Genomic DNA, 72,089 nt, shown 5'->3' with positions numbered 1-72,089 from the left:
TAAAACCAGGGATATGTAGGCAACTCAGAAGCCATGGTGCAGTCTAAACCTCTTTAAACCGTTTTGCTCGGTCAAAATTGGCCATCATATCTTTACCCGATAACTTTTTCATCCTTCCCGGTAAAGATGGGCAGCTGTTGATACCCAATTTTGCCCATTATATTTTTCAATATGAAAAATACCTTCAAAATAGTATATATATATATATATATATACATATATAAGCATAACCAAATGTTTTATTATTTTCCATAATTTTTAAAGGTTTTTAAATCGATTTATTTTCCTTTTTCATCCATAAAATCCCAATAATTATGTCCGAAATTATTATTTTTGATGATTCATTTATCGGATCTTTATATTTATGCCAAAATATAGCTAAGTTAATTTTTACATATTTTTATAATTTTAGTTAGTATTTTTTAAAGCTAATTGCATATAATTGCAATATTAGCCTTTTTAGAATTTAATTGTGTTTTATATTCACAAAATTAAGTCCTATATTTTTAAATTGTTATTTACATGCTGTGAATCATTCTAGTGCTTTCAATTTATTCTCAAAAACTTATTTACTACTTTTTATATTTTAAAAAAGGGAAAATTGGCTATTTAAATAATAGCCTAATTGTATTTCAATTTTAGCCTAAAAATAAACCCCAAATCAGACCCAATTTCCCCAGCCCAATTTCAATTAAACTCGACCCCAACCCAATTTCAACCAACCCAAACCCGGATTCCCCACCTACCCTTTTAATCTAGGTCGTTGCTCATTCAGATCAACAACCACCGTTCACCCTTCCAAAAATAAACCTAAACGACCCCTCACCCTAATTCATTTTTCACCAAACTCCGCCTTTGAATCCCTCTTCTATCAGTTCTCTCTGTAGCCTCACATAAACTCTAACCGCCGCCACCCCATTTCACCATAATCCACCTCAATCCCCACTTAATCCATGGTCTCTCATGACCATTTGAGATGTATACCGGCCTCCTACATCTTCTGATGGCCCGTTTGTATGATTTCATAGCCAGACCTCAAAGAAATCTGGTCCAGTCCTTGCTCAACTTCCATTCATGGCCTTTTTTCGGCCATCACTGGCCTCTCTCCGGTTACCCTTGGCCATTCAAGTCAGATCCTTGACTTTTCTGGTTAGATCGGTAACTTTCAAAGTCTTTCTCACTTTTTCTGGGTTCTCTAAAACCCTAACCTTTAAGATCTTTCAATTTTCTTTCAGATCTTTCTTAGATCTGTGCTTATTACGAACTCCTTAAGTGTTTTCTCGAAGGCTCTTTGATTTTTCTTTCAAAATGACTCTTCATTTTTCAATGATTAGGGTTTCACTTAACTTATTGTGATGATCTCTTCTCTGATTTTCAGTTTTGTTTTATAATTTTACTACGTTCAGACAACTTGTTTATACTTTTCTTCTACTTGATTCAGCATATTGAAAACCCTAGGTCCTTTTGGTCTTATTCGAGTTCTGAAACTGTTTGTGTATTTGTTTGATTAAGTTCTGTGTTTCTAACTCTCTTTTCTTTGTTTGACTTATCTGATTCTGAGTGCTTATCATCTCTTAAACTCGACTACTGTCGAAGCCCTAATTTCTTAAAAGAGTTTTCCTCGCTTATTACTACGAGTCTAAAGGTCTTTACTTGTTTTTGACTTTATTACCTATTAGTTTGGGTCTCTGCACTTTGGTTCTATGTGACTACTTGACTACTGTGCTTCGAATAATTTTCTTTTACTACTGAATCCTAGCTTCTTCCTACTACTGTTGTATGTTTGTGTTGCTTCTTTTTGTCAACATGTTTGACCCTGCATGCCTGTTCATTCCTCGTTATTTATATATTGAGGCGCAGAATCACAATCCTTTCTTGATTGATTCTGACTCCCTCAATGTTGCGACTGATTGTAAAAGGTTTTCTTATGAACCCTAATTTTACGCGTTTGTTTAAATTAATTGATTCCCCTACTTTAATTACTGTGATGTTTTACCTTGCTGAACCTTTTCCCAAAACTAAGCATATTTTGTACTTAGAATCACTTATTTACTTCATACTTTTACTACCCCTTTATATGACAATAATCAATCTGTCCCAAACTGATTTCTTTCCTTAATTAAACTTGTTTGTGTCCGTTAAGCAGTGATTCCCTAATTAAAGGGAATCACTTGTGTTAATTGATTATGATTGTGATTATTTCTATGTTTGTGTTAAGACTTTACTTATTACCTTATTCTCCACTCGTTTTCAAAATTATAAATACCCTACTCGTTTTCTTTAAATACGAACAATTTGAGTTCAGAACACATGCTTACACTCAGAAACTCTCTATTCCTTTACTACTGCTTATGCTATTGCTTTGTCTAGCCGGCTTGAAGCCAAGGCTAGACTGTGGAATCTTGCTTACTTTACCTTTCTGCACGTTGCTTCTTTACTGGTATGTCCTAGTTAATTTTTTAGGCCTCAACAACAATATGTTTCTTTAGTTGCTTCAGTTTCTTATTGTTGTCTACTTCTGTTTATAGTTCTGCAGTCAAGTTACATCATTAGCATGCTGTAATATGCCTTTTTCCTTTAGATTAATGCTCCCCCTATGTGTGTTTAGAGCATACTCTGTCTTATGAACCCCAAACCCCCACATCTCATCTATGTGTTTGTGTTTCTTTGACTGGTTTATGGCCATGCCAACATCAGCTATTGTTGTGCATGACCAAACTAGACCCCTGCTGGGTGATGTACTTACAGACAATGTATCCCCCAAATCCCCTAACCCCTTTGAATGACTATTGATTCTGTGTAGTTTTGAGTTTTACTACTACAAACTGATTTCAATCACCTCTAATTGTTTTCAAAAAATGGACTGTCAGTCCAGTTCTTTTAGTAAATCTTCTTCAATTATGTTCTGCACTTCCACTATACTCTTAGAATCTAGGATCTGCCCCTCTTGTGTGAGCCTTGCCTTGGGACCCTTTAGCTCCTTTTGAACTTGGACACATAAGGGCTGGCCCTTCCACACTACACTCATTCTGTCTGATTATGCAAACCTGGGTGTGAGCACTGCCCGGGATCCCATGAGGTCCTTAGGGAAATTTGACACACCCATGTATGAGAAAGGTTTTGAAATTCTGGCATTGAAGTGGTTCATTACATAACTCAGAGAGGAAGTCAAGATCAGGCTTCCTTTGGTTGTAGTTTCTTATTTGTGCACTTATTTTTTAATTCAATCATTTGAGCTGTAATAATTTGCAAACAGTTATGGAGTGATTAGTGAAAAGGGTGGGTAGTTGTATGTTGTGGGTAAATTGAATTAGATATCATGCCTATAGGGTTAAAAATCAGTTTTATAATTAGATATCATGCTTATAGGATCTGCTTGAGTTCAAAATAAATTCTGCATGCTTTACCTTCATAATTAGACACCATGTCTATAGGATCTAAATGGCTTTAATTAGATATCATGCCTATAGAGTTAAAAAATCAGTTTTATAATAGATATCATACCTATAAGGTTAAAATCAATTGAAGTCCAATTTTTATTACAGCTGTGAGCATGTGATTTTTGCACTATATGAAATACTCCTACAAAATCAAAGAAAATAGATTTTTTTCAATTATTTGCCATTTTATTGGATTATTTTAGGATATTTATTAATTGTTTGCATTTTTTATGAATGTTTAATTCTTATTAAAATCATGAAAAATACCAAAATATATTTTGTTTTTATACTTTTTAGGATTAATTAGTTAATTAATTATTGTATTAAAAATAAAAATCACAAAAATAGCTCATTTTACATTTTTACCTTTTAATTTTTAAATTTATTGATTTTTCTCTTTTGATTTAGGATAAAGTAATTTTCATAATTATTATAATTAGATAATTAGTTAACTTTACAGTTAGATTAATTTAGGGTTTAATTTAGGTTTTTCTTAATTAAAAAAAAGGGGGGGGGGGGAAGGAAAAGGAAATAAGAAAAAAGAATTTGAAGAAAAGGTTTAATTGGATATTGGGCTAGTTCTTGCACCTAAATCAGGCCCAAATTTTCCTACCCAGCCCCAAAACTGACCCGACCCGAACCGACCCAAACCCCCCTCCCCTTTAACTAATAAAGCTAGCTAAGAACCTAGACAAAAAAGGAGGAGATCAGATTTTTCCCATCCCTAGCGCAGCTTTCCCCTTTCTTCCCATTCCCTCTTCATCTCCCTCAAAAAACCAGAACCCTCCCCACATTTTGAAAAACCCTAGCAGCCTTCTCTAACAAAAACAGAAACAGAGCAGCTGCAAAAAAGGAACGGCGCACCCCCTCCCCCTCCCTTTTTCTTCCTCTTCATTTCTCCAAACCACACACAAAAGAAGACCAGCGCCGACGCACTGAAAGTATTCAATAGCGAGCTGAAGGAGCTTTCGAAAAAATTCTAAAAAAAATCAAAAAGAAGGAAAGAAAAGAAGAAAAACTTCAAAACTGGATCTGAAAAGCTAAAAATGAAAGAGCTTCTGAAAATCCGGGCTTCTATAGGTATGTCAGGGTTGAAATCACTGCTGCTTTATGTTGAAGCTTTCGTTTCTGAGTAGTTGCTGCTGAACTCGTAGGAATGCCCATCACAATCCCCTTGAGCAAGTTTTTATTGTGATTCTGATTTTGTGTTGGAATATTACTGTATTGTGATATATTTTAGTTTTGGTTGATAATTTAAGAACGTTCCTTGAGTTGATGAATCTTTAATTGATTATTGCATGAATTAGCTATAAGTCATCAGAAAACAGTAAAAAGAAAAAACCGTGTGTATGCTTTTGTTTAATGTTATTTTGTACCAAGAAGAAAGGGTTGTTTTGATGATGAGGGGTGTCTTCAATAAATTTTTTTTGTTTATGGGGATTTGAACTATCCAAAATCAAAGAGCGGTGTATTAAAAATGACTTCTGTTAGCTACTGGAATTTTTGATTTTTGTTGCTGGAATTGCTAAAAGATCTGTCCAGATTTGGGATTCTGCATTTATTTTGGAATATATTTGGTGTTTCAATTAATCACAAGTTAAGTCTCAACTTTGGAGAATAGATACAACTAGAGGCACATTTAACATAACTCGCTTCAAAACTGAACAAACTTAGCCAGCTAAATATTAGGTAAAAGAGAAATCGGCATATAAAAGTTTATCATGGCGAGGACAACATGCATTTATCACTTTCTATGAGGACATAATTATGGTAATCTTCATTTGGGATCAAATTGAGGTAACTCAGTTAAATAAATATATTAATCTATAGTTCTATTCATGAATAACCTTCTATGTCTGAGTAGAATTAAAAAAAATCCCATGTATGTGGTTATATCCTTTGTTTGTTCTCTCAATCAAACCATAAGATGATCCATTTTAACTTGTTATTAAATAGATTGAGAGATGTTGCTACTTGAAGCATTTTGGATTGGGTCAAGTTAATTTCGTTTTTTCAAGTTAGGTCACGTATTAGATATAATTGTATAGAGTAATGTGTTAGTTCATTCATTAATATTGAAGGAAATTTCTTTTAGCTACAGTGCGAATGTTTTGTTTTATGTTGAGGTACAATACTGAGTTATATTTAGTGACTTATCATAATAGTCAAATACACACTTCTTTTACTAGACTCTTCCATATCCCAAGAACTTTGCAATAATTTCAAACTTAGAAAGAAATAATCCTTGAACACCGTAGTTCGCTTTAGGCACTAATTAAATAATTGTCATAGCTACGTACGGTTCCCGTGACGTAGTTGTGACGCTTAATTACTAAAATTTGGGGTACATTTATGTGATCCGACCACAGTTTAATCTTTTAAAATTACACATATTGTAGATCGTGGGTACGGTTCCCGTGACATGATTCGCAATATGTAACAATAAATAATTAAAAGCGGTTCTAAAGCTAAAAATGCACCATAGGTTAAAACACGTAATAAATCGGATAATAGGCCAATTTTTATAGTTTGAGCGACCGTGCTAGAACCACAGAACCCGGGAATGCCTAACACCTTCTTCCGGGTTAACATAATTTGTTATCTAGAATTTCTAGTTCGCAGACTTTTAAATAAAGTCGAAAATTTTCTCGATTTGGGATCTTAAAATAAACCGGTGACTTGGAACACCAATGATACTATTCCAAGTGGCGAGTTTGAAAAATTAAACAAAATAATCTCATTTCGAACAATGTCACTTTAATTGGAAAAACTCCCATATACCCCCTCGGGCGGGTAAAAAGAAGGTGTGACAACAGCATGTATCCAAATTCGTTTCCCTTAGAATCATGCCTATAAGTCCAAAGTCAGTTTTTTTAATAATTAGATATCATGCCTATAGGATTTAAAATCAGTTGTAATAGAAATCATGCCTATAAGGTCTAAAATCAGTTTAGTTAAAAATCAGTTTGACTCGTGCCTGTCTGAATCAGATTAAATAACATACTCTTTTCGTGTTAATCAATATCATTAGAAAGAATGCCTATAGGATCCAAATCGCTTGTTTAAAATTAATCACTACTTTACTGCATCAACATAGATATCATGCTCATAGGATATCACTGTTACGCCTAGGCAAGCCTTAGGTAATTACTTAAATAAAACTGGAATTGCCTTTGTCGATCACCAACTGCTACAACCAGCAGGCAGACTTGATTCAGACTTCTTTTCTGAGTTATATAATGAATCTGGTTCTAACTCAAACTCTGCTTTAAGATTTTATAATTTAGACCATAAGTGTGTTTAAGTCGTGCTAGTTATGTGCTTTATTTGCGGAGGTATGCGTGAGACTTATAACTGCTTACATGTTTCCCTCTAAATGCAGTCCTACGTGTTTTGTATGTTGTCTAGCCTTTGTACCTTTAAACCTAAGAGTCAGCCTAAAATCCCACCTCTTATAGGAATAGTAGTCCTAAATTCCTCCGGGACTGATAGGAAAGGGACGGGTAATAGCATGCAATAGAGGTCGAGACCAATCCGCGCTTCAATACCCTAACGGGGAGGGAAGGATAGATATAGATATGATGATCGGTGCGCTAATACCACGTGTATCCCCTCTTCTGAGGAGTGTCATACCGAGTATTGCATTGAGGTGATCCATATTATAAACAAACCTAGGATCCCCTTTTATTTTTACAAGCATGTTTAGTCTATAACTCTTTCAAACCTTGCCTTTCAATAATTGTTTCAAACGCTTGTGTGTTTAACTTAAATCCCCTCTTACTTGAGCCTTACTTGTTTACTTGCTAATTGCACAAATTCACAAAAAACTATCTGGTCGGGAACCACACTAGTGGATCCTGAGGGGTGGCTAACACCTTCCCCTTAGGATAATTTCTAGCCCTTACCCAATCTCTGGAAACATAGTTGTAAATGAACTCAATAGGTGTCCTAATGCGCCTCAAACCATTAGGTGACGACTCTTCAAAATACCCAATTCCCAAAAAGGAAATGAGTCATTACACCCCATGAATGTCGAAACCCGGAAACTCCTCTCCGCTGGAAGAAAAGGGGTTAAAGGGGGCATGACCGTTGTCTCGAGAGATGCAGCTCACCTAAATCTCTGTGTCAACCATGCTGTTGTGCCCAACGAGGCCACTAGACATACATGTACCTGTGCAACAAAAATGCACAACAAGTGTAGCATGAGTACGAAAACAACGTGTACCCAGTGAGTATCTCGTCTAATCTCGAAAAAGTAGAGACGAGAGGTTGACTTCGACACTTACTAGTGGTCCAATAATAATATACCAATAATATAGTAAATCGAGTATTTTCATAAAGATGGATGTAACTCAATAGCATGAACAAGTAAGCAATTTTTTTATTAATAGGAAATTACCAAATTAATTTTCATCATTTATACATTTATCTCAAGCCATGGAGAACAAATATCAACATCTATAAATCTCCAGGCAAGCAATACAAACATGCACAAATCATGCCGAGGTCGTACGGTCGGATTCAACAAATATTTAAAATGTGCACTGCTAGAAGGTCGAATGGTGCGAACCATAGATGCATCTATTACCCCGCTCGCGAATCATACATGCGACGCGGTCAAACATAAATAAACAATCACCCCGCTCGCGAATCATATATGCGACACATGTATACATAGAAACACACATTCAAACAGTCAATCAAAACTTCATCAAGGAGACAATTATTTAAGGAAGTGTTAATTTCTCTTTTACAAGTCGAGAAAATGAAGTTTAACTCTTTTAGAAAATCATTTACCACTTCGATGCAATTAAACTGTCAATAAGGTTACAATTATTACAAGTAAAGCATGTTTTTTGGGTCCTAGACTACCCGGATTTAAGTATAATAGTAGCTACGTACAGACTCTCGTTACTTCGTGCGTACGTAGCTCCCATACATAGAAGCACATATCCAATTAATTCACCTATGGGGACAATTCCCTCTTACAATGTTAGAAATGAGACTCACCTCGCTCCGAAGTTCCAAAATCGGTTTCCAAGCCCTTTCGATGACTCAAATCAATGCACAACGCTCCAAAACTAGCCAATAAATGAGAAAATCCATAAATATATGCTCTAATACTCACAACAATTCAATTTAGATAAATTCCTAACTCTGTTCGAAAAGTTGACAAAATCGCCTTTGGGTCCACATGCCCGGATTCCAAAAAAACTCACGAAATCCGACAACTCATTCCGATACAAGTTCAACCATACCAATTTTATCAAACTCCGATAATAACTTGACCTCCAAATCTTGAATTTTTGTTCTTGAAAAGTTTTGCAAAACTCTAGATTTCTTCCATTTAAATCCGAAATAAATGATGAATATAATCATAGAATCATGAAGTATAATTTCTTTCGGATATAGGACACTTACCACAATTCATATGGTGAAAATCCCCTAAAATATTGCTTTATTCTGAGCTCTATAGCTCCAAATATGTTAAAAACGGTCGAAACCTCGAAATATAGCTTCTGCGTAGGTATTTACCCTTCGCGATCGCGGAAAATGCTTCGCAATCGCGAAGCACAAATGCCTAGCTCTTCCAGACAGTCTCTAGTATAATGGCCATAACTTTTTGTACAAAACTCCAAATTGCAAGTGGTTTAACATTTTGAAAACTAGACTCCAACTTTCATGTTTTGCTCATCTCCCAGTTCCTTATAGATTACAACATATAAGCTTCTAAAATCAGCCATGTGCAACATAAATTTCTTTTTCGCGATTTCCAAACTCTTCCCGGATAGGCTGTAGTGTACCACTCATAACTTTTTGTACACAACTTAAAATGCCAAATGATTTATTTTTTGTTAAAACTAAACATAAAGGGCTACAACTTTTATTTTTGGATCAGTTCCAAATTCCTTATAGATTGCGAGATACAAGCTTCCAAATTCGGATCAGTGTAGTAGAAACTTTCCTCTACGCGATCGTGAAAGGCCTTCCGCAATCGCGATTCATCGGCCATTTTTGTCCCACTTTACTCATCGCGATCGCGACCAATTCCCTGCGATCGCATAGTATATTGCTGTAGCCAAAAAAACAGCAGCTAAAAATGGCCTAGAAATGGTCCGAAACCACCCCGAAACTCACCCGAGCCCCTCGGGACCCCGTCCGAACATACCAACATGTCTCAAAATGTATCACAGACTTAGTCGAGGCCTCAAATCACATCAAACAACGCTAAAAACATGAATCACACCCCAATTCGAGTCTAATGAAACTAAGAAGTTTCAATTTCTACATTCGATGTCGAAACCTATCAAACCACGTCCGATTGACATCAAATTTTGCACACAAGTCACATTCAACATTATGGACCTACTCCAACTTCTAAAATCGGAATCCGACCCCAATATCAAAAATTCCACTCCCTGTCAAACTTCTCAAAAACCTTCAAACTTATAACTTTTGCCAAATGACTCCAAAATGATCTACGGACCTTCGAATCCACTTTTGGGTGCGCTCCCAACACCAGAATCACCATACAGAGCTATTCCCAGACTTGGAATCCCAAACGGACATTGATAACATTGAAATGCACTTCAACCCGAATTTATGAAATTCTTCCAAAATGCTAACTTCTACAATAGGCACCAAAACGCTCCTGAGTCATCCAAAATCCGATCCGAACACACGCCTAAGTCCAAAATCATCATACGAACCTGTTGGAACCTTCAAATCCCGAATCTGAGGTCGTTTACTCAAAAATCACACTTTAGTCAATTTTTCCAGCTTAAAGCTTCTGAAATGAGAATTTTCTTTCCGAATCAACTCCGAACTTTTGGAAATTCAATTCCGACCACGCATGCAAGTCATATACCTGAAGTAAAGCTATTCAGGGCCTCAAACCACTGAACAAGGCGCTAGAGCTCAAAACGACCGGTCGGGTCATTACAACTAGTATAGCCCTTATGTATTTTCCTTGTTGATAGATATTTCTGGAGTTAGAGCGTTTTATATAAACTCTTAGCTTGTGATTCATGGGGTTCTGAATTTTGGGAGTGTTAGGTTGGGATTCTTGTATTGTTATATGCCAGGCGGCATCTTAAACATTGTTTCATTTTGTTATTTCGGTTTTAAATTAGTTTCTTTCCACAAATTGTTTCTTTTCCACATTTGTTAGGCTTACCTAGTCGTAGAGATTAAATGTCGTCATGATAGTTCACATAGGATGAACTGGGGTCGTGACAATTCCAAGCGCATTCCGTCAATACAGGCGGTCCCTCCTGTGTCACCCTTGTGTGCCTGAGCAAAGTTCTCGATCATTGCTGCAAGCTTCCCCAGCTCTGGGCATTCGCTTGCCCGATGTGATCCTTTACAAAAGTAGCACCCTCCTTTAGGAACATACTCGCTACCGTTTTCGACCCCATGCCATTTATCTTGGACCCCTGTTTGTTGTGGGATGGCCCTTTTGATATGTAGATATTTTGACCACTTATTTGCACCCTTTTACTTTTGTTTTAGCCCAAAAATGCTTAAAGGTATTCCCGAGAACTGATATAATGTGCTTATTTGCAGGATTATTGGAAAATGAGCCAAAGAGGTGAAAATCAATTCAAGAAGGAGTAATTTTGGATAAGGACTAAAACAACACCAAAAGAGCAAAGTACGGACCACACAATATTGTGTGCGGGCGCAGACCATGAAGGAACCTCTGATAGATTCCCTTTACAAAGTGCGTACCACACAATTATTATGCAGCCGCAGAAGATGAGGTTCAGAGAGATGAGATTTTGGTCCTTGAAAAAATGCGGACCGTGATCTCGGCCAAACCCACACCACAATTAAGTAGTGAGACGGTTGATGCAATAATAGCCCAACAAAGGTCGGGATCAAATCCACAGGGAGTTAGAATATTGGATTAGGTGTATATCTAAGTTGATTGCATGTTTTGACTTCAATTGTACTTCCACAATGTTGAGTGGTGTACTACTTCTACTTTACTCTATTGAATGCAAAGATAAAATTAAATGACAATATTTTTGGTTTTGAGATGTTTTTCAATTGATAAAGAAATCTAGGGTCGTGACTTCCACCTAGGTGGTTACCTAACTAGTTAACAACTATAGGGCAAGTTTGATTTATCGGGATCGTGTTATAGCAATCACACGCAATTGCTCTCTATACCTCTCGGTAGTTTGAGTGATTTTGCCCAATTTGGCTTTCTCAAGTCCAAATGGGTATTGCATAAATCAAGTGATATAAGCTCAAGTCAGGTCTTACTATCTCTAGATTTGATCCTTTAATTGGGGCTATCAATTTCTTGAGTTCACACTAATTCCTTGTTAGCCAAGTTTTCTAAGCCTAGTCTCTCTTTATCAAGCAAATACTAGGTTAATTAGGCATGAATCAATATTTGCAACCATTAATTCTAGCAATTAAGCATAAACAAGGCTAAATATCACTAACCCAATTACAAACAAGCCCTAAAATTAAATACTCATTAAGTACCCACACTAGGGTTGAGTCACAACCCTAGCTAAAGATTTAGCTACTCATAGAAAATGAAGAAATACAAGAAGAAATTAACGTAGAATGCATAATCATAGATTAAGCAAAGAAGAACTAATGTTAAGAAGTCAATCTAATACAAATTTACTCAAATAAGTAAAGAAAAATGCTCAGGTGCACCTCTGCAAACTAAACTTGACCTAAAAATGACAAAAACTTTTATTTATACTAAGCTGAAAATATCTGACAAAAATGCCCTTACGGAGGTTATGAGACCGCATAATTCTGATGCGGACCGTAAAATGGCCTTATGCGGCCGCACAATTCCGGTGCGATGTGCACACTTGGGAACTTGAGACTGGAACTTGAGATCTTCTACGGTCTGCATAAAAATGGTTGCGGCCGCACTTAGGATTCTGCGGCCGCACAAAAGTGATGCGGTCCGCACTGTTCAGCTTTTGGACTTTGATCAACTCTCTAATTCTTCAATCCTGCGGACCGCATAATAATGATTGCGGCCACATTTGTCCTTCTGTGGTCGTACATTTTTGGTGTGCTCCGCACTGTCTGAGCTGTCTAAAACCTCCTCGCTGAATCTCATTATGCGGCTACACTAGAATTGTGCGGTCCACACTGCTAGCCTCTTTGCCCATTTTTGGTTCTTGTTCACTTTTGACTCCTTTATGAGTTGATTTTGACTTATTTGGCTCGTTTCCCAATATTTCTACAAGTAAGCACATTTCATTAGTTTTCGGAAATACCTTTAAACATTTTTGAGCTAAAACACAAGTAAAAGATAGCAAATAAGCGGTCAAAATCCCTACTTATCAACTCCTTCAAACTAAAACTTTTGCTTGTCATCAAGCAAATAAGGCACTTCCCACCTCCACTAGAAAAAGAGATATTTCAGCTAGCCTAAGGTGAATCAATTACGCATCAATTGAGACCAACAATTACCCACAACACATATGAATTATCAACAACCCATGATATGACTTTTTTGAGTACCATAGTTCAAGTGTGACTCTAGAGCTTCAAGATTCGACTCTAATAATCAAGGGAGCTCGCTCTTTCACGTAGGTCATTGTGGATCCCAGACTCCTCCTCCTCTACTCTCCATTAGCAAATCTTACTATAGAATGAAACACTCGAAGCAAGGATTGTGAAAAGTTTGCTCATCTCTCTTAAAATAATGTCACAAGTCCGGCTTTAAGTACCATAAGCTTGCCCCTAATGTAAATCACCACTAATGTAAGCTCACTCAACTTGAAATCATGTAGGGCTTTTACGGGATGTAACAAAGGCTTTTGGATGAAGGTAGGATTTGTTGGAATAGAATGGTTTCATCTTTCCTTAAGCACTCCATTTTCTCTTTTCGACTCATACTTTCTCAACTCGTGAATCATTTTCTTTTTCCTCGGGGGAACTAGAGAGACGTAACGTGACTCTTTCTTGATCATGACATTCTTTTTTTCTCCTTTTCTATTTACTTCAGCTTTTCCTCCTTTTCTTTTGGATTCCCTTCAACTCTTCACTTTATTCACTTTTTTTGGTATTTTTCTTTTTGTTCTTTCTTTCTTTTCTTTACCTTCCCTTTTCTTTATTTCTTTCTCTTCTTTGTACCTTTCATCACTTTCAAACTCCTCGTCTCTCTCCCAAACTTATGTTTTTGCCAATTGTTTCTCAAGAATACTAAGAAAAGATCGGGTGCAAAGAGAGGGTAATTGTAGAACGAATGAAGACTTGTAACGTGGTTATTGAAAGAAAAAAGGGCTTCCGCTTAAAGGGGTTGACTAGGGATATCATATTGGTAGGCCATGGAAGATTTCAAATTTCAAATCGGATCAAGGAGAGCCTACGATCATTTATCAAGCCAAACTACCCTTAGAATTTCGCCTAGACAAACATTTGGGGCAAGTTCTAGACCACTAGCTCGGGTACTTGGACTTGCAAGTAAACATTTCACCTCTCGCGCTTCTGGATTGCTAAAGAGAACAGAGTCGAGGGACCACAACAACCCTAGCTAAGATTGATAATCCCAAATGGCTCGATTTGAACCACTCAATGACTGCTTAAGTCAACACAAGAGTCAAAAGAGTCACAACTAGAGCTATTTTCTGCCAACAACTTGTTTTTAACCATACGATCATTGGTAAATGTGTTGGTACCAAGTGAAGCATGCTTGAAACCCTTTTTATTCATTGCTAATATATTTACCAAAGCATAAAAGAAAACAGACTCAATCCCTTAAGAAGGTTTTCACACCATCCATCGTTGGGAAGAGCCACCCGGTTCGCACAAAAATCCGTCTTTGGAAAGAACCGTGGCATAAAGAAAACCAAAGGTTTATTGTTCACTCAAACGTAAAAAGAAGCTAGCAAATTAAAAAGAAGCTACTAAAATAAATAAGAAGGTGTACTATTAAGGAAAAACAACTAAAGAAGCTATGAAATAAACTACAGAAAGTGAGATAAAAGAATATACAAACCGAAGTCAAATGAATATATATACATAAAGGAGAAGAATATATACATAAGGGGAATAAATATTTACATCAAATGAGAAAATATATACATACCAAATGAAAATAAAGATGAAATAAAAATAGTATTAGAGTTATTATATCCCAAATGCCAAATCATTAGAATAGACCACCCCCCCTCCAAATGAAAATCAAGCGTTGTCCCCAATGTTTAACAAAAATAAGAACAGGGAAAGGGTAGAGAGTTAAGAGAACTTCCTATGTGGTCTTTGTTTGCATAGGATCATCAGCAACCTCAGCCTCAAGTTGTATCTCATCATCACCAGGCTGTGGGCCAATTAGGTTGCTGAGCGTCCAGATAATCTCCTCAGCAGTGTGGGAAGTGGCAACCGACTCATCAGACTAGCCGGCTGCTGCCTCTAGTGCTATATGTGTTGTTGATGGGGCTGACTCCATGAGCAGATCCAATGGAAAATTCCCTGTAGATGCAATCTTCTCGACCTCCTTTGTCAACTTCTCCATAGACCTCTTTGATGCTTGAGACTTTTTCATCTTCCTGACCTGCTTGGTCAAGTCTGCAATGGCCTTTCCATGTGCCACTAGAGTATCTGTAATAGACTTTTGGTTTTCTAGAATCTTCTTCAATGCTTCCTCCACTGACAGAGGTACATGTGACGGTGCTGGGGCTGCTGGGGCTGAGGACTGCGCTGCAACATCACTGAAAATATCAGTCAACTTTGTAGTAGCTGCTTGCATCAAGTTGTTGCGACTCACCAATGTTTGGGAGACTTGTAGCGCAGTCTGAGGATAGGTAGATGAAGTTGGCACTAGCAATGGAACTGCTAATCTAGCAGAAGCTGGTGGACCGGAGGATAAAGATGGCGGCATGGCTGCTGCCCCGGTAGAGGTACCTACTGCTGTGGAAGGCTCAGTAGCTGAATTAGTAACCACTACCGCTGGCTTCTCAGACTGGCCAGTGGAGGTAGTAGCTTTGCCTTTGAATTTAAGGTTGTCAGCTCCCTGAATGTGGTACGAGAAGAAAGGCTTTTTGGCCTTCACATCTGTGTCATAGTGCTTTGACTTCACCCCTTAATCCTTGAAGTATTCAGTGAGGAAGTTTGGGTACGGATAGGATCTCTCACCCTTCTTGACAGCTAGAGTGATGTTGGTGGACATGATGACACCAACATTTATCGGATACCCAGCCATAATGGAGACAACCAGAACTGCACGGGGAGGTTTTTGACTATTTTGAGCAATTTGTAGCTACTTTAACACTGAAGCTTCTTTATCTTAGCTTGTAATTAAATCTTATGAATTTTTGTTTCATCTATTTCTTTATTTTCTTCCATTATTATGAGTACCTAGACCCATTATCTAGGGTTGTAGCTCAACCCTAGTGTGGGTATTTGATGGGTCTTGAGTTTTAAGGCTTGAATGTCTATGGGCGTTTTATATTTTGACTAATTTGTATTTTCCATATTGAATTAGTGGTTGCAAACACTAATTTGTGCCTTTTTGACTTGGGCTCTTCTTGATAAAGAGAGCTTGAGTCTAGGAAAATTAGTCCAACAAGGAATTGGGGCGTATTCAAGAGATTGATAGCCCCAATTAAAGGGTTAAACCTAGAGATAGTAATACCCGACTTGAACCTAAATTGCTTGCACATATTATCATACCCAATTGGTCCTGAGAAAGTCAACTAGGGAAAAATCACTCAAACTACCGAGAGGTATATAGTGAGAAGTTTTGTGCATTGGTTATATCGTAATCCCCAATATGACAACCTTGCCTTAGATTTGAGAACCCGTTAAGTATTCACCTAGGAGAAAGTCACTTCCCTAGTGCCTCTTTAACCATTTAGACAACCTTTCAAGTATCTTACTCTTAGCTTAATTTAGCATCTTATTAGCATAATATTAGAAGTAATCAAAAGACCAACTATGATTGGAAGTTCAATTAAGAGCAATTACGCATCTCTAGTTTAGATAGGAATCCAATTCCCACTTCTAGCTCCTTGTGGATTCGATCCCGACCATCTCGGGTAAAAGCTGCTTCGACCACTCTCACTACTTTGTAGTGGTGCAAGGCTGGTTCCGATCAGCCGCGACATTAAATCAGGTGCTTCTTGGGAAGCAACCCATGTGTCTGTTTCTTTATCTTTTTCTTCTTCTTTAGATAGGTTTTGTTTTATGCTAACTAGTTTTGAAGTATATGCAGGAATGAGTGTGCTTTGCAGGGATTGTGCCCAGAAAAATGGATAAGTGTTGGAAAAGTGCAGACCGCATATTTATTGTGCGGACTACACAATATTGTATGCCATGGCAGAGAAGAATCTGCGGCCGCACAATTTTGTGTGCGGCCGCACAACTGGAGACCCCAAAATGCATCTCTCTAAAGTTTGGTCTGACAGAAAACACAGCCATTCTGCGGCCGCACTTGAAATTGTGCAGTCCGCACAAATTTCTATGGCCACACTCATTTTTTGCGGACCGCAGAGCTTCATCAAGGTCCAGGTAAAGAGTGCGGACCGCACTCAAAATTGTGCGGCCGCACTCAGCTTAACTTTTGACCAACTTGGTCAACCTATAAATAGAACCTCAGTGCACTATTCATAACTTTACACACTTTGAGTTCTTGAGACCTAAGCAAGCAGAGTGCACGACAAATTAGTTCATACTCCTAACTCATTTCATCAGTGTAGATTCCTACTTGCATTTTTCATCACTGGTATGTTCAATGCATTTTTGGATTTTTTAATTTCTCTTAGTTTTTGTTCTTCAGTGATATAGTTATTTTTAGGCCTAAAATGTCAAATGTTAGTCATCAACAACAACAACAACAACAACCCAGTATAATCCCACCTAGTGGGGTCTGGGGAGGGTAGTGTGTACGCAGACCTTACCCCTATCCTGGGGTAGAGAGGCTGTTTCCAAATAGACCCCCGGCATCCTTCCCTCCAAGAACTTCCCACCTTGATCTTGGGGAGACTCGAACTCACAACCTCTTGGTTGGAAGCGGAGGTTGCTTACCATCAGAGCAACCCCTCTTGTCATGTTAGTCATGTGTGCTTAAAATCATGTGGGTAATATCATATGTGTTTATTGGGGGACTAGGTAGATCATTAATCATGTTTATTTATAAATACCGTGCTAAATTGTGTCAAAATTGCAAAACCTAAACTTAGTGCTATGTGATTTCAAATTGTGGGGCCGCACACAAAATTGTGTGTGGTTCGCAGATTCTGAGTTAGGGCAAAAGTTTGAGCATGCAATGTGCGGACTGCACTTAAAATTGTGCGGTCCGTGGAAAAGTGTGTGTGACCGCACTCAAAATTGTGCAGTCCACACAACAGGATGTGCGAACGCACTTCGAAATTGTGCGGTCCGCACATGGCAGTCTACGGCGCACTCATTTTTGTGCGGTCCGCACTGTCTCTTATATAGACTGTTTTCCTACAACTGTAATGCAACTGTTTGCACTGTTTGGAACTCTAACTGACTTATATGCCTTGTATTGCAGACAATGGTTCGATCACGAAGTAGAGGCGATACTTCTAAAGGGAGGGGTGAACCCTCCCGAGGCCGAGGCAGGGGCAACCTCCCAGTCTCAGTCCATAGAGCAATAAACAAGAAGGCAACCGCCATCAGAGTCCCTGAACCCTCAAAATCCAGTGAGTATCTCCCGTATAGGGAAGCTTCAGAAGGCAACTCTGTACAAGCACAACCCGATGCCCAATCTCAACCCAAACAAGTTATGGGTAGACTACAATTGAGAGATGAATCCTCCTCCTCTGCTAGTTCTTCTGAGGGTTCAGAAGAGGTCAGCCAAGATTCTAATCCCTCTTCCTCACATGCCCCCGCAACACCTATCCCCGTTGATGATGATGATAATTATAATGCTCCTGTTGATGGTAGAGGGGGTGACACTAGAGTGGGCAGCCTAGAGAGGTTAAAGAAGAAGGAGATATGGGAAGATCGATTTGTGAGCTTGACAACCTTCACTAGGTTCAGAGAATGGTGGCCCCAGAGATCGCTCACACTTGAGCGGCAATTCTTAGTGAAGGACTTGGATAAATACAATCCCAATGTCTTTAGGCAGTTCATGGAGCGCAAGGGGTGGATGTGGTTCACCTGAAGTGTTATGGATGCTAATGAGCACTTGGTACGTGAATTCTATGCCAATGTGGCACACATATGACCAAAGTGAGGAATTTGAAGGTTAGATTCGACCAGTGCACATTGAACACTTATATGGGATTTGAGGAGATAAAAGCAGTCTAATACATGGAGAAGCTTGCTATGGGTGATGCAGCTCACCCTTGGCTAGCAGAGATCTTGACGGCTCCAGGACCACCACCGCCGTAGATCACAGTGGGAGTTTCCATTGCACGAAACACCCTAAATTTTGAAGCAAAAGGGTGGCAAACTTTTGTGTCCAGCCGGATAGACCCGAGCAGGAATGAGAACAATCTTCCGCTTCCCCGAGTAGTTCTGGTGGCATCTATCATGGCCAGGTACCCAATCAATGTGGGTGCCATCATATCAGCCAACATGTCAGTGGTTGTCTGAAAAGGTAAAAGCTCATATCCATATCCAAACACCCTCACTGAATACCTTAAGGATGCCAAGGTGGAGCCGAGGAGATTTGATACACAAGTGCGGGCCAAAAAGCCATTATCATATTACTCTTTGCAAAAACCGGGGAACCTAAAGTTCAAGGATAAAGCAACTACCATCGGTGGCCAGTCTGATGAACCAACGGTGGCGATTACAGATTCAGCTGCTGAGCCTTCTACAACAGCCGACCCTTCCACCGAGACAGTTGACATGCCACCACCTCCATATTCTAGACCATCTACATCAGTACTAGTGCCTGCCTTATCCATATATCCACTCACTCCACTATGAGTCTCCCAGACATTAGCGAGTCTCAACAACTGGATGCAAATAGCTACTTCAAAGCTGTCTGGCATATCCAGTGTCGTTGTAGCACAGTCTTCTGCCCCAACAGCATCACAGGTACCTCTGTCAGTGGAGGGGGGAAACATTGTCAAAAATCCTGGAAAATTAGACGACCATCATGAATACATTAGTGGCATATGGGGGAGTCGTTGAGGAGTTGGGAAAACAAGTGAAGAAGATGCGGAACCTCAAGCTTCAAAGAAATCAGTGGATAGATTGAGAAAAGAAGTGGCCAAGATAACATCTGCTGGGGATATACCACTTGTTCTGCTGATGGAGTCAGCACCATCAGTGCCTAAGGCATCAGAGGCAGCAGCTGGCCAATCTGAAGAGCCAGACCTTGCTGCCCACACTATTGAGGAGATACTTCAGATATTCACAAACCCTGTTATTCCCCAACCGGAGGATGATGATATCCAGTTGGCGGAGCTCGAGGATGCTGATGATCCCATGCACACTGAGACCAAATAGGGAGTTCTCTTAACTCTCTACCCTTGCTTATTATGATTTTTGTTAAGCATTGAGGACAATGCTTATTCTTATTTAGGGGGTGGTCTATTTTGATTGATTTGATATGACATTGGCTTGTAATAACTTTAGTACTCCTTTTCTTTTATATTTATTCTCTCTTTTATTATGTATATATTCCTCCCTCTCTTTTGATGTATATAGTCTATTCCCTTCGGGTTGTATATTTATTTGTCTTACTTTCAGTAGTTTATTTTATAGTTTCTCTAGTTTGTTTTTCTTAGTAATATAACTTCTTATTTATTTTAATAGCTTATTTTTGATTTGGTAGCTTCTTTTTATGTTTAAGTGAGCAATAAGCTTTTGGTTTTCTTAATGCTACGATTCTTTTCAAAGGTAGGTTTTGTGTCAACCGGGTGGCTCTTCCCAACGATGGATGGCGTGACAACCTTCTTAAAGGATTCAGTCTGTTTTTGATATTTAGGTAAAAATAGTAGTATTAATGGATAAAAAGGGTCAAGCATTTTTCACTTGGTACCAACACATTTAACTACGACATTATGGTTAAAAACAAGTTCTTGGCAAGAAATATCTTTAATTAGATCCCTTTAGACTCTTGTGTTGATTTGGGCAATCATCGAGTGATTTAGTTGAACCATTAGTGATTTTTAACTTTGAATATGGTTGTTGTGGGCCCTCGACTCTATCCTCTTTAACAATCCAATTGTGTGAGAAGCGAGATTTTTGTTGCAAGTCCAAGTAACCGTGCGAATGGTCTAGAACTTGCCCCGAATGTATTTTTACGCGAAATTCTAAGTTTTACTTGGCTTGAGAAGTGATTGTAGGCTCTTCTTGACCAGATTAAAAATTTTCATGTCCCACTAATGTTGATATCCCTAGTCAACCCATTTTAGGCTAAGACCTTTCTCTTTTGATAGCCACGTTACAAGCCCTTACCCGTTTTGTAGTGACCCTCTCTTGGCACCATAGCTTTCCTTATCACTCTTAAGAAGTCATTGACTAAAACATAAGTTTGGGGGAGAGACGAGGAGGTTGAAAGTGGTAAGAAGGCACAAAAAGAAAAGAAATGAAGAAAAAGATAGGCAAAGAAAAAGAAAGAATGAACAAAAGACAAAAAGAAAGTGAATAAAGTGAAGAGTTGAAGGGATTCAAAGAAAAGCAATGATGCAAAGCATGAAGAAAATAAAGAAGGAGAAAATGACCATCATGATCGAGAAAGAGTGATGTTAAGTCTTTCTAGTTCCCCCAAGGAAAAAGATAATGACTCAAATAGTCGGCAAAACATGAGCCAAAAAGAGAAAAATGGAGTGCTTAAGGAAAGATGAACCCGTTCCTATTCCAACATTCCCTACCCCTGTCTAATAAGCCTTCATTACATTCTGAAAAAGTCCTACGTGATTTCAAGCCGAGTGGACTTACATTAGTGGTGATTTACATGAGGGGCAAACATATGGTACTTAGAGCTGTACTTGTAACATTCTTTTGAGAGAGATGAGCGAAATTTTCGCAAATCATTGAATTGAGTGTTACATTCTTAAGTGAGATATGCTAACGGAGAGTAGAAGAGGAGAAGTTTCGGATCCACAATGGCTTATATGATAGAGCAAGTTTCCTTGATGAATAAAGTTAACTCTTGATGCTCTAGTGTCACATTTGAACTATTGTACTTGAAATGTCAAATCTTTGCCTTGTCGATAATTCATAAGTATTATGGGTAATTGTTGGTCCCAATTGATATGTGTTTGATTCACCTTAGGCTAGCTGAAATAGCTTTTTTCTTGTGGAGGTGAGAATTGCCTTATTTGCTTGAGGACAAGCAAAAGCTTAAGTTTGGGGGAGTTGATAAGTAGAGATTTTGACCACTTATTTGCACCATCTTACTTTTGTTTTAGCCTAAAAATGCTTAAGGTATTCCCGAGAACTGATATAATGTGCTTACTTGCAGGATTATTGGAAAATGAGCCAAAAAGGTGAAAATCAACTCAAGAAGGAGTAATTTTGGACAAGGCTTAAAACAACACCAAAAGAGCAAAGTGCGGACCACACAATATTGTGTGCGGCTGCAGACCATGAAGGAACCTCTGACAGATTCTCTTTACAAAGTGTGGACCGCACAATTATTTGTGCGGCCGCAGAAGATGAGGTTCAGAGAGATGAGATTTTGGTCCTTGAAGAAATGCGGACCGCACCATTATTATGCGGCCGCACTCAGAAATGTGCGGTCCGCAGAAGTCTCTCATGTCAAAGCTCAAGAGTGCGGCCGCACTCATAAATGTATGGTTCGCAGAATATGAAGTAGTGTGGCCGCAACCCAGAATTGTGCGACCGCAGAGGTCCATCTTGTCAAGCCAACATCAAAGTGCGGACCGCACATAGAATTGTGCGGCCGCAGAACCTCCGCGGGGACAATTTTGTCCGATAATTTCAGCTGTGTATAAATAGTCTTTTTTGTCAAAATTAGGTTAAGTTTTGAATACCAGAAAATAGATACTCATTTTTCCTTTACTGCTTTAAGTAACTTTGTAATAGTTTATTATTTTAACATTGGATTTTCTTCCTTTTATCATCTATTATGAGTTTAATCTTATTTTCTTCTTTAGTTTCTTCAATTTTCTCTATGAGTAGCTAAATTCTTAGGGTTGTGACCCAACCCTAGTATGTGTACCTAATGGGTGTTTATTTTAGGGCTTGTTTGTGATTGGGTGAGTGATATTTAGCCTAGTTCCTGCTTGAATTTAAGAATTAATGGTTGCAAGCATTGATTCATGCCTAATTGACTTAGACTCTACTTGAGAAAGAGAGACTAAGTCTAGAAAAACTTGACTAACAAGGAATTGGAGTGAACTCAAGAAATTGATAGCCCCAATTAAAGGGTTGAATCTAGAGATAGTAAGACCCAACTTGAGCATCTATCACTTGTTTTGTGCATTACCCATTTGGACTTGAGAAAGCTAAATTGGGTAAAACCACTCTAACTACCGAGAGGTGTTGAGTGGGTAATTGTGTGTGATTGTTTTATTACGACCACGACCAATCAAACTTACTCTAAATCCCATAATCCATTAGGTAACCTCCACTTAGGTGGAAGTCACGATCCTAGATCTTTTATAAACTTGAAAAAAACACCAAAAATATTGTTATCTAATTTTTCATTTACAAGCATTAGCATAAAAATTAAAAGTAGAAAGAAGCAACCAAACATGTGGAAGTGCATTTTGGGCATATCATACACTTAGTCTAGATATATACCTAATCCAATATAAGCTCTCTGTGGAATCAACCCCGACTCACATTGGGTAATTATAATTGCATCGACCGCTTCACAATCCCAATCAGTGGTGTGAATTTGGGCAACATCACCCTTGACATTGCCTTTGTATACCTCGGCTATGCCTTTCCCGTTGTCCTTCTCATGATCTCTCCCACCTCTCTCGACATTTCCTACTTTGGACTTGACAGGCTCCATCTTTAAGTCAACGAGCGACTCGGCTACCACCATGTCCTCGTCCACGTTGACTACTTGATGTCGTCTTAACGCCTGCTTTGCCCAATTTTGCAACCCACCCATGAAGTAGAAGAGGAAATCTTCCTTGGACAATGACAGGATTTGCAACATTAAGGTAGTGAACTAGCGCACATACTCCCGAATTATAGTCATCTGTCGGAGCTCCCTTAGCTTTCGCCTAGCCTCGTACACCACATTCATCGGGTAAAATTGCTTCTTCAACTCCTTCGTGAATTGCTCCCATGTCTCAATCTTGCATAACCCCTTCTCCATGTCAGCACGCTTTTGACGCCACCATAGCGCGACAACCTCGGTCAAGTACATTGAGGCGTTGCATACCTAAACAACTTCGTCATCCTCCTTGACTACCTCAAAGTACTTGTTTGTTGTCTAAAATACGTTTTCCACCCCGCATGCGTCCCGTGCACCGCCATACTGCTTTCGCTTAGGGACCTTCACATTGGTCCCTTTTGCAAGTACCATGCCCTTGGTAATTTCGACCACAGTTTCATACAAAGCTTTATTCTAGCAATCTCTTGTATTCGTTGTAACATTCCTTTAGTCATAACGTTTGCTCTAATACCACGTTGTCACGTGATTAGTATTTAACTAAGTATACATGTAGCACTTGATAACTTGTTCACGATCTTGCATAATTTGCTCACGTTCTTGCTATGCCAAGTCAGTTTTACCACACTCAAGATCGCTAAGGGAATATTAGAACTCATGAGAATTGCCAAATGAAACTTTTGTATCAGAGAGAAATTGATTGTTTTGCTTGGTGAGTTACAAATGAATACCCCTATTTATAATAATCACCTATGGGCTAGTGTATAAATAATAATTATTCCACAAGTCCTTCCATATCAAATAAGTACACCTTCTAGAATTTTCTACATGACTAGAGTATTCCAATGCTTTTCAAAAGAGTCTTCCTACCAAGTCTATAAATATCTAGAGGTTTCCCAAGAAAATTCTCCATAGTTGTAGAATATTCCACCAAAAGCTAGTCCCTAACTTATGTAACCCTTCCATATGGCAAAAATATATGCCAAGTGGCACCTACATGGCATGATGATGTGGCGGGTCATGACACTACAATGTTAAAAGTCTAGATGGATAAGACAAAGTCTTTGATCTGCTTTAAACTTTGGGCCGGAGAGGTTCGTCAACCCAAATTGAACTCAAATTAAAAATTGGAGAATCAACCTAAATAGCCGCCCATCCAACTACCTAAACTAAAATAACCGACAAATATATAATATATGTATAATTTATATATTATATGTGTATATTGATGTATAATCATTGTATAATCTAAGTATATGGTTAGAAAAAGTAAACAATGAATATGGCTGGCTATTTTTTGTAAAGATCCCTTAAAAGTTTTGGAGAATTAATCTAAATAGTCGCTCACCTTTAATTAAAAATAATTCAATGAATATATAATATATGTATAATTCACTTATAATTATGTGTATAATCTTATATAATTATGTATGTATACCGATTAGAAGTAAACGGTAAATCAAATCGGCTATTTGTGTAACATATATACCAAGAATCCACAAGACTTTACTCGTGCGGTGTGACAACCTATAAATTCCCTTAGTCAGATTTTTTAGAAAAATACCTTTCTGAGTTGCTTTTGCTTTTCTAGCATTTGCCCCTTCAATAGCCTTTCAAGTCCTGCTCCAGTGCTTCCTGACCTCAACGAGATTCCGGTAAGCCTTTCGCTTGATGAAATAACACAATTGCATCGAGAAAGTGAAGAGAATACTGCCAGGGTGATAGGCTCTTGCAAGAAATATATGTTCATGCAAGAGAAGTTGCTCGTAAGCAGGGAGGAGTGTAGGACAAACTCATGCTGAAAAAACTATTGATATCGTCAATATATATTCCGGAAACAAAATAAAACAAAAGACGTCTGCACATTCTTCAGTAACCTCATCAAAGTAAGGCAACTCAACTCAAACACCAACTAATGTTTCTTAAGCAATTTCAGCCACGATGGATCACAAGCAGAGAAAATGTAGAATTAAGATATTTGTATATATCTATTATTTCACGCTAGACCTTTATTAATGTTAATGTCAAATAAGGAACAATTTTCTAAATTAGGATTAAAAGTACAACGTTTGAGTAATTTCAAATAGTGCATGAATATATTTGAACATTTTTCCTTTAATTTATTTGAAATCACTCTAAAATTTTAAAAGTTGAATTATAAATTGAGTTAATTTATCCATGGTCATTGAACTTTTGTGTTTGTTACCCAAAAATTACTTTTTTTTGTTACGTAAAAATCATTTAACTTTGTGTTCATTACTCAAAAGTCACATTGCTTTCTTTTGTTACACAAAAATTATTTTATTTTGCTCTAATTATTACAAAAGTCACATATATTATATAAATATTCATATTTATATAATACCTTATGTATTATATAGTACTAGATTAAAGTTATAAGACATAGTGTTTGATAAAAACGAAAAGTAAAAAATAAAAAGAGGTGTAAAAAATTACTTACATTGGTGGTTTTTTTACTTTAGAGTACATGAAGGCCGTGAGGAAATTCTGTCCTACTATTCCTTTATATATACCCATAAATTAGTACTTTTGTGGTTCAAGTAAGGAATAATTTATATAAGTTAAATCCTAATTGATTTTAAACTCCCAATTATTAGGAGTAGTTCAAATAAGGAAAAATTTAATACATAATATTGTAGTCGATTTAAAACTTCTAAATATTCGAAAAAAACTAAAATTACAATTTTGTCCAATGTGAAATATAGATTTAAAGGTTAAAAAAGGCGAACACATTTTGCTAAAGACCTTTGTGATTTTAATATAGTATAGATATAATATATTTTTACCTAGTATTTTATTTATAACTAAAATAACTTAATATTATTTTATTTTGGCATTCGGTTATCTGGCCTTGAGACAAATTTATCAATCTTTTGTGCTTTGAGATCGATCTATTTTTTTGTTTAGGACAAAAAAAAATCATATATAGGGAGGGCGCAGGGGTTTAACCGTTTAAGGGAGCAAAGTGGCAGTGTTTTGGAGTACTGCCATTTTTATCTCTCTTCTCCTCTTTGTGTTTTTCGCTCTCTGATCGAATAAAAGCTAAGCGCGAGAAAAATACCCTGGTATTCTGATTTCTGCAAGAGGAACTCGCACCGAACAAACCATGGCTTAGCTCGAGAGAGGTAAAATTAACCTCCCTTTTGTTCCGATAATTCCATCAATTTCATCCTTAATTCCCTTAGTTTCTTTATTATTTTGAGCCCATTTACTTGTTGGTTGGAATTGCTAGGGATTTCTGTCTTTTTTTTTTCTTTTTGGTTTCCTTGGAGATATCTTACAAAATTCAAATTTTCCGTTACTTCAAGGAAATTATTTTTATTTTCCTAACTTCTTCTGAATTTCTGAGGTAGCACAAAATTTGGGGTTGTAATTAATTGCTTAGTTTTTGTTTTATCCTGTTCTTGATATTGTTGTAATGTGTGAATTATGTAAGTGTATTTCACTTCTTTTTTCAAAAGATATATTATACCTAGAATATATACACAAAGTTAGAGACATAATTCAAAAGTGTATCCCTAAGATCATGGCTTTTACCCACAATCTTTGACTGTACCATCACACATAATCTAGCATACAATTTAATATTGAAATACTCTCTGACAAGAGCTAAGTCTTAACACTCCCCCTCAAGCTGGAGCGTACATGTCATATGCTCCAAGATTGCTACAAATGTATTCAATCCGAGCCCCTCTAAGGGACTTAGTAAGAACATCTGCCAATTGGTCATTTGAACCAACGAATCCAGTGACAATGCATCCAGACTCGATCTTCTGCATAATAAAATGACAATCCACCTCTATATGTTTCGTTCTTTCATGAAAAACTGGATTTGAAGCAATATGAAAGGTAGCCTGATTGCCGCATAAAAGCTCCATCTATTTGAACTCACCACATTGTAACTCTTGGAGGAGTTGTTTCAACCAAATAAGCTCGCATGTTGCGAGGGCCATAGCTCGATATTCTGCTTCTGCACTAGATTTGGCAACAACATCTTGCTTTTTTGCTTTTCTAAGAAATTAGATTAGATTTCCCCCAATTATGACACATTACCCAGAAGTAAAGTGTCTATCTGACGGAGAACCTGCCCAATCAACATCAGAATATCCAACAATGTTTGTCTGACCTTTGTCTTCATATAATAGTCCTTGTCCTGGGATCTTTACACGGAGCTTGGATAAACTGACTAACCACACTTACTGCAAATGAAATATCAGGTCGTGTGATAGTAGGATAATTTAGTTTATCGACCAGTCTTCGATATCTGCCAGGATCTTCTAATGGATCCCCCTGTCTAGGGACGAGTTTGACATTTAGATCTATAGGAGCGTCAGTAGGTTTGCAGTTTAACATGCATGTTTCCTCAAGTATGTCCAAAGCATATTTTCTTTGTGAGATAACAATACTGGTCTTGGATTGTGCTACCTCGATTCCCAAAAAATACTTTAGCTTCCCAAAGTCCTTGGTTTGAAAGTGGCTGAATAGATGTTGTTTTAGCTCAGATACTCTTTCTTGATCATTTCCAGTTATGACTATGTCAGCAACATAGACGGCCAGATAAATGTTCTTTTCTGGACCATTATGTCGATAGAAAATGGAGTGATCTGCTTCACCTCGAGACATGCCAAATTGTTGAAAAACAGAGCTAAATCTGCCAAACCATGCTCTCGAAGATTGCTTAAGGCTATATAGTGAACGTTTTAGACGGTATACTAAGTTTGACTCCCTTGAGCAACAAACCCAGGAGGTTGCTCCATATAAACTTCCTCAGCAAGCTCACCATGTAAGAAAGCATTCTTAATATCTAGTTGATGAAGCGGCCAACGGTGCATTGCTGCTAAGGAGATAAGTAGTCGGACAGATGCAATCTTGGCAATTTGAGAGAATGTGTCACCATAGTCAAGACCATAAATCTGGGTGTATCCTTTAGCAACAAGGCGAGCTTTCAGCCGATCAATTGTTCCATCTAAACCTACCTTTACTGTATAGATCCACCGACATCCAACGGTAGATTTTCCTTCCGGTAACTGGACCAATTCCCAAGTGTTATTGGTCTCTAGAGCAGTCATTTCGTCGATCATAGCACCTTTCCACCCTGAATGTTTCAATGCTTCGCCAACAGTCTTTGGTATAGGTACATTAGGTAAGGCAGATACAAAGGTATAATATAATGGGGACAATCGATGATAACTTAAGCAGTTAAATCGTACTGGTTTTTGAGTAGTGCGTATACCTTTGCGTATGGCAATTGGTGAAGTTACTGCATTTGACGAAGGCATGACTGGAGGTGATGTAGGAGCAAGAGATGAGTCATTGGGAGCTACCAACGCATTTAGATCAGGAGTGGTGCTATCATTAGTATTAGCTAGAGGACTGGCACGTCTGGAGTATACTTGGAAGGAGGAGGAGAGCCTGAGGTCCGTCTGGAAGACTAGCCTGCGGCACAAGAAGTATTGGCACTGGCAAAACTTGACGCATCAAATTTCTGCTTGTAGTGTTTAGTGAAAAATAGGGAGATGTCTCAAAGAAGGTTACATCTGCAGAGATCAAATATTTATGTGCTTTTGGATCATAGCATTTATAACCTTTCCAGTAACGAGAGTATCCAAGAAAGACACACTTAATTGATTTTGGTTGGAGTTTGTCAGTTCCAGGACTGTGATCATGAACAAAACAAGTACATCCAAACACTTTCAAAGGTAAATGATAGGGATTTTGACATGGAAAGAGAATTGAGTGAGGACTTTGATGTTGCAACACAGAAGAGGGCATCCTAGTGATCAGATAGCAAGCGGTGAGAACAACATCTCCCCAAAAACGAAGAGGAACGTGATGGTGTATAAGTAAGGTACGAGCAGTTTCAATGAGATGCCGATTTTTACGTTCGGCAACTCCATTTTGTTGAGGAGTATATGCACAAGAAGTCTGATGAGTGATTCCTTGAGATGACATGAAACTAGTGAAAGGAGATGATAAATACTCCTTTGCATTGTCACTACGTAATACCTTTACTGAAACACCAAATTGATTGTTTAACTTAACGCAAAAATTTTGAAAAATAGAAAACAATTCAGAACGATTTTTCATTAAGAATACCTATGTGCAGCGGGAGAAGTCATCAATAAAGGTAACAAAATACTGAAATCCTAAACTTGAAACAACACGACCAGGACTTCAAACATCTGAGTGAACAATGTCAAACATAGATGAAGCCCTATTGTTGACTCTTTTGGGAAACAAGGTGCGAGTGTGTTTCCCAAGCTGACAAGACTCACATTCAAAAGAAGACAATATGTAAAGACTAGAAATTAATTTTTGAAGCTTTGCAAGACTCAGGTGGACTAAACGACCGTGGATTAGATCAGCTGATGCAGCGGAAGTGAAGGCAAATGGTGGTTGTGATTTGGACATATGATATAGTCCCTGCGACTCATATCCTGTTCCAATCGTCTTCCTCGTTTTCTAGTCCCGCACAACAACAGAGTTAGCAAAAAAAAGTGACGGAACAATTAAGGTTTTTGGTTAATTTACTAATGGAAATCAAATTGAATGGGCATTCAGGAGCAAATAAAACTGAGTTTAAAGAGATAGAGGAAAGAAGTTGCACTTCTCCTATTTCTTTTACTGTAGTTCGCGAGCCATTAGCAAGGGTAACCGCAGAGAGGATTGAAGAAGGAATAAGGTTTGAGAAAGGATTCTGATTACCAGAGATATGGTCAGATGCACCAGAGTCTAGTATCCATGAGCAATTGGGTGAAGACCTGCTCAGACAAGCAAAGAGATTACCAGTTTGTGAGGTGCCAGTTGTTTAGCCACTTGATACTGCAGGTAATCACTATAATCCACCCCAGATAAGGTAATAAAATTAGCATGTTGATCATCTGTTTCACCACCATTTTGAACTATGTGGGCTGTACTGCGATTGTTTGTACGTGGTGGTCGACCATGCAGTTTCCAACAAGTTTGTCGAGTATGTCTTGGCTTGTTGCAATAGTTGTAGTATGGTATGCTGCTTTTACCTTTTCCTCTTTGATAGATATTTTGTTTTTGTGGATTTTTATTTTGCACAGCTAATACAGATGTCTCCACTTTATTAGTATCAAGTATTTCTGTTCCAATACGCAATAGCCGAGCTGAAACCTCAACTGATGAAGGGACTACAGAGCTTGCCAAGATCTGATCTTTTATAGGGCTGAGATCAGATCGAAGTCCTTTCAGTGCCAAAACCATAAAGAACTTATCTCTTTGTTGCTCCTGGGTGGTGACACTTGCAGAAAGTGGCATGAGCGAGTCAAATTGATCTTTCAAAGTATCTATTTGTCATAAATAACTCGCCATATCTTGATTATTCTGCTGAAGTTGGACTAAATCTGAAACTACTTTGTATATTCGTTGTATATCATTCGTATACAAAGCTTTAGCTTTAGTCCAAACTTTATAGCAAGTTTTACAACACTGAAACAAGTTGAGTAATTTCGGATCCCAAGAGTTCCATAAAAGATTACACAATTGTGCATCAATTCGGGTCCACTTAGTCTTTACACTAGCATTTTGACTAAGTGATCCTCATAACTACCTTGTAATTTAACCGTAGTAATAGTGGAAGGATTCAAAATTGGAGAGAAAAATGGTTTGACTTCTTCTGCCGTGGAGGACGCACCTGTCATTTTGATATTTAAATTTCAAGAAGGCAAGTGTACAAAATAATGTGGGAAAGAGGACAAAAGTAATGGCACTATGTAATGAAATAGAAGACTTTGTTGGGCAAGAAAACTTGTACGAATGGCTCCCACATGTAAAGACAAAGTAATAAAGTGTGACTTGAAATAAAGAAAGCTTTACTTTGGAAAAAGCTTTTCAAAACCAAAATTTTACTCTTCTGCTTTAAACGAAAAATCCCCTCTCAAGTTACCCACCAAATCAAGACTCAACAGAATACTTTTCTTTTCTTCTCACCAAAATCACAAGATCTGGCCTGGAAAGGAGCTTACTAATGGAATCGGGTCAGAGGGTAACAAGATATGACCGAAAACTGCTTCGGAGATTTTAGAAAATGTGATGGGTAAGACCGCAATGAATGGTCGACCCTCGCGTATCTGAAATGAAAGTCAGAGATGACCGGAAAAATCTGCCGAAGAAGTGGATGCCGGAAAAAGCAACCGGAAAAGGTGGTCGGAAAAATCCACCGGAGTAGTGACTGCCGGAAAAAGCAATCGAAAAAAGTATTTGAGTCTCTACCAAGATCGTAGAGGCTTTGATACCATGTGAATTATGTAAGTGTATTTCACTTCTTTTTTCAAAAGATAGATTACACTTAGAATATATACATACACAAAGCTAGAGACATAATTCAAAAATGTATCCCTAAGATCATGAGTTTTACCCACAATCTTTGAATGTACCATTAGACATAATCTAACATACAATCTAATATTGAAATACTCTTTGACAAGATCTAAGTCTTAACATAATGGAAAGGGTTATTTGCTTAATTCTGTTGAAGTTAGGATCTTCTTGTAATATTGAGTCTTTTTAGATCCAAATTCAAATTCTTCTAATTTTTGTTGCCGTAGAATTTTTATGCAAATTAATTAGCTACTCTATGAGTTATAAATTTTGGCATTCGGTTATCTGGCGTGGACCCTGGAGTATTCCACCCCGCGCCCACAAAATGGAAAATAACGTGAAAAATCATATTGTTTGATGCTGGTGTTATGATTTGGTAAACCCTAGTGAATACCAAATTGCATTTCACAATTCTGGAAATGATTAGTAGCGACTTGGAATGCTAAACTTAGTGATTCAAATTTGTATGGTTCTGTTTTACAATTTATCAGTGCCTTTTGTCCCTACAGTGAATGAACTCAAGGAAACTATGATTCTAACAATCATTGCTTATTTATTTTACTATTTTAAGTTTTCCAAATTCGCTGACTTGAGAAATGATTAAGAAATAAGGTTTCTTAATGGGTATGTCATATGATCTAAAGAGACCTATCCGTGCAAATTTTGTTTTAGATCTATTTTTAGTTGTGACTCGTTCCCGTTCCATGAACCGAAGCAAACTAATAGTGGTATGTGGAGGTACATTCTTAGAGTGAACTTCATAAGGTCATAGTAGAAGCGCCATAGATAATTGTAACTTGTTAGGTAATGCATAGAGAGATAGTTGTCTCCAAGTTTTGGAAATGGAATTGTTCGAAATACCGACTTTTGTATAATTACTTTAGGATAAGTAGGTCCAAGATAGAATACACTTTCATATAGCCCCCGTCAAAAGAAAGCTAAGTAAGATTAAATGGGGCCGTGTGTCTCAATGAAGACAATTCAGATATATAGGTTTAGTCTACTAGGAGAATGACATGGTAGATGAGCATGAATCACATACAATTAAAGCAGATTGATGAAATGAATTAGTGCTGGAAGAGCGCTGTGCAGTAGGAAGATACTTGATGGAGTGAAAGGCAAGTTTTATAGAAACAAATGTTAGACTGGTGTCCCTAGCTGTAGTACTAGTGTTACCCTTGTGTTCCCTATTTTTAGATTGATATTTTTTTTACCTGAGGTTCTCTTTGCTTAGTTTTATTTTTTGGATGTTATTACTATTTCGTTTGCCGTCGTTCTCTGTCATAACTGCTGTGATTTTGTTGTATTGAGCAGAGGGTCTTTCAGAAATAACCTCTTTACCTTCAGAAGGTAGGGGTAAGGACTACTTACATACTACCCTCCCCAGACCCCACTTGTGAGAATATACTGGGTATGTTGTTGTTGTTGTTGTTGTTGTAGCACTTCCACTTCCTCTTTCACATTAAGCTTCCTTTTCTTCCACCCTTCATCACTTCCTCTTCAATTTCTCAAAATTCATACCCTCAGCTTATGATTTATTCAAAATTCCGTTTATCCAATTCGGAATAGTAAAAAAATCCATTTAATATTATTGAATTTCTATAGCTATTATTTCAAGAAATCACAACTGCAAATGCAAGAAAACTTCAAAGGTAGATGCTTCACAGAGAGCAGAGCCTTTTGTTAAATAAATCTTGGAGAAAATTAATGTAAAGAATGAAACTTCGATCTCAAATCAGCGCCTTTATCCCTTTTTGCGCTATCTTTTCCCCCCTATTCATACTCTTGTCTATATTAGTAATATTAGGGTTTAGTTTTCAAATTTCCCTTATGGGTGTTCATGTTATGATCTTTACATTTTCTGTTTGTAACTTTTGCTTTTCAATTACAGGTAATTAATTATATATCATATTTCAAGACTCAAGTGTGTGAAGCCAGCGTTGTACACAACAACTTTATTTAAAGGTGTTCTTAAGGCAGGAAAAGAATAATGTAAGTTATTACTTTTTTCCTATACCCATTTTTTCACCTCTTTCTCTATTTGTGGTAGTCCATGAAAAATTGATGCCATTTTTTAGTTTTGTTTTAGGGAGGGGTTGGTTCATGTGACCTCTATGCATATGTTTGACAAAATACCTTTCTCATAGTTGTAGTGATAAGAACATCACATTTCAGTTTTTCTTTTATTGCTACAAGTTTATAGAAATTCTGGAACTATAACTTTTTTTTTATAACCTCTGTAACTATAATATTTTACTTGTTCCTTGGTTTGTGCTGAGTTATGGTTATTTTTTTCAGGGGTGCTGTTAAACTGCTACTTCCGTTGCCTAAAAATGTTGATGGAGTGACCCTGGATCCAAACCCTGATTGGAGCTTTGATGCTTTACTGGTCGAGCTCAACTCGATAGAGAAGAAGCTCAATGGATCATCTGAATTTCCAATACCTTTTACCAAAGCAGAATCTCGGTATGTTATTTTAATAAGGTTTCTTAGTGAAATCACATCAAGTATTTTAGTTCCATTTGGATAGTAATTTTTCTGTGTTATTGTCTTATCTGTTTTTACACAGAGAACTCTCGGCTTCAAAGAATAATTCTCGGAGAGGCTTTATTATGCAAGTGTCTGATGACGACATGGAGGATTTGGAAAGAGACACTAAGGATGAAGTTGGTAATCATTTTGTTAAGGGGGGAAAACGTTTTGCCTGTGACGAAATCTATCTGAGGTAAATACTCAACAATTGCAAACATTATAGTGTGTAAGAATGAGAGGAGGTCTATTAGAACAGAGAAACAAGCTGCGAAATATGTTGCTATGAATGCCCTTCCCATGTTAAACATCTCATAATTGCTTGGCTCTATAGTTGTTTAAGGCATTACATGTTTATAGCATTTACTTATTGAGCCAAGAGTTAGGACATCGACATCCTTAGCCAAATAAGGAGGATAGGTGTATGTTTGACGGGGGTGGAGTGTGGGTGCAGGGGGTGCGGAAGCACTTAATATTACCACATAAAGGTTTTTTCCAGGTGCATCATAAAGTTATTCCTATGGTTCCTTAAACTCATGGACGTCATGTAGTACAGCAAGTTATAAGCCAGTGCTTTGCAAGTGTCTTTTATTAATAATAGACTTCCGTTTCATTCTTGATTAATACTTAGTGCAGCATTTCTCATGTTGTTTCAGTGATAGCGACCATTCTGAAGAAGGCCTGGGCATTGAACTGCAACATGATCTAATGGATAAAGTGGGATTAGTAGAAAGTGCTTTATCTGAATTAGCTCATGAGCACCATCTAACTATTGCGGTTTGTAACTTCACTTATATGCTTCCTTAACTTTCTCTGTCCATGTCCACGCCTTGCTTCACTTAGGAAAAGTAAAGAAGGGATGAATATATTAAACCGAATCTCTTTCTCTTATTACCTTACAACAGGATGAAATGAGAGATCAACTATCAGCACTTGAAGCTGAGTTCATGGATGAGAATGAGAAGCTTGCCTCCACACTTGAACGGGTGGAGAGAAATATTGAAGCTCAAAGGGAAATGAACAGAAAATTTGACATGCAGTACCAACGTAAAATGTAAGGCGTATTACTCTGATTTTGTGAAAAAAAACTTGTTTTTGCATTAAGTTTGTCATCTAGTTAATAGTTTTCTCTTTGTTCAATGATGTATAACAAGGAAGATGTTTCTCAGTGGGTTTTGGTCCAATGGTGGTCTGCTGGAACTGATGGAAAAATTATCTGTTTAATCACTAAAGACCAGGGTATACATTTTATCCGTGCTGTGGACTTCACTTCAACTGCTGCTGCTGCTACTCTAGGACCAATGGAAATAATATAATTTCTGAAGACACGCCAATCAAATCTCAATTACTTAAATAGGAGCTGGTTTGTGAGGAATTCACTTACAAAAACATTCACTAAGGATGTTAGATTGACAATTGATAATGAACCACTAATGTTGTTTAGGTTGGGAATGAAAGTGAATGGGGTGATTTGCTCATCATCTATTGTTGACATGAATTACAGATGAAGGTGTAAAACAGATTCAGGGATATGGGCGGCGAGCCGAGTTACTGTATAGAAGGGACACCAACAGGAAGTCATGTCACTTTGATTGCAAGTGAATATTTTCTGATTCAAACAACATGCATGCCCTTGAGAAATTTTACTATGTGAGTTACATAACCATCATAATTTATGTGAGTCTAGTTTATTTCTTGACAAGTGGACTCATGTTCCCGTTTAACTTATTTTAAAATATAAGTTAAAAAAGGCAATGTTTAATTCTACTCTTTTTCCTAATTAGAGGCTTAACTGGTGGACAATAAAAGAAAAATAAAACAGAAAAATCTTGATTATTAATAGTATGATCTACAATAGTATTATCTAAATTAGAGGGGCCATATTTACACATACATAATAAAGAAATTAGATTACATTTTCCATTAAAAAAATAGGAACATTTGAATTTAATAAATTGCATAAAGTTCATGTTGAAGGTTACCTTCGCCGTCAAAATTCACATTGTCAGCAAATTGATTCTCCATACTTTTTAGTACAAAGTATATGTTTTCTTCTTCACCGTAGAATGAATCCTTAAAAAAAAATTAATTTTTTTATTTTATGAAAGAGTAGACCTAGTAATCATTTTGGGAAGATCTTTTCCTGTTTTATTTTTCTTTTATTGCACTAGTTAAGCATCTAATTAGGAAAAAGATTAGATTTAAACATTGCCTTTTTTATTTTATGTTTTAAAATAAGTAAATAGAACATGAGTCCATTTGTCAAGAAATAAATTAGACTCACATAAGTAATGTTGGTTATGCAACTCACGTAATAAAATTTCTCCATGCCCTTGGTCTCAATAAAAAAACTTTGCGACTGACAAATATTGAATTTTTGTTAATGTTTCCTGTTCACTCTATACATGCTTGGAGTACCTAGAATTTAAAATTTAATCACCATTTTCATGTTCCTACAATTTAATTTTAGTAAAAATATACTATAAACTTCAATTGTATTACTGTAGTGCAGAAGCACTTGATGATCACCTAACTGCTGTACAAAGGGATCACGAACACAGATCCCAAATTGAAGAAAGGAGAATAAGAGATGATGCAGCTCGTGAAGAAGCCAAGAGGAAAGAAAAAGCTCTTCAAGAAGAAAAAGCCCGGCAAGAAATGATCAGAGCAGAAGCCAAGGTATGTGTTTTACTCCTATCGAGAGAGATGCACAATTTGATATGCTCATTGGAAATTCTCTCATATGCTTAGTAGAAAAGTTTCTTCAAGGATAAAAAAGTTTAGAAAGTTATATTTATCCAATTGCATTTCTGGTCGCCTGCCGTTTTGTGATTTTAGGATTTTACAAAGTTAACTATTTGTGAGAATCCTCGTCAAACGAGGAAGTAATTGTGCTTGTGTTAATTTACTAACTTAATATTTATTGGAACTGTTTTTTTTTTCCTGTGGCATACTTCTGCTAGTGCTAATGCTCACATTCCCTGGTTCTAGCATCCCTGGCTTTCCTGTGAAAAGCTGTCTATTTGTCTCCCCTCATGCTGCATCTATTACAAAGTTGTTGTTTGTGATTGAATTTTCTCCTTGTGGGTAATAACTAATAATAAGTTTGATTCCATCAGGTGCAGGCTAGGCTGGAAGCTGAAAGAGTTGAAAAGGAAAAAGCCGCAGCTCTGGAAGCTGAGAGGAAAGCAGCAAAAGAAGCTGCAGCTGCTGTGGAGAAGAAGGTATCTGAGTCATTGATGAATGTTCCTTCGGAGGCTAACAAGGTTTCAAAGGAAGTCACTATTCATAAACATTCAGCAGGTATGTCTCACTGTGTAATCTTAGTGAGGGAGTGGAAGTGAAGATTTGGCCTTCCTCCTACCCCTCTTTTTCTTTTTATGTTAGGCATTTTATTTCAAATAAATAATAACTTAAAATAAAATGCTATGTGCATGTCCCTTCGGGGACATCCAATAAAATTAGAATGACACATAGAAAATTAGCATGATGGCCCCTGTGCAAGGATGACAAGCGCAAATCGAGAAATGGTCCTGATTTTTTTACTACCTTGCCTTGTCAAAAATGCTCTGTGCATAGTCTAAGAGGAAAAACCCTAATTGTTTCTTTAAGTATAAGCCATAAGGTTAGATTTATTTTGATCCCTTATATTCAATTTGGACATAAACAGTCCTTTATCTTTGTAAAAAGTTACTCCCTCCGTTTCAAAAAGATTGTCTTAGTTTGACTTGGCACAAACTTTAATAAAGAAGGGAAGACTTTTGAGATATGTGGTCTTAAATAAGCCATAACATTTGTGTGACTGTAAGACTTTTGAAACTTCTGGTTTGAAATCTGTCATAGCATTTGTGTGCTTATAAATGTTTCTTATTAAGAAAATATTGAAAGGTGCCAAATCTTTTTGAAACAGACTAGTAAGGAAATAGTGTCAATCTTTTTGAAACAAAGGGAGTAACACTTCTGATCCAGGGCTAGATTGCAGGCTATTCATTACGGAAAAGATAACAAAATTTAAAAGCTGGGAACTAGGCCTTTGGGAAAGAGACTAACTCTGAAGATAAAACTCTCTCCAAGATATATTCCTAATAAATATACTTATTAAAATATTCTTACTTGGGATTATCCGGGTCTATTGTTCACAGCCATGCTTTTGACATCCTCCATTGGGGGATGTGGGGTGGTAAAAAAACACAGTGGTTTTAGAGGTGAACTTGGGGAATGAAGTCTTGAGAACTACAAAATATTAAGCGGGTGACTGATCAGTATATATGTGTCTGATGAACCATCGGATTTTTACAAGTCACCTTCAAAGCTGTGAAACTTCTTTGTGGCCAAGGACCATGCAATTGCGGTGTACTGGTTTATGAGAACCAATGCGGAGAAAGTGCATGATGGAGCGGAGATGAAAATTGATTTGATGTAGAACTAGTGTTGTTGCTATTGTTCGTCAGCAAGTCTAATAAATCTGTTCGAAGGGAGAAACATGGAAATCATTTCACTGATGTTGTCTTTCTCGTCTGTTTTCTCATCTTTTTGAGCAAAATGTCAATCTTTATTCTGGATTAATGTTCTCTAATTGCTATTGCAGACTGAATAATAGCCTGTTTGGCCAACAGGCCAAGCTTCTTTTGGGCCAAAAGTGCGTTTTTTGGGATCAAAAGTGCTTTCCCCCCAAAGTTAAGGTGTTTGACCAAGCTTTAGAAGGAAAAAAAATGCTTTTGAGTAGAAGCTGAAGCAGTTTTTGAGAAACAGAAAAAATAGTTTCTCCTTGAAAGCACTTTTTTTTGAAAAGCACTTTTGAGAAAAAATACACTTAGAAGCACTTCTTAAAAGCTTGACCAAACACTAATTGCTGCTCAAAAGTCCATCTCTTTCTTTGATTGGAAAAGGTTTTTCTACCATCAATAATAATAGTATACTGAGACAATCAATTAATATGTCATAATTTGCTACTCCCTTCGGTCCAAATAAGTGATTTTTTGGCCTTTTTTTTGTGGTCCAAAATAAGTGATTTTTCCAGATTTCAAGAATGAATTAATTATTTTTTTCCTACATTATCCTTGGAGTAAATAGTGTTGGAGTATGTGTTAGGAGTGTTTATGTGAGATAGTAAAGGTTAATATGGTCAATTTCATTGCTCATTAATGTTAAAAGGTGGATTTCTTAATCTGTGTGGAAACATCCAAAAAATCACTTATTTTGAATCGGAGGGAGTAATAGATATGCTTTGCTTAGAATTAGATATGATTTGGTTAGATAGAACAGAGAAACATAATTCGCTAGTTTGATAACTTCGTCAATTGGTAAACGAATTTCCATAAGCTAATACTTGTGGCTTCTTTCTGTTCCGTTAGTGTTGTCTCTTTTCCCATTAGTTCCATTAGTCCCATTATTTTTTTTAGCCTTTGGTGGTATCTTTTCTGTTAGTGAATGGTCTTGAGACTAACCTGGACTAAAGGTGCTCACTAATTACAAAGATAAAGGAGTGTTCATGCTCAATGAAATGTATAAAAGACCAAGTTAGAGCTACCCCTATATTTAAAGGACTATTCTAGTCTTTTTCTCCATAGTCTAAATATAAAGATTTATTGTCAGAACTTTTAAGTACTTTTTATAAAGTCAACTGGATAATATCCTTTTATCAAATAATGTATTGTACGCCAATCTCCAAGTGGCAAGATGAAATATTTAGATGTTGTTTTTCTTTCTATTTCTAATGCTTGTAAATATATGCGTAGATTTCAAGTTTGCAATTTTGGATATAGCAGGAAATACAATCAGGGTGTCAGAAAATGCTCAAAAGCTGGAGGAGAAAAGATTGATGATTTGCAGTGAAATAGCTTCACAGAATGAAGCGCTGGGATCGCGTTCTAACAAGGTAACCTTGCAAAACAATATTTGAAATTTCATTGCTGATTTATCACACTATTATGCTTCTTGATGCATAAAGTAAAGTGTTCTTCGCAGAGGCTCTGGAGTGAGGGTTCCTAAACAGTTACTCCCTTTATCCTAATTTATATGGCATTCTTCCATTTGGATATCCCAAATGTTTGACACCATTTTATTAATACTGTTATTCTATTTGACTTGCACAGTTGCTAGAGTTAAAAGCCATTGGAACTATATACATTTATGTGTTTTTGCTATATCAGACTAATTTTTCAACAACTGTTTTTATATTTTTCTTCCACCACTACTAATACATTAACAAAAAGTCAAATTAACATCTTAAACTTCGTGGTCGGTGAAGTAGTCTCACATTTCATGAGACAGAGGAAGTAATGACTTTTAAAGTTAACTCTTTCCCTGCTAACATAATCATTTACCCATCCAATTATCTGTCGGGAGTTGTTGGTTCAAGCTCTTGGAACTGCTTACATTTAACTGTGCGATCCTTGCATTTTTGAAAAAGTTATTGAAACATTTTGATAAGTTCATTTGAGTCTTCTTTTAGCTGAAATAAACAACAAAAACAACTAAGTATGTCTCAATCCCAAACAAGTTGAGGTTGGCTATATGAACCCTCGCTGACCATGTTTCTCCATTGAAGCTCAACTCATGTCATCGTCATACCAAATAAAAATAAAAGTGAAAAATAAGTTAAGTACATCTAAACAGTAATAATAATAATGATATTAAGATTTCTTTATATTTTTACTGGTTCTTTTTTGAAAGGTAAGGTAATTTATATATAAACAAGCACAAAAGATGTGCTGCAAACAGGTGAACAGTATTTACAGAAGCAAAAACAGCAAAAGTATGCCCCTTCTAATCCTTTAGGGGTTCTGACATTTGTAGGACTGATTCTGTATCATTTGCATTCTCCATTCTACACCTTGTGCTTTTACAAAATAATACATCTGGATTTTATCCTAATGATAGAATTAGCAGAGTCTTCAAAGCATCTTCTATTCCTTTCGGTCCAAATAATCCACCAAATACAAGATATCGTATTACACCATCTAAGTTTGCCATTACTAAGCCCAATTATGTTCCAGAAGCTAAGCAAATCAGTTGTTGAACTAGGCATTACTCACTGCAGACCAATTATGTTCATAAAAGCTGCCACAGTTGGACAGTAACTTGGCAATGCAAAGACACATGCCGAATACTCTTGGGTTGTTTCCCGCATAGGAAGCATTTATTGCATAGAACCAACCCTCTTTTTTTGTAAATTCTCGTAAGTAAGACAATCTTCTTTGCTCACTATCCAGGTAAAACAAGCTACCTGAAAGGGGCTTTTGTATTCCAGATTTTCTTCCAAAAAGACACACTAAACGTTCTTTTACTGTTGTGATGCCATCTTCTAAATCAGTAAACTGTTTGAATGTGCTTAAGTGGTTGTAAAATGTTGTAGCCCTGTCGATCTCCCAGTTTAATGAAGGCTCATTTCCAATCCACATATCCCCTTCAGAAGGATATCCTCATCCCATTGCCCACCTTGAACCTATTCTAGACGTGAAACAAGACCAGCGAGCTCTAATTATTCTCCAAATTGAGACTCTATATGCAGCTTTTACTTCTCTGGTGCACCATTGATTCTCAACTCCATTTTTGTTCTTAATCACACCAACTCAAAGGGCATCAACCTCCGAGTTATATCTCCATAGCCACTTCATCAACAAGCTTTTATTGTGTTTTCTGAGGTTTTTAATCCTCAGTCCACCATTTTCCTTTGCCTTGATAGGTTCTGTTCACTAAATTAAATATCCTCTGTTCTTTATTACCTTTCCAAATAAAGTTCCTCTGTAGCTTGTCAATTCTTTTTTCAACCTTACTAGGCAAAGAGAAAAGAGACATCACATATGTTGAGCCCAGCACATTGTTAACTAGTACCAATCTTCCTCCTTTGATAAATACTGTTTCTTCCAGTTTACTAGCCTTCTTTCACATTTCTCCTAGACTGCTTCCTATATACTATTAGCTCTATGCTTGGCCCCTAAAAGGCAATACCAAATAGACAGTTGGCTGAGTGCCAACCTGACACCCTAAAGTTCCAGTAGGTCTGCTGCAATTTGTGATGACATTAACTGGATATGAAAAGCTTATTCTCCAGTTAACATGAAGACCATAAATTGCTTCAAAATATACAAGTTTGAGCTGCAGATGCCTAAGTTGCTCAATCTCCGCATCAGACAACACCGTAGTATCATCATCATACAATAAATGTTAGATTTCCATGGCATTTGGCTACTATTTTGACTCTGAATCCTCTTATTTCTCCATTCACATATGTAACAGATAGCATTTACTAAAACATTCCATCACCAGTAAAAATAAGAAAGGAGAAAGAGGATCTCCTTGTCGTAAACCTCTTTGAGCTGCAAAAAAAAAACCCCACCGGTTTCTCATTAACAAGGACAGAATATATACCTGTACTGGTGCAAAAGGAAATCCACTTGATCCATCTTCTACCAAATCCCAAATCCTCAAGCATGTTCATCAGAAAGTTCCAATTGACATATCATCAGCTTTTTCGATGTCTAACTTGCAAACAATACACCGCTTGTTGCTTTTTTGTCTAGAATCTAAACATTCATTAACAATGAGAGCCGCGTCCATGATTTGCCTTCCTCTTATAAAAGCTAAACCCCCCTCAATTCGACAACAGTATTTTTTACTGGTATAGAAATCTATGATTACGTCAAAATACTCCTAGAAAAGCAATAGGTCCAAAATCTACGTATTAACAAGTAAAACTTGTTCCCAAGTAGTAGATTTCACCTATATGGATCTTTTTCTTCCATTATGCCTATCTTTAGCCAAGTCTTGATTGATTCCAGGTAATTGTAGTTCTTTCAAGACAACTTCTTCCTTCCATGTGATTTTAGGTCTACCTCGTCCTCTTTTTAACACCTTGACTCCACATAGTTTCACGCCTATGGACTGCTGCATCTGTAGGTTGACGAAGGACACTAACGTACCATTTCAAGTGATCTTCTCTCATTTTATCCTAAATGCATGCTACTTGCACCTTCCAGCTAATATGGTCATTTTTTAATAAAAGAAAAAGAAATAGTTGCTTGTTTAGTTGGAATGTCATCAGATGCATTTTGAATTATTATATTCCATCTTAGCGTACCGAGATTTAGTCCAGAGTTCTATTTGAGATCCTAAGGATGTTAATTTGGGTTAATAATTTCTGATATTTTATAAAATTACTACTACAACTACTCCACAATCCGGATTTGGGGTACTTCTGATATTCTATAGTTTAACACAAATTCTTTCTTAACAGGCTTACCGAAAATATGAAATGGAAATAGCCAGACGAATCAGAACTATCACTGGTACAAAAGAAAATGTCAGGTACCTGGAAACTCGTCTCTTAGATTGTTAGCCCTATCTCCTGTAGCTTTAATGATTTTCTTGTTGAAACCATTTTCTACCTCCCATATTTAAGTCACGTATTTGGTTGCTTTGACCTATATTTTTGAACCAGTTTTGGGTATAAACTTCATGAGGTGCAAGAACTATATTGATGTTTGATACATGTATGTTACTTTTCCTTGTGCAGAGTGAAAGCAGATGAATTAATTAAGCTAATCAGTGATTCAACATGTCCACAATCCATCAGCATTGCGATGTTTGCACAGAAGGTAAAATCCTGAAGTACTTCAACTGGGATTTTTTCTTTAGGTATCTTTTATGATGTCATTGTTTTTACTTCTTTCTCTTTTTCCTTTTCTTTTTCGGGAGGGGCACGGGACGGTGACGGATGTTGGGGATTTGGGGTTTGCATATGTTTATGCTTGTAGAAAATTGTGGGTTCTTGATGCAGCAGTTGATTAGTGTATATTGAATATATTCTACTATCTGAGCTTTGTCCAAACATCTAAGGATATTGACTGTGATTCTGGTTTTCAATTTTATAGGTTGTGTCCCTGTGCGTGAACCCTACAGGAAGCTTTAACAGTGCCGTCTATGCGTATGGTCGTGTAATTGTCCTTGTTACTTCAAAGGTAGTTATGATATTGTTCTGGTCCTCTTGCTATTATAGGTCAATATTAGTTCTTGCTGTCTTATAATCAGGTGATCAACTTGAATAACTGAAAAGAAAGCAGTTAAAGCATTTTTGTTCCTTCACTAATCAGTAAAAAACCAATATGCTTTCATCTAAACCTAGTCATGCTCAGTCCCAGATTGAGTGTCACGTTTTGACTTCACATTAAGGATGCTTGTTTCTTATACCAAACTTTCTAACCTAAACTTGTTCTCCAGAACCAAAACAAATTGGGGTCTCAAATTGTCAGGCAAGCCCCTCCTCCGCTGCCAGTACAGTGGCTGGTTAAGTACTGGTTACATCTCCACTTTACACTTTAGAATCCCGCTTTCTTTTTTCTCCAAAAAAATATTTGTTGTTTCTCTTCAACCAAATCTTTTAATTTTCACCCATTTGAAGGCCTAAAAAATTGCTTAAGGATTTAGTGATACTTTTACCAAAAGCCATATCCAAACACAAACCCGAAGCTAAATTTCCTAAAACCACCAAAAATAAAATTGTTTTCCATCCAAACTCACTATCCAGACCTGAGCCCAAAAGGTGAATTGCTGGAAAAAATGGGGAATACCTTCGAATTTAAAGTAGATGTCAGGAATTTCTGACGAAGGGAAATCTAGAGGTTGTATTGATAGCGCGAGAAGGGCTCTAGGATGGTTAACATAAAAAGGTTTAATTTAGGACAGGAGACTTGAGTGTTTGAAAAGGGATCATGAGTATGGATCAGAAAGTACTAACTAATGTAGATTACCATCCTTACATATTGGTTTGCTTTTCGTCACAGGTCCCTCTTGCCATGGATGTTCTCATAGGCGAGTTGGATAAAGTTTGCATTTACGCAGTTCCTAAGTACATTATTTACTCAGAGGTACTTCTTATTTACCTTAGTATTACCTGTTTGGCATCTACACATCTCATTGTTGTCTTTTGTGGAATTCTTTTTACTTGATTGTCTTGGAGCATGATTTTTCTAAAATTAAGTGATGAGAAAAGAACTTGTCGCAGACGTTAACCTTCTGCACCCCATGATTCACATCGTACTATACTACCTGCACGAAAATTAACTTTGATGTGTTCTTTCACTTCAGACAGCATTTCAGACAAAAGAAGCTTATTACAAAGCTATTGGCTATGCAGAGGAAGATGGGAAGATCGAAAGTACTGATAGTTATGTGGATCGCTTAAGTGCATACATGAAATTATATGGTGCTCTTGTTCAGGTCAGTTGCTTAGACATTTGTTACTTTTATCCTCAAGAATCCTTAATGCTTGTGTTGCCGACACTCTCGTCTATCTTACTCTTTTGGGAAAATAGTGGTTTGGCCTCTGAGTTTTGCTTTATTCCGGTTTTAGTCCCTGCATTATTTGCATGATCATATCTGATCTTCAATTTAACAAATGTGGATTTTGGTCCAATCACTCATTGAAACTAACAGAACATCAATTTGGATTCAGTCGTTTCTCCATCAACCTGGCCATTCTTCCTCCTTCAGTTAGCACCAACATTAGCTGTTTCTATGCATTGATGATTTCAACTTGAAAATAAAGGGAGTACCAAATATACATATAATCATCATAATTCGTGCCCATCGTCTTTTTGAGTTGTGGTTTACTTCAACTTCTTGTTAGGTTCCCTTTAAAGCCTCCAAATAGAGACCAATTCTCTTTGAGAATGTGTGTGCCCTTCAAAATGGAAATTATGTTGGCATTTCCACCTACATGATATTTGGAGTGGATCAGTGCTTAATTGATGCTCTACGTTCAATAAGAAGCCATCGCCAGTGTGATAAACCCATCTTCGTCACTCGCTCCCAGGTATAAGGAACACAAAATTGAGCATGACGAATATAAGTTGATTGCGATTTGCGATGGGGTGCAACAAATGAAGCCCTAGGGGCTAAAGAGCTCCGTGAGAAGAAAATGCATAATAATGACTTTGAAGGGACTCAAGAGGTTGCCTTGAAATCTGAAGGACTTTACCCTCAACTATAGAACATATCTCAACTACTTGTCTCTAATGTCCATTTTCTAGCTCAGAGCAGTGGAGTGGGATTAAAAAAGATTGCAATGGATCCCTCATGTTGATAAAGTCACCATTAGACATCAATATTGGAGACTTGTGCTTCATCCAAACAAGAGCCTTCCAGGTGCAGAAGCGGCTTTCATGTTAGGTTGGGGAAGTAGATGTGGTGCTCTCCGACCCAGTTAAAGAGCTTTGCATGATAGAAAGTGCTGAATTTTATCCGGGGTTACAGAAGCAAAGCCACTATCTCATCAGGTTATTCGAAATCCTCCAGTTTGACAAAGCAATATTTCAATTGGTTTAGCATTCAGTTCAGTATGTGAATCATTGTCCACAAACAGAACCAACTTCATCAGCAGAGCAGGAAACATTCTAGACAAGATGTCCTTTTTGCAATATTAGTTACCAGTGCTACAGGTTGTGACCGAGCAGTACGCTGCCAGAAATGATCAAAGCCATATGATTGTGCTAATATTTGTTATTCCACGTATAGGAATTTTGTTTAGGGAGTTCTTGGTGCAGACTGCAGAGCTCCTTTGGCCTGAGGTTTGATGGAGAAGTAACAGAATCCCAAACTAATATTTGTTAGTTGAATATGACATCCTGTTATATTTATTTGGTGATTGGACTAGAACTGCACATTTTGTTTAATTGGAGGTCAGATGTGCTCAGCCAAATAATACAACAACAATAACATCCCAGTGTAATCCCACAAGTGGGGTCTGAGAAGGATAGGATGTATGCAGCCTTACCCAACAGAGAGACGGTTTCCGATAGACCTAAGGGTAAAGAAAGGATGGAAGAAGCACTCATAGCAATACAAGGTATTTAAAAAACAGAACACAAGATAGCAAAAGAGAGTATGAAAGAAGTACTAATAGTCAGTAATAACAGTACAATGTATGAAACGATAGCAAACTAAGGGCGTATGGAAGGCAAGTAACAACAGTACAAGATTTTTTCCTTCCTTCATTCCTATAGTAACTGATTTAGTAGTAAACTGCATTTTGTGGCAGACTGAAGTTGAAGGCTGCCAAAATTTGCATGGTCTCAGAGAAGGTTGGGCATGGATAGCCAGATTCTTAAATGTTCTCCCAGCAAATTTATATACTGCAGCCGCCTTGCAGGCTTTTCTTGAAGTAAGTTGAAGCTCTCTCAGTTCCTTTTATGTTAATGAAATGGGGTAGGAGTTAAAAGAAAATGTCTTGGTTACGTAGATGGCAGGTTTTGCTCTACACAAAAGATATAAGACACAATTCAGAAAGATGTTGGATATCATTGCTAAAGATTTTCTAACTGCATTGAAAGATCGAGGCGATGCAAAGTTGAACAAGGTGATTGTGAATATCCGAAACTATATAGAGTCAAATCAGTTCCTGAAGGAACCTGAAGGCTGGCGCCTCAGGAGTAACTTGGAATCACACAATTTCACTCCAGAGTCAGATCATCAACAGCAATATGGTTACCAACAGAATAGCTACTATCGCTAGTTCCGTACTGTAGAAAACTTTGGTCCCTTCTTCTTTTCCATCAGTTACTGAAAATTTGTTCAAGTCCAATGATATCATTAAGACGCTTTGTTCCCATAATTTGAATATGTAGCTCCTGTATCATTTGTATATTGTTAAAGATTGTAAAAGGAAGTTGTGTACCTCTATTTCTACACTTATATTTTTCACTCCATAGAATCTCATGCCAGGGGGTAAGTCACTGTAAGGGAAAACAAAGAATTATGAGTTGGTGGATGTAAGAGTTAACTTAAGATTATTATATAAAGTTTTACTAATAATCAAGCTCTTTGCATTTCCGTCTATGGTGATAGAAAGACTAAATGCTTTTTTGTGTCAACTATTTTTCTTCATTCAGATTTTCATTTTGATGATTAAGCTATGTTAGTGATTCAATTCAATGCCAAATCGGGTAAACAACTTCATAACTTTGATGGTCTCATATGCTAAGAAAACAAAAGAGAATTTTTTTATTATATATCTTTTTCTTATTTTAATTTTGGCCCTCAAACATTTTTCAACTTGATGCATGTGAATATCCTTGTACATATTCTCTCTTTTCCCTCCACCAGATGTTAGGTATTCACATTGGAGATCGACATAATTTCTGTTTATGCGCGAATGACTGTTATTACCCTAACCATTGCAAATTAACCATTTAACGGATAATCAATGTAATAAATATGAATAACGGGAAGGAATTAAATAGCGCAAGACAGTTACATATTATGCCCTTATATAAATCCCCTTTATCATAACTTATAGGAGCATTACGAAATTATATTGTCAATTGCTTATATTTTATTCTCTGTTATTTGAAGATCTTATTTTCTCCTTTGGGAAGGAAGCTGCGATAATTAGGGGTGTACAAAACCTAACTGAAACCGAAAATCGAACCGCAAAAGTGGCTTAATGACTTATTGGTATCGGTTTAACGGATGGGGAACAAATTAGAAATTTTATTATTAACGGCTTATCGGTTTGGGGGCGGATTATTCAATTTTCTTATCGGATATATATATATATATATATATGTGTGTGTGTGTGTGTGTGTGTGTTATCTATATGTATATTAAATATCCCTTCCACAGTTCCATTTATCCACTGTTGAAGAATTTTCATTTTTTCTGTTGCTCAAACCTATAACATGCCAACAATCTCCTTCTTTGCATGTTATAAATATGGGAAATTTTCATAAAGCACCATCTTTTAATGGTAATTAGTTATTTATAGATATCATTTGCTATAGTACAGTCTGTAGATACGTTTTCAGTTGTTATAAGATATATTTGATGTTAGACTACTGTATTCATGAATATATTAGAAAAAGAGGCGTGAATCATAGAAGTCCAACTAATAAGTTGTTGTATTCAACTGTATTCAAGAGCTGTATCATTGAATACAGTAACGTATATTCCTTAAAAAAGGGACCTTTCAACTGATTTAAAACGGAAAGAAAATCAATTTAGCAAATAGTCTCCTAATATAACTCAACTAACACAATATATCACCCATAATCTGTATTTCTCCCTTCATTAAAGATTTTCCATCCGAAAGTATCCAAAAACAGAGCAATCTGTGGATTTTCAATTCTCCCTTCTTTCTTTTCAGTTCCTTTGTTACAGTTCGTACAAAACAATTTCAACCAAGATAAATCGAGATTGATACAATTGTATACAGAAATACGTCCAAATTCGATTTTGTATATGGCAAGTTTAACAGTGTTATTGCGTCATTCTGGAAAGTGAAACAGTGAGAGTAACTACGTTGATTATTCGATTGAGAGAATACTGATAAAGGAGTATGCGTCGTATAATGATGTGGTTGCATCAATTTCTAAGCAACTGGACATAGATTTGAGCTCAAAGACCATTAAAATTCAATACAAAGTAGAAGGAAATTGCACGCCAATGAAAATACACAATGATATGGGTTTTAGGGTGTATGTATAGTTGAAAAAAGAGAACAGAAAATTCGGGATGTATCCTTTGTGCATAACAACAATTGACAAAGAAGTTGTAGCCGGAGGTAGTTTAATTCAAGGCGACATTGTCCAATGGACGAAGCAGTTCAAAGGTATAATTTCGATACAGATGATACCCTTGCCCTTGATGTTATTAATTCAAGCGAACCAATTGGGGTGTTTGAACTGGACAAGGATTTGACAATTTCAAAAACAAATCAAAGGGAGGTATGGTTGGACAAGTATATCAGGATAAAGCTACATTGAAAGAGGTGATGGAGCATTACACTATATCAGAAAGGTTTCAATTCCGGGTTGATAGGTTTAATGCAACCAGGTTTGAGTGTTCTTAAGTATTCATTATTTTTTTTGTATATTGTATTTTTGGTAAGACTTGTACAACGTATGTAGGTGTATTTAGTTGTATTTGTGAATTTTTACTTGACCTTCTCTGTTGTGCGTTTTTATTTATTATGTATTAATAATACATGTATTGTTGTGGAACATTACACTAGTACATAAGAATTGAATGTAAAATCAAACTGTATGTAGATGTATTTAGTTGTATTTGTGCATGTTTACTTGACCTTCACTATTGTTCTTTTTATTTTTTTATGCATTAATAATACATGTATTCTTGTGGATTATAGTGGCTCTAACTGTTTTTTATTAAATGTATTAGTTGTATTTAAATGTATGCTTATAAGTACAGTGTATTCAGACATGTTAAATGTATAACAATGTATATATTTGTGTTGTATACTACTCTCTCTCTCTCTTTCTCTCTCTCTCTCTCTCTCTCTCTCTCTCTCTCTCTATATATATATATATATATATATATATATATATATATATATATATATATGCAATAATATATTCAAATGTATATGAGTGTATTTTTTGCAAGCATTTATACTGATCATATGTGTTATGATAATTTCTTTGCAGCTATGCATTATTATGTATGTCAGAAGATTGTGAATGGAGGTTTAAGGCTTCTAGCATTAACAAATCATAATTATTCAAAGTGAGAGAGTTCAATAATAAGCATACATGTCTGTTGAAGAATAAGGTGTATAAGCAACATCAGCCAAGTAGCAGCCTTATAGGTGGTATGATTAGGCCCAAGCTTACAAATCATAAGAGGAAATACATTAGGTGTGAATGTTAGTACATGTTGGCACGACGGGCTAAAGAATAGGCAATGAATTTTTTTAGGGGTGAACCGACTGATTCATACAATAAATTACCAGGATACTTGTATACAATGGATATGACATATCCTGGTTCGCATATTAGAATGGTAAAATTCCCACAAAATGAGTTCAAGTATGTGTATATATCCTTGTATGCCTTTATAAAGGGATTCGATCAATGTAGACCCATTGTGGTTGTGGATGGAAGCCACTTAAAATCGTATTACACTGGGACTTTCGTCTCGGCTAGCACTTTGGATGGTGCAGGTGAGTATGTTGATTATAATAAAATATTATAATATTACTGCATATTAAATATTGAAATACATATTTATAATATGTATGCAATTTTATTTACAGGTCATATACTTCCACTAGCATATGGTATTATTGATTCAGAGAACGATGCTGCTTGGACGTGGTTCTTTGAGCAATTTAAGGAAGCATATGGGGAGAGGGAAAGCATGTGCATCGTTTCAGATAGGAACGAAAGTATCATCAAGTCTGTATCAAGAGTGTATCTAACTGTACCACATTTTGCTTGTATATGGCATCTTTGGAACAACGTATATAAGAAATTCAAAAAGAGTCATTCAAAGTTGAGCGAGATATACTTTTCGATGGCAAAAGCATACACACAGGCTGAGTTTGACAGTCTAATGGAGAAGGTGGAGAAGGTAGATATTAGGGTGAAGGAATACTTGGAGTTAGCTGGATACGAAAAGTGGGCTAGATTGTATGCACCTGTCAACAGGGGATGGACAATGATGTCAAATATTGTTGAGTCAATCAATGCCGCACTTGTGTCAGTAAGAGAATTGCCAATATACGACCTCCTCGAAGAAGTTAGGAAAATGTTTGGACGTTGGAATTGTAGCAATCGGAAAGAAGTTCTACAGACATACACAACGTTTGGGAAAAAATACCAGGAGATGCTTACCTTAAATGAGGCAATGTCTACACGAATGACTGTAAGTTGCCTTTTATTTATGTATCTGTTTCCTATATGTAGCCATGGTACAAGGTATTTAACTGTATATATTTCAAAGTAGCAATGGAAGTTGTATCCTATATTCATTCAAGCCTACTCTCTAATATTCTGCCAGTATTCATATAGTATATGTATTCTAATATATTCAATGTATTTAACTGTATATACATGTATGTCTTTGAATTCTATATGTACAAATATGTTTGTATCTAATACAGTTATATTTTAATATAATATATATATATATATATATATATATATATATATTGTGATTCTTAAAGCTAAATAAAATTCTAATACTCTATATTAAAATCATATTTAATACGTCTATTCTTTGATATATATATGATTTGTTTTTTTAAATGTAGGTGGTTCCATCGACTGAATATTTGCATACGGTGAACGATGAAGGAAGGCATTACACCGTATGCCTCTTAGAGAAAAAATGCAGTTGTGGGCGGTTCCAAGTCGATGAATTAGCGTGCCCACACACTTGGGCTGTCCTGAAGAGCAAGTTTCTAATGCCAGAAGATTATTGCTCTGATTATTACAAACCAAAGTCTATTGTACTGATATATGAAGTGCAGTGTATCCTTTGTCGGACCGGAAAGAATGGAATATACCAGCACATATAGCAGATGAAGTTGTATTACCACCCAAATGGAAAAGACCTCCTGGAAGACCAAAGAAGAAGCGTGATAAGCCGTTCATTGAATTGCTGCAGAAGAAAAATCAACATTCGTGTAGCATATGTGGGCAGGAAGGACATAATAAGCGTACTTGTAGAAATACTCCATGTAGAAATTAGTTCACATTCTGACTTGTATTAATGCAAAACAATTTGTCATAGATTCCGGTGTCATTTCGAATATATTTTGAATATACTTAGTTGGTGTATTAAATCTAAATACATAATTAAAATATGACTATTATATCTTCATTATATATGAATACAATCATTGCATATATATGATTACACTCAGTTATATACATAGGATATGATTGTATCATAAAAAGATGTAATATTTCAATAAACAGAACTGGTGATTTTTTTGAATACATATCGTATATCAGAGATTGAATACGATTTATGAATATTAAATACATATATTCAAATACACCTGAATACATATTAATACAATCTGTTATACACGTATAGATATCTAAATATGTATTGTACAAGTGTCTAAATAGACTTGAATAATACATATGCATATAAATGAATACAGATGAATAAAATCAGTTATATACATAAGACGTATTCAAAATACAGCTGAATACATATTAATGCAATATATTATATAAATATGAAGGTCTAAATACACCTGCTAAAAATATGTGAACATAATCTGGTGAATACATATAAATACAACTTAATGAATATAGATAAATATATCATGTTGAATACTGACTGATACAATAAGTTGAATACATATCAATACAATATGTTGCATATATACTAATACAAACTGATGTAAACATACAAAAAACCAACAGGTTGAAGGACAAATGAATTCAGAAGCACAAAAATAGTCAATACATCGATTGGATGCTTGAAATGATAGTATATAAACACTGTTGATACGGTCAATAAATTAAATTGTTTTTTTGCTAAACTAACACCATCTTGACCAACACACTGTCCAAGAAAACAGTATTCACAAAAACCCTCATCGAAAACTACATTCACCTAATAGCCTGTTTGGTCAAGCTAGAGAAATCAACTTATTTTGAGAAGTGCTTTTTTCAAAAGTGCTTTTGAAAAAAGTACTTTTGGAAAGAAGCAGTTTGTGTTTGGCTAATCAGTCTGAAAAGCACTTGTGAGAAATAATTTGTGTTTGGCCAAGCTTTTTAGAAAGTGTTTTTAAGTGTCAAATTATGAATAAGGACATGAATAGATTTACTTAATAATTAATATTATAAGTAAATAAATAATATCAAAATTTTGTTATTACATGCAATAATTAAAAAAAAATCATTTTATTTAAGTAAAATATGAAAATAAAATTAAAAAGTACTTAATTCTTTTAATATAAGTTAAATATATTAAAATTCCTTCAACAAATATAAAAGCATTCACCCCTAAAGTCACTATATATTAGAAAGTTTTCCTAAAAATAAGAAGAAATATTTATAAATTAATATTCTAAGTATTGGGTTTAAGGGTTATTTTGGTATATACTATATTTTGTTAAGAGTATTTTAGGTAAGAAGAAAAACCAAAACTGCTTCTGCTTCTGCTTTTGGAAAGAAGCTACTTTTTTCTGCTTCTCCGAAACTGCTTCTGCTTCTTCCCAAAAGCACTTTTTCCCCCCAAATAAGCTTGGCCAAACACCTCAAGTTAGGAAAAAAAGTGCTTTTGGGAAAAAAATCACTTTTGGCCTCCTGAGAAGCTTGGTCAAATAGGCTATAAGACTACTCTAACATTATCTTCACCGACGTATCAGAATCAGTGATATGCCTAAGAATCTTTGAAGGTGATTCGTTCTCGCTTATGGCATCAACGTCTATCTTCCGCATAGCATAGTCCCAAAGGAGGGCACCATATCTTTGATGGAGTAAATTGGCATAAAATTTTGTTTGTGGAACCAAACCAACGGTGCTCAGAAACTCTACGTATGCCGCGACATGCACCCCACAATCCCTGAAAAAATACATCAAAACAGTTACAAACAATTCATATTATTAGAAAAATGATACAAGGAAGAGGATTAAACACATACATGCTCCCGGAATTTTGTTGAGACAGATTTGAAATGAAAACAACACCAAATGGATCAGTTGGTGCCTTGTCACAGTATGCTGAGTCATGAGTCCAATCTATGCCTTGCTTATCTCTGTAAAAACCACTAATTGATAGATACAGAAGTACAAGCTTAGCTAGCTTATCTATCTCTGAAGTCACATAGACATCACGCAATGCTTATCTAATGGAGTCATACACTTTGATACATCTATCCTTGAATGAGACAACTGTCAATACCCAATGCAGTTTTTCCTTTAAGTTGATTGGTATCAAGCCATTGTTAACAGTATGCCACAGTACATTAGCCAACAATCTGTAGCCCCTTATGTATTCACATACCGCATCCTCTTCTTTGGATACATTTGCATTACTATCTATATTAGCATACCTATCGAATATTTCAGCTATTCTTGTCTTGAATATACAATCAACAGTTGTATACTTGAAGTTGGGTATTTGGTTGTACTTTTCCTTATTTCTTAAGTAGTAAAAGATGACATCAATATGCTACATGTATAATTGAATACATAGCGTCAGTACATTGAATGAAATTGAGAAAATATCAACTACTGAAAACAGAATTGAACACATGTATTTGTATGTTAAATATCACCTGCTGAAAATAGATTAGTAAAATTGTATGTTACATACATAATGCCGAATACATGTTTTTGTTTGATAGCAGTGTACATTTAACAAACTAAATGTGGAAGGAGTTTATCTTACATTGTCATTCCATAGTTTGCCGTCAAATGAGAGAAGGTAAAACCAATTGTTTGAAGTGACTTGATCAACGCCAAAATTCAACGGTATATGCAGTGTTGACTTGTTCTTTTTGTAATGGTCTTCCAAATCACTTCTATAATGAATTTCCAAACACAATATGTCTATTATTTAAATTATAAATATATTGAATAGACATACAGAGTAAAAACTTACTTTTGATAATGTTTAGCGAGAAGACCATCACAAACCCATTTCTCATACTCTTGAATGACTAATGTAGTATGTGGTCCCGAAATCAAATCATCTTCAAATGAGTGTTTCTTATCGAATATAGGAGTCAACTTAACTAAGGTACCTATTGTTCAGTAAAGTCACGAATACAACCATTTAATTATAGATACAAGGGGGAAGAAGATCATAACTTTATAATACATTGTTTTTTAAAATAATTTACTAACCTGCGGAGTTGAAGTTTGACTCATAAGGCGAAGAATACCATCTACTTGGATGCCGATTCCTATGTGAGGCTAATGGGGTTGCATCTGTTGGATTTTTTGTTGCATGATGTATCACAATTCTAGCTTCTGGAATTTGACTTGGAAGAAACTTGTCCGGCAACTCAAACTGTGATACATGTACTTCTTTGGATACACATATAGGTGGTATGATACACAACATCTCAGATGTATTATTCCCATCAACTATTGCTTCATCATAAACAGGATTAACATCTGTATTCTGTTAATGTATATAGATATATATGAGTGTTCTATAAAGTGGAAAATAAATATACTGTATTCTGCTATTCTGCTAATGTATACAGATGTATGTGAGGATTAACATCCGTATTCTGTTAATGTATCCGGATGTATGTGTTTCAGTTACTCTGCTACTGTGTACTGTAGTTTCAATTATAATAAATACGGAAATCTTTTAATGAATATTGTATTCTGCAAACCTTGAATACAAATACATTTAGATTATGTTGTATGTAGCTGTATGGAACTGTTGATTGTATGCAAGTTGAAAATACAGTATACATTAACAGAATACAGCTCTAAATTAATCATAGATACAACTACATACATGTCTCAGTTTATATATGTATTTATATAATATTGAATACTTATGTATAACTTAAGTAACATGTATTTACTTGTATTTCAAAATATGTATGGTGTGGTATAGATGATTACTGTGAATAAATAAGAAACATATAGTCTTATTATGTTCATATAAACATAAACTAATAGAGGTTAAAAAATGTTAACCTCCAAATTCTCGCCGACAGTTATATCACTCTTTGGCTGGCCTTTGGGATTATCTTGCACGTCGACATCATGCGACATTTGAATACCATCATCACGTGTCACTGTGGGATGATTTGCTTTAATCTAGTCAGAAATCTTCTTAAAGTTTTCATTGATCAATGTTCTTAAAGACGTGAACTCGCCCATCACCTAATCAAAACATAAAAAATTAGATAGGTGTTGGAAAAATATATGAATGTTAATTGACAAAACTGTAATGTTTACTAATGGCAGACAAAACTCAGGTAGTCTTTGAATGAATTTAGATCATTCCTCAAAGAATATACTTCATCTGCTTTAGAATCTGCCAGCTTCTTATCACGCAACATATTTTGATTGACCTGCATCAGGAGTCTTGGGTTTAGTCTCTGCCTCTGAGTGATGTATAATCTACTCTTTGCGCTTCTTGTGGGGCGGAGATGAAAAAGGTCCAACACTTGCATTATATTTCTTCTCAGGCTGAAGATGCGGTGTAGGACTAAAGTCATCTGAATCATCCGAATCATTTGCATGCTTGTCTAAATGAGTATTGGTTGGACTGGTATCTACCTCAACGCCTCCCATAGGAATCTGAATAACAACAAGCTCTACATCGCTTGGTTGGATGTCGTTGTAAACAATCTGAAAATTGAAAATTGTATGTTATATCCAACCTATATTTACTTTTGATCACTGTATTGAAATGTATATTGTGTGCAACTGTAGGCTATATGCAAATGGAAATTATAGTTTGTATACAGATGAATGGTGTACCGGATATGAAAAATTTAGGTTGTATTTAGATGTATATTGTATGCATATGTATGTTGTATGTAGATTATAATGTATGTATCCGTATGGAACTGTTGGTTGTATGTAACTTGAAAATATAGTACATATTTAGATGTATGTTATATGCAGAATACACTATACTTAGCAAATATTGTATGCAAAATTAAATTTCAGGAACTTATGAAATAGTAATTTACCATGTTTCCCTGGTCTTTGAACATACCGTTCATCAGATAAGCATAAGTTGGTTGATTGACAGTGGTTCTCCAATTAAGTAATATGGGTACCCAATTACCAAGGCGCTTTGCAATTTTGGGGTCAACCTTTGAACAACACTCATAAAACCAAACTTGCATAGCGAGAGGCATCCCAACAATCCTATAGTACTTCTTGTGATAATCTATTTTCTTACTAATAGATGTAATAAGGTTGCTGAGTGCAAAAGTACCCCATGGATAATCAGAGTATCTCCCACTCTCGACCAAGTCAAAATGTAGTCGTAGGATGGTTGTGGTTTTCTTCTCTGATGAGAATATCCATGTGTGTATGAGATAAAACCATTCTATCTTGATGGCATCCCCATCGTTGTCATCACCCCATTTACTTTCATCAAAACATGACAACAAAGCTTCCCTTTTAACTAGCTTTGCACCGCCAAAGTATGTCTGAACAATATGGTTGGGCACCTCTGTGTTGAACTTAAATTCATGTGGATCACCAACACATTTGAGACCAGTGACGAGCGCAAACTCCCTGATTGAGAAGGAAATCGTTGTACCATTTACGTGTATTGAGAATACATCATCAGTACTTCCTTCTAACTGCAAAACCATGAAACACCTGAAGAGCTGATGTTGTACCTCACACTGATCCATATCAAGAAGACTTCCAAAACAAGTAGAACTTAATAGTTTATACTATTCTGGAGTAAGCTTTTCTTTGAGATTGGATACTATGTTTGTGTTTGTATATGAACAAATATGCGGTGATAATCTTGGCGGGTGTTTCACAAACATTTTATTTTCCTGCATACAAACAAGAATTTAGAAAAGGTTTCATATTCATCATCAATACATAAACTCATTAAGTATTATGAATACATATAAATACAACTAGATACGGTTAAATATTGAAATACATATTCATACCATTGTGATGACCCAAAAGTCATCACTTATTTTAGAAATAAATTCTATGTTCTGATGCCTTAAAAACCTCTTTCTGTCTCGTCTCAATGTGCATGCACAGTCGGGGCGTGTAGCCGGAAAGCCATTATGTGAAAGTCTGTGAAAAATAATAAAAAGTGCCTTTAAATGAATTTAAGCTGACTTCGGTCAACATTTTGTGTAAACGGATCCGGCCCCGTGATTTGATGGTCCCGAAGGGTCTGTAGGAAAATATGAGACTTGGGCGTATTCCCGGAATTGAATTCCGAGGTCCCAAGCCCGAGAAATGAATTTTTAAAGAAAATTTATTTCTAGAATATATATGAGTTTTTGGAAATGAAAAATATTTGGAAGTTGATGGTATCGGGCCTGTATTTTAGTTCCGGAGCTCGGTACAGGTCTTATATATGATTTAAGTCAAGCCTGTAAAATTTAAGAAATGGACTTGAAATGACGTGATTCGGAACCGTAGTTGAAAATTTTGAAACTTTGAAAGTTCATGAAATTTTCTTTGATTTTGGTAGTAAATTCCTAGTTATTGATGTTATTATGAGGATTTGATTGCATGAGCAAGTCTGTATGATGTTTTTAGGTTGGTGTGCATGTTTAGATTGGAGTCCCGAGGGCTCAGATGAGTTTTGGATAGGCCACGGGGTAGAATTTTAACTTAGGATGTTGCAGGGTTTTAGCTGGTATGTTGCAGGTCTGCAGGCTTCACATTTGCGAAGCCTGGCTCGCAAATGTGAGAAAATCTCCACAAATGCGAAAAGACCTGGTCCGCCTTAGGGTCGCAAATGCAACGCATTCATCGCAAAAGCGATGTCGCAAATGTGAAAGGCCAATCGCAATTGCGAAATGGCCTGGACACCTTTAGTGTCGCAAATGCGACAATTTCATTGCAAAAGCAAGTTCGCAAATCAAACATCAGTCACAAATGCGAGAGTAGCAGTCTGAGTCGTTCGCAATTGCGAACCCAGGTCGCAATTGCGACACCTGCAACCTATAAATTCATAACTTAGACGCATTTCAACCATTTTTCAAACCCTTTCAAAACCAAAACATTCTTGGGCGATTTTTCAAAGACAAGTACTCTTCCAAATCGATTGTAAGACATTTATAACTTGTTTTTATCAAACTTTAACATCTTTCCTCATGATTTCAACTCAAAATCAAAGGTTTTCATGGGGGAAAATTGGGTGTTTTGGGTAGAACCTAGGTTTTTCAAATTTTGGGGATTTGAACCTCGATTTGAGGTCCGATTTAAAAAAAAATCATATATTTGGGTTCGTGGGGGAATGGGTAATCGGGTTTTGGTTCGAACATCGGGTTTTGACCTTGTGGGCCCAGGGTCGATTTTTGACTTTTTGAGGAAAACATTGAAAAACTTATTTTCACACATTAGAATTGATTCAGTAGCATTTATTGATATAGTTAAGTAACTTATGGCTAGATACGAGCGAATTGGTAGTGGAATTAAAAGGTATAGCGATAGTTTAGGCTTGAATTGTGTTCGTGGCATCGAGGTTAAGTGTTTGGTCTAACCTTAGCTTGAGGGATTAGGAGTTGTGTCCTATTTGCTATGTGTTATTTGTTGAGTACGACGTATAGGCATGGTGACGAGTATATATACTTGGTGTCAAGGATGCCCGTGAGTCTTAAATTGAAGTCGTTGTGTCCCTAATAAGTACTACAAATGCTTAAGTTGTTGATTCTCTGTGTTGGGCAAGAATTATGATTAATCTCGTGGAAATTGCTTATGGTTGAGTATTGGTGCTAGATGAGGTTCCTTTTTGTGAAGTTAAATGTTGGAACGAGTTTGGTTATAGTTGATTCCCTTGCCGGGACGTATTTACTTCTTACTGTCGCTTCCCTTGTCGGGATATTGTTATTTCCTTATTGTTCCCTTGTCGGGACTTTTTTGTGATTGGTGTTGAATTATAAATCAGGATCAGGTTACACACTGCAATAATATTATGTTTAGACCGGGTTGCACAATGCAATAATATTATATTTGGATCGGGTTGCACGCCACAACAGTGATATATGATATGGATCGGGTTGCACGCCGCAATAGTATTTTTATGATTTGGATCGGGTTGTGCGCCGCAACGGTAAATGGATAAAAGTGGATATTGATTTGTTACTATTTCCTTATTCTTTCTACTGCGAATTTTAGATTGTTCTTTATGCGTTTCTCCCGAGTTACTGTTGGTAAATGATATCCCCCACAGCATGTCCCCTTCCCATCTTTAACTACTAGTTTCCTTTATTATTACTTGCTACATATATTTGCTTTAACTACACATGTTTATTTGGTAGTCTGGTCCTAGCCTCGTTACTACTTCGCCGAGTTAGGCTAGGAACTTACCAACACATGAGATCGGTTGTGCTGATACTACACTCTGCACTGTGTGTAGACCCCGTAGCAGCAGCATTTAGACCTTAGCTTGGGTGGCTGCCTTCAGTCCAGTCGGAGATTTCGAGGTAGCCCTACACGCGTCCGCAGGCCTTGGCGTCTCCTCCTATCCTTTACTCTGTTTCTTTACATATTTCCGAGACAGTATTGTAATAAATCTTCAGACTTCTATTTGTAGTATTCCTAGATAGTCTGTGGAATTGTGACACCAGTCTTGGGTAGTTTGTTTTATGGATTGTTATTGGTATCTTGCTTAACTTATTACATTTCCATCTTCCGCTTATTAGATTTTTCGATGTTTATCAATTGTTGGTTATTAATTGTAAAAGGACTAAAATGGGAAAAAGGTAAATATTTCAAATGGTTGGCTTGCCTAGTTTTTGCTAGTAGGTGCCATCACGACTCTCGAGGGTGGAAAATCCAGGTCGTGACAAGTTGGTATTAGAGCTCTAGGTTACATGGGTCTCACAATTCACAGACAACCTTAGTAGAGTCTAAGGGATCGGTGTGGAGACGTCTGTATTTATCCCCAGAGGCTACGGATTTAGCAAAAGCTTCACATCTATTCTTTCCTATCGTACGGTTTGGTTTCTAAATGCTAATTGAATTTCTACTCTGTTCTTTCACAAATGGAGAGAACACGTGCTTCCTCATCCACCGATCAGTAGCCCGAGCCCCCAGCAGTAGCTCCCACGAGGGGTAGAGGGTGAGGCCGAGGCCATGCTAGAGGCCGAGGTAGGGGCAGAGCTCATCCCAGAGTAGTAGCACCAGCGGCAGAGCCTCAGGTTGAGTTTGATGATGAGGTTCTGGCTCAGACAGTTCCGGTGGGCCTAGCTCAGGTCCCAGAGGGGTTCATTGCTACCCCAGTACTCCAGGATGCTCTGGTCCGTCTAGTGGGATTTATGGAGAGTGTTACCTAGGTAGGCTTGCATCCTATAGCATCAGCCGTCTCTCAAGATGGAGGAGGAGCCCAGGATCCTGCTACTCGCACTCCAGAGTAGATGGCTCCCCAGTTTCAGACTCCATCAGCTCAGCCAGTTGGAGCAGTTCAGCCGGGTGTGGTAGATCAGACCGATGATGGAGTAGCTATGTCTGCTGATGCTTTGTGGAGATTGGACAGGTTCACCAAACTCTTCACTACTACTTTCAGCAGTGCATCTTCTGAGGATCCCCAGGATTATCTAGACAACTGTCATGAGGTTCTCAGGAACATGGGGATAGTAGAGACCAATGGGGTCGACTTTGCTACTTTTCGCTTATCTGGATCCGCCAAGACTTGGTGGAAGGATTATTGCTTGGCTAGACCAGCCAGATCATCAACTTTGACTTGGGAGCAGTTTACTCAGCTATTTTTGGAGAAGTTTCTCCCTATCACTCAGAGAGAGATCTATCGGAGGCAGTTTGAGTGTCTCCAGTAGGGTTCTATGACTATTACTCAGTATGAGACCAGGTTGACTTGGCCCGTCATGCTCTTATCACAGAGAGAGAGAGAGAGAGAGAGGGTGAGAAGGTTCATTGAGGGACTCATTCAGCCTATTCGACTTCAGATAGCTAAGGAGACAGGGAGTGAGATTTCTTTTCAAGAGGCGGCCAATGTGTCCAAGGGAGTTAAGATGGTTCTATCACAGGGGGTGGCCAGGGGTCTAACAAGAGACCTCGTCATTCAGGTAGATTCAGTGGCGCCTCGTCTGGAGGTAGAGATTCGTATGGTAGAGGCCATCCTCCTAAGACCTTCCAGTTAGCACTTCAGGTTTCTCACGGTGCTTCAGATGGTTGTGGTTCTTATATGCAGTATTCTGATCAGTAGCCCTACAGTGCACCACCAGCTCCTATCAGTGCACCGCCGCTCCAGAGTTTTTAGGGTGGTCATTCAGGTCGCCAGGGTCAGTCTTAGTTTCCTCAGCCACAACACTCGGGTGGATACTTTGAGTGCGATGAGTATGGTCATATCCGGAGAGCTTGTCCGAGATTAGTGGGTATTCAATCACAGTAGCAGGGTTCCCGTGCCATGGTTCAGGCTCCATATGTTTCACCGCCTGCTTCGCCAGCTAGGAGTGGGGGTAGAGGTGCTAGAGATGGAGGTAGAGGTATTAAAGGTGGAGGTCAGGTAGCTAAAGGTGGAGGCCATCCAGCAGCAGGCCGTCCTAGAGATGTAGTTCATGTGGAGGGGCACAACCTCGATGTTATGCTCTTCCAGCCAGGTCTGTGGCTGAAGCTTCCGATATGGTTATCACAGGTACTGTTCTGGTTTGTAGTAGAGATGCTTCAGTTTTATTTGATCCAGGATCTACATACTCTTATGTGTCATCTTATTTTGCAATGCATATGGTCATGCCTAGTAATTCTTGAGTGCTCCTATATATGTGTCTACACTGGTGGGTGATTCTATTATGGTAGATCGAGTCCATCATTCATGTATAGTTATGATTGGGGGTCTTCAGAATCGTATAGATTTGTTACTTCTGGACATGGTTGATTTTGATGTCATATTGGGGATGGACTGGTTATTACCTTACCATGCTATTTTGGACTATCATGCCAAGATTGTAACCTTAGCCTTGCCGGGTTTGCCTCATTTAGAGTAGAGAGGGACTCATGATTATTCTACCCGTAGTGTTATCTCATATATGAAGGCTAGATGTATGGTCGAGAAGGGGTGTTTGGCCTATTTGGCACATGTTCGTGATTCTAGTGCCGAGGTTCCTTCTGTTGATTCTGTGCCTGTTGTTCATGAGTTTTCTGAGGTATTTCCTTCAGACCTACTGGGCATGCCACCCGACAGGGATATTAACTTCTGCATTGATTTGGCTTCGGGCACTCAACCCATTTCTATTCTGCCATATCGTATGGCCCTGCCTGAATTGAAAGAGTTGAAGGAGAAGTTGCAAGACTTACTTGAAAAAGGTTTCATTAGACATAGTGTTTTGCCTTGGGGTGCGCCGGTGTTGTTTGTTAAGAAGAAGGATGGATCGATGCGAATGTGTATAGATTACCGACAGTTGAACAAGGTTACAATCAAGAATAAGTATCCACTGCCAAGGATTGATGACTTGTTTGATCAGCTTCAGGGCGCTAAGGTATTTTTGAAGATTGACTTGAGATCTGGCTACCACCAGTGGAGGATTAGGGCATCTAATGTCCCTAAGACTACTTTTCGCACTCAGTACGGGCATTATGAGTTCTTGGTGATGTCATTCGGCATTTGAAGATTTATGAGAAGAACTATCTGATTCATAATTTGGAGTTAGCAACCATTGTTCACACGTTGAAGATTTGGAGGCATTATCTATATGGCGTGGCATGTGAGGTGTTCATGGATCACAAGAGTCTTCAATATTTGTTCAAGCAGAAGAAGCTAGATTTGAGGTAGAGAAGGTGGTTGGAGCTTTTAAAGGACTATGATATCACCATCTTATATCATCCAGGAAAGACCAATATGGTGGCCGATGCTGTAAGTAGGAAGTTAGCCAATATGGGCAGCCTTGCGTATATTCCGGTCGAGGAGAGACCGTTTGCTTTAGATGTTCAGGCTTTGGCCAATCAGTTTGTGAGGTTGGATGTTTCTAAGCCCGGTCGTGTGTTAGCTTGAATAGTTGCTCGTTCTTCATTATTAGAGCGTATCCGAGATTGGCAGTATGATGATCCTCATTTGTGTGTCCTTAGGGACACGGTGCAGTACGGAGGTGCCAAGAAGGTTACCTTAGGATATGATGGAGTTTTGAGGCTGCAGGGTCGAGTTTGTGTGCCTAATATGGATGGGCTCCGGGAGTTGATTTTAGAGGAGGCCCATAGTTCCCGGTACTCTATTCATCCGGGTTCCGCTAAGATGTACCAGGATTTGCGGCAGCATTATTGGTGGATGAGAATGAAGAAGGACATTGTTGCACATGTGTCTCGGTGTTTGAACTGTCAACAGGTTAAGTACGAGCATCAGAGGCCCGATGGTTTGTTCCAGAAGATTGAGATTCCTGAGTGGAGGTGGGAGCGTATCACTATGGACTTCGTTGTTGGACTCCCACAGACTTAGAGGAATTTCGATGCAGTGTGGGTTATTGTTGATAGGCTGACCAAGTCAGCATATTTCATTCCGGCAGCAGTCTCCTATTCTTCCGAGAGGTTAGCTGAGATCTATATCCGGGAGATTGTTTGTCTTCATGGTATGCCCGTGTCTATCATTTCGGACCAAGGTACGCAGTTTAATGCGCATTTCTGGAGAGCAGTTCAGCAAGAGTTGGGTACATGGGTTGAGTTGAGCATAGCGTTTCATCCTTAGACGGACGGGCAGTCCGAGCGGACTATTCAGATTTTGGAGGATATGCTCCGAGCTTGTGTCATTGACTTTGGAGGCTCGTGGGATCAGTTTTTGCCTTTAGCAGAGTTTGCCTACAATAACAGCTACCATTCGAGTATCCAGATGGCTCCTTATGAAGCTTTATATGGTAGGCGGTGTCGGACTGTTGGTCGCCGGTTGGATGGTTCGAGTCGGGAGAGGCTCAGTTGTTGGGTACAGATCTAGTACAAGATGCATTGGACAAAGTCAAAATTATTCAGGATAGGCTTCGTACAACTCAGTCCAGGCAAAAGAGTTATGCCGACCGTAAGGTTAGTGATTTGGCCTTCATGGTCGGTGAGCGGGTATTGCTTCGGGTGTCGCCTATGAAGGGCGTAATGAGATTTGGAAAGAAGGGCAAGCTTAGCCCTAGGTTCATTGGCCCGTTTGAGATTCTTGATTGAGTGGGAGAGGTGGCGCATTGCCTCCAAGCTTATCAGCCGTGCATCTAGTGTTTCATGTGTCCATGCTTCGGAAGTATCACGGCGATCCATCCCACATGTTAGATTTCAGCAATGTCCAGTTGGACAAGGACTTGTCCTATGAGGAGGAGCCGGTAGCTATTCTAGACCGGCAGGTTCGTCAGTTGAGATCGAAGAGTTTTCCTTCTGTTCATGTTCAGTGGAGAGGTCAGCTTGTTAAGGCATCGACCTGGGAGTCCGAGTCCAATACGCGGAGCCGTTATCCCCATCTTTTCCTCGACTCAGGACTTCCTTCTTATGTCTGTTCGAGGACGAATGGTTGTTTTAGAGGTGGAAAATGTGATGCCCCAAAAGGTCATCACTTGTTTGAAAAATAAATTCTGTGTTCCGAGGCCTTAAAAACTCTTTCTGTCTCACCTCGATTTGCATGCGCAGTCCGAGCGTGTAGCCGGAAAGCCATTATGTGAAAGTCTATGAAAAATGATAAAAAGTGCCTTTAAAATGAATTTAAGTTGACTTCGGTCAACATTTTGGGTAAACGGACCCGGACTCATGATTTGACGGTCCCAAAAGGTCTGTAGGAAAATATGGGACTTGGGCGTATGCCTGGAACCGAATTCCGAGGTACCAAGCCCGAGAAATGAATTTTTAAAGAAAATTATTTTATGGAATATATATGAGTTTTTGGAAGTTGATGGTATCGGGCCCGTATTTTGGTTTCGGAGCCCGGTACATGTCTTATATATTATTTAAGTCGAGTTTGTAAAATTTGGTAATAAACGGACTTGAAATGACGTGATTCGGAACCGTAGTTGAAAATTTTGAAACTTTGAAAATTCATGAGATTTCCTTTGATTTTGGTGGTAAATTCATAGTTATTGATGTTATTATGAGGATTTGGTTGTATGACCAAGTCCGTCTGATGTTTTTAGGTTGGTGTGCATGTTTGGTTTGGAGCCCCGAGGGCTCGGGTGAGTTTTGGATAGGCCACGGGGTGGAATTTTAACTTAGGATGTTGCAGGTTTTTAGGTGGTCTGTTGCAAGTCTGCAGGCACCGCAAATGCGAAAAGACCTGATCTGCCTTGGGGTTGCAAATGCGACGCATTCATCGCAAAAGCGATGTCGCAAATGCGAAAGGCCAATCGCAATTGCGAAGTTAGATGCACTTCAACCATTTTTCAAACCCTTTCAAAACCAAAACACTCTTGGGCGATTTTTTTCAAAGACAAGTACTCTTCCAAATCAGTTGTAAGTCATTTCTAACTTGTTTTTATCAAACTTTAACATCTTTCCTCATGATTTCAACTCAAAATCAAAGGTTTTCATGGGGCAAAATTGGGTGTTTTGGGTAGAACCTAGATTTTTCAAATTTTGGGGATTTGGACCTCGATTTGAGGTCCGATTTCTAAACAAATCATATATTTGGGTTCGTAGGGGAATGGGGAACCGGTTTTGGTTCACGCTTCGGGTTTTGACCATGTGGGCCCGGGGTCGATTTTTGACATTTTGGGGAAAATATTAAAAAACTTATTTTCACGCATTAGAATTGATTCATGTAGTATTTATTGATATAGTTAAGTAACTTGTGGCTAGATACGGGTGAATTGGTGGTGGATTCAAGAGGTAAAGCGATAGTTGAAGCTTGAATTGCGTTCGTGGCATCGATTTAAGTGTTTGGTCTAACATTAGCTTGAGGGATTAGGAGTTGTGTCCTATTTGCTATGTGTTATTTATTGAGTACGACGTATTGGCATGATGACGAGTATCTATACGTTGGTGTAAATCATGTCCGTGAGTCTTAAATTGAAGTCATTGTGTCCCTAATAAGTACTACAAATGCTTAAGTTGTTGATTCTCTGTGTTGGGCAAGAATTATGATTAATCTCGTGGAAATTGCTTATGGTTGAGTATTGGTGCTAGATGAGGTTCCTTTTTGTGAAGTTAAATGTTGGAACGAGTTTGGTTATAGTTGATTCCCTTACTGGGACGTATTTACTTCTTATTGTCGCTTCCCTTGTCGGGATATTGTTGTTTCCTTATTGTTCCCTTGTCGGGACTCTTTTGTGATTGGTGTTGAATTGTATATTGGGATCGGGTTGCACGTTGCAACAATATTATATCTGGATCGGGTTGCACACCACAACAGTATTATATTTGGATCGGGTTCCACGCCGCAACAGTGATATATGATACGGATCGGGTTACATGCCGCAACAATGTTTTTATGATTTGGATCGGGTTGCGCGCCGCAACAGTAAATGGATAAAAGTGGATATTGATTTGTTACTGTTTCCTTATTCTTTCTGCTGCGAATTTTAGATTGTTCTTTATGCGTTTCTCCTGAGTTACTGTTGGTAAATGATATCCCCCACAACATGTCTCCTTCCCATCTTTAACTGCTAGTTTCCTTTATTATTACTTGCTACGTATATATGCTTTAACTGCACAGGTTTGTTTGGTAGTCTGGTTCTAGCCTCGTTACTACTTCGCCGAGGTTAGGCTAGGCACTTACCAGCACATGGGGTCGATTGTGCTGATACTACACTCTGTACTGTGTGCAGATCCCGGAGCAGCAGCATTCAGACCTTAGCTTCGTTGGCGGCCTTCAGTCCAATCGGAGATTCCGAGGTAGTCCTGCAGGCATCCACCTGCCTTGGAATCTCCTCCTATCCTTTGGTTTGTTTCTTTACATATTTTAATACATTATTGTAATAAATCTTCAAACTTCTGTTGTGATGACCCTATTTTAGAAATAAATTGTGCATTCCGAGACCTTAAAAACCTCTTTCAGCATCACCTCAATTTGCGTGTGCAGTCCGAGCGCGTAGCCGGAAAGCCATTATGTGAAAATTTATGAAAAATGATGAATTTTGACTTTAAAATAAATTTAAGTTGATTTCGGTCAACATTTTGGGTAAACGGACCCGAACCCGTGATTTGATGGTCTCGGGGGGTCCATAGGAAAATATGGGACTTGGGCGAATGCCTGGAATCGAATTCCGAGGTCCCAAGCCCGATAAATGAATTTTTGAAAGAAAATTATTTTCTGGAATTATTTATGAGTTTTGGAAATACAATGTGTTTAAAATTTGATGGTATCGGGCCCGTATTATGGTTCCGGAGTCCGGTACATGTCTTATATATGGTTTAAGTCGAGTCTGTGAAATTTGGTAAGAAACGGACTTGAAATGACGTGAATCGGATCGTATTTGAGAAAATTGGAAAATTTGAAGTTCTTAAGTGATTTCATGATTTTGATACTAAATTCATAGTTGTTGATGTTATTTTGGCGATTTGATCGCACGAGTAAGTTCGTAGGGTGTTTTGAGGTAGTGTACATATTTGGTTTGGAGCCGCGGGGGCTCGAGTGAGTTTCAAATAGGTCTCAGAAGGTTTTTGAACTTAGAAAAATTGCAGAAACTGTTGTCTGCTGGTGTCCAGGTCCTTGTGCTATGCGATCGCATAGGAAGGTTCGCAATCGCATAGTGTAATTTTAGGGGGTCCTATTTTGTACTATGTGATCACATAGCTCCTTCCGCGATCGCGTAGAGTAAATTCTGGGAAGGGAACCATTTTTCTTCTATGCGATCGCACAACCTAGTCCGCAATCGTAGTGCCCAATCCCCCTTACCCTATGTGATCGATACCCTTGTTCGCGATTGCAGAGACCAATTTTGCTCAGTCATTTAAATAGTAACAGAACACATACGACATTAAACCCAAAACTCATAACTTCTTCTTCCAAACTCCAAATTGAGCGATTTTTGAAAGAGAACTTCACCACAAATTCATAGGTATGTAATCTTAGACTCATTTTCTTCAATTTCCACTAACACCCATTAGATTTCTAGGCCTAAATCATGGTCTTAAGGGTAGAAAATTAGGGATTTGGGTAGAGTTAGGGCTTTTTTGTATAAATGGTATTTAGACCTCGTTTTGGGGTCGGATTTCGAAATTAATTATATATTCGGGCTCGTGGGTGAATGGGTGATCGGGTTTTGGTCCGAACCTCGTGTTTTGACCAAGCGGGTCCGGGGTCGATTTTTGATTTTCTGAGAAGAATGATAGGAAATCTATAATTAAGCATTGCGATTGAATTGTTTAGCGTTTATGGATGTTATTAAGTTGATTATGTATAGATACAATTGATTTGGAGCCAAATTCTAAAGGAAAAGCAATGTTTGAGGCTTGAGTTGGCCGTAGAAGTTCGAGGTAAGTGTTTGGTCTAACCTTAGCTTGAGGGATTAGGAGTTGTGTCCTATTTGCTATGTGTTACTTGTTGAGTACGATGTATAGGCATGGTGACGAGTATCTGTATGTTGGTGTCAAGCATGACTGTGAGTCTTAAATTGAAATTGTTGTATTATTAATAAATACTACGAATGCCTAAGTTGTTGATTCTCTGTGTTGAGCAAGGATTATGATTATTCTCGTGGAAATTACTTCTGATTGAGTGTTGGTGCTAGTTGAGGAAGTTAGATGCTGGAACAAGTTTGGTTAGCTGATTTTCCCTCGCTGTGACGTATTTACTTATACTGTCAATTCCCTTGCCGGGATAGTGTTGTTTCTTTATTGATTCCTTGCCAGGACTCTCGTTGTGATTGGTATTGAACTGTATATGTGGATCGGGTTGCGCGCCGCAACAATATTATATTTGGATTGGGTTGCACGCCGCAACAATATTATGTTTGAATCTGGTTGCACGCTGCAACAATGATATAATTGGATCGGGTTGCACGCTGCAACAATAACATAATTGGATCGGGTTGCACGCCGCAACAATAACATAATTGGATCGGGTTGCATGCCACAACAGTGATAAATGATATGGATCGGGTTGCACGCCACAATAATGTTATTATGTTTTGGATCGGGTTGCATGCCACAACAATAGATAATACAAAGTGTTTATAGATTGGTTACGAGTTCCTTATTATTTTGCTGTAAATTCTAAATTGTCCTTATGCCTTTCTCTTAAATTACTGATGGTAATGATATTCCCCCGCAGTATGTTCCCCTCCCATCTTTACTTGTTTATTTCTGTTTTATTTTTCGTTGTTTATTATATAACTGCACAAGTTTATTTGGTAATCTGGTCCTAGCCTCGTCACTACTTCGTTGGGGTTAGGCCAGGCACTTACCCGCACATGGGGTCGGTTGTGCTGATACTACACTCTGCATTGTATGTAGATCCCGGAGCGGCAGCTTTTGGACCACAGCTTTGGGTGGCTGCCTTCAGTCTAGTCAGAGATCCCGAGGTAGTCCTACAGGCATCCGTAGGCCCGACGTTCTCTTCTATCTTTATATTTTGTTTTCATTTACTTCAGAGACAGATTGTACCTTTCTTTTCAGACGTTTGTATGTAGTATTCATAGATGATCCGTGGTGTGATACCGGTTCTGGGTAGAGATGTACTTGGTATTGTCGTACTTGTTTTGGGCTAAGTTATCAGAATTACGTCTTCCGCATGTCTTTAATTATTGATAATATTTCACTGTTGATCGCATGTTGATTAAAATTGTTAAAAAGGTCTAAACAAAAGAGTTAGTGAATCCATAATACTCGGTTTGCCTAGCTTTCACGAGTAGGCGCCATCACGACTCCCGAGGGTAGGAAATCCGGGTCGTGACATCTATTTGTAGTATTCCTAGACAGTCTGTGGAATTGTGACACCAGTCTTGGGTAGTTTGTTTTATGGATTTGTATTGGCATCTTTCTTAACTTATTACATTTTCGTCCTTCCGCTTATTAGATTTTTCATTGTTTATCAATTGTTGGTTATTAATTGTAAAAGGACTAAAATGGGAAAAAGGTAAATATTTCAAATGGTTGGCTTGCCTAGATTTCACTAGTAGGCGCCATCACGACTTCCGAGGGTGGAAAATCCGGGTCGTGACAACCATTGAGTACAAAACAGTGAATATCTACATACAATATGCAAGGAAAATTGTAATAAGTACGGAAATACAGTGAATGTAAATTTGAATACATCTGAATACATTTAAATACAACATATAATAACCAAGTAAGCACAACTCAGTTAACGACATTGTAAATGTGCAAATGAGTTCTGGATTGTTTTAATACTTATGAATACAACTAAATACATGCGAATACATCAACATACATATAAATCACATGAATATTATGAATACATCAATGTACCCCTAAATCACA

General features: G+C 37.4%; 1 protein-coding gene and 1 non-coding gene across 6 annotated transcripts; both read left to right on the top strand.

The window, feature by feature from the left end:
* The first annotated feature begins 26,371 nt into the window (after positions 1 to 26,371).
* On the top strand, positions 26,372 to 48,174 carry LOC104231651 (mRNA export factor GLE1-like). 5 transcript variants are annotated; one of them, XM_009784679.2, is made up of 17 exons: positions 26,393 to 26,594; positions 33,130 to 33,226; positions 33,707 to 33,807; positions 34,114 to 34,281; positions 34,385 to 34,540; positions 35,001 to 35,121; positions 35,250 to 35,398; positions 36,852 to 37,023; positions 37,464 to 37,647; positions 40,110 to 40,222; positions 43,583 to 43,653; positions 43,862 to 43,943; positions 44,220 to 44,306; positions 45,129 to 45,212; positions 45,433 to 45,564; positions 47,384 to 47,506; positions 47,585 to 48,174. In XM_009784679.2, coding segments are annotated over exons 3-17 (1,917 nt in total). In that variant the 5' UTR covers positions 26,393 to 26,594; positions 33,130 to 33,226; positions 33,707 to 33,805; the 3' UTR covers positions 47,858 to 48,174. The 5 variants fall into 5 exon arrangements, with proteins under 5 accessions (XP_009782982.1, XP_009782980.1, XP_009782984.1 ...); XM_009784680.2 differs by lacking the exon at positions 33,130 to 33,226 and having other exon boundaries at positions 26,372 to 26,594; positions 40,113 to 40,222; XM_009784678.2 differs by lacking the exon at positions 33,130 to 33,226 and having other exon boundaries at positions 26,372 to 26,594.
* On the top strand, positions 37,781 to 37,886 carry LOC138874300 (U6 spliceosomal RNA). Its single transcript, XR_011401340.1, has one exon. It is a non-coding gene; the product is annotated as a U6 spliceosomal RNA (small nuclear RNA).
* Positions 48,175 to 72,089: the final 23,915 nt, after the last annotated feature.

This window comes from Nicotiana sylvestris, chromosome 7 (assembly GCF_000393655.2).
Source record: "Nicotiana sylvestris chromosome 7, ASM39365v2, whole genome shotgun sequence".
NCBI classification, from domain to species: domain Eukaryota; kingdom Viridiplantae; phylum Streptophyta; class Magnoliopsida; order Solanales; family Solanaceae; genus Nicotiana; species Nicotiana sylvestris.
The sequence above is the reverse complement of the archived record's forward strand: the minus strand, read 5'-3'. Positions and strand labels throughout refer to the sequence as shown.

What these genes read in the sequence shown, in the direction of transcription:
- LOC104231651 (XM_009784678.2), top strand. An exon ending in GGTACAAAAGAAAATGTCAG is followed by an intron (nt 43,654 to 43,861) that starts GTACCTGGAAAC and finishes TTCCTTGTGCAG; the next exon opens with AGTGAAAGCAGATGAATTAA. An exon ending in TATATGGTGCTCTTGTTCAG is followed by an intron (nt 45,565 to 47,383) that starts GTCAGTTGCTTA and finishes ATTTTGTGGCAG; the next exon opens with ACTGAAGTTGAAGGCTGCCA.